This window comes from Lepisosteus oculatus, unplaced genomic scaffold (assembly GCF_040954835.1).
Source record: "Lepisosteus oculatus isolate fLepOcu1 unplaced genomic scaffold, fLepOcu1.hap2 HAP2_SCAFFOLD_79, whole genome shotgun sequence".
NCBI classification, from domain to species: domain Eukaryota; kingdom Metazoa; phylum Chordata; class Actinopteri; order Semionotiformes; family Lepisosteidae; genus Lepisosteus; species Lepisosteus oculatus.
Window position 1 is genome coordinate 405,259 of NW_027168352.1, and position 71,353 is coordinate 476,611.

Here is a 71,353-nt window from a genome sequence, read left to right on the forward strand (position 1 = left end):
TATATTCAGTTGTCTGAAAAAACGCGTTTATTTCGGGCTGAAAAACACGTTTTGAAAAGTATGATGTTACTGCCCCATAACTTACATGGGGTTGACCAAACTTACAGAAACATGTTTATTTCTGCTGAAAAACACGTTTTGACCCTTTCTGCACACTGGGGTTAAGGGCTGAGTGTGTTGGCTCTTCTGAGCCTTGCTGTTACAAGTAGATTCAGCTGTCTGAAAAAACGTGTTTATTTCGGGTTGAAAAACACGTTTTGAAAAGTGTGATGTTACTGCCCCATAACTTACATGGGGTTGACCAAACTTGCAGAAACATGTTTATTTCTGCTGAAAAACACGTTTTGACAATTTCTGCACACTGGGGTTAAGGGCTGAGTGTGTGGGCTCTTTTGAGCCTTGCTGTTACAAGGAGATTCAGTTGCCTGAAAAAACGCGTTTATTTCGGGCTGAAAAACACGTTTTGAAAAGTGTGATGTTACTGCCCCATAACTTACATGGGGTTGACCAAACTTGCAGAAACATGTTTATTTCTGCTGAAAAACACGTTTTGACACTTTCTGTACACTGGGGTTAAGGGTTGAGTGTGTGGGCACTTCTGAGCCTTGCTGTTACAAGTAGATTCAGTTGCCTGAAAAAACGCGTTTATTTCTGGCTGAAAAACACGTTTTGAAAAGTGTGATGTTACTGCCCCATAACTTACATGGGGTTGACCAAACTTGCAGAAACATGTTTATTTCTGCTGAAAAACACGTTTTGACCCTTTCTGCACACTGGGGTTAAGGGCTGAGTGTGTGGGCACTTCTGAGCCTTGCTGTTACAAGTATATTCAGTTGTCTGAAAAAACGCGTTTATTTCGGGCTGAAAAACACGTTCTGAAAAGTATGATGTTACTGCCCCATAACTTACATGGGGTTGACCAAACTTACAGAAACATGTTTATTTCTGCTGAAAAACACGTTTTGACCCTTTCTGCACACTGGGGTTAAGGGCTGAGTGTGTTGGCTCTTCTGAGCCTTGCTGTTACAAGTAGATTCAGCTGTCTGAAAAAACGTGTTTAATTCAGAATGAAAAAACACGTTTTGAAAACTGTGATGTTACTGCCCCATAACTTACATGGGGTTGACCAAACTTGCAGAAACATGTTTATTTCTGCTGAAAAACACGTTTTGACCCTTTCTGCACACTGGGGTTAAGGGTTGAGTGTGTGGGCACTTCTGAGCCTTGCTGTTACAAGTAGATTCAGTTGTCTGAAAAAACGCGTTTATTTCGGGCTGAAAAACACGTTTTGAAAAGTGTGATGTTACTGCCCCATAACTTACATGGGGTTGACCAAACTTGCAGAAACATGTTTATTTCTGCTGAAAAACACGTTTTGACCCTTTCTGCACACTGGGGTTAAGGGCTGAGTGTGTGGGCACTTCTGAGCCTTGCTGTTACAAGTATATTCAGTTGTCTGAAAAAACGCGTTTATTTCGGGCTGAAAAACACGTTTTGAAAAGTATGATGTTACTGCCCCATAACTTACATGGGGTTGACCAAACTTACAGAAACATGTTTATTTCTGCTGAAAAACACGTTTTGACCCTTTCTGCACACTGGGGTTAAGGGCTGAGTGTGTTGGCTCTTCTGAGCCTTGCTGTTACAAGTAGATTCAGCTGTCTGAAAAAACGTGTTTAATTCAGAATGAAAAAACACGTTTTGAAAACTGTGATGTTACTGCCCCATAACTTACATGGGGTTGACCAAACTTGCAGAAACATGTTTATTTCTGCTGAAAAACACGTTTTGACACTTTCTGTACACTGGGGTTAAGGGTTGAGTGTGTGGGCACTTCTGAGCCTTGCTGTTACAAGTAGATTCAGTTGCCTGAAAAAACGCGTTTATTTCTGGCTGAAAAACACGTTTTGAAAAGTGTGATGTTACTGCCCCATAACTTACATGGGGTTGACCAAACTTGCAGAAACATGTTTATTTCTGCTGAAAAACACGTTTTGACCCTTTCTGCACACTGGGGTTAAGGGCTGAGTGTGTTGGCACTTCTGAGCCTTGCTGTTACAAGTAGATTCAGCTGTCTGAAAAAACGTGTTTATTTCGGGCTGAAAAACACGTTTTGAAAAGTGTGATGTTACTGCCCCATAACTTACATGGGGTTGACCAAACTTGCAGAAACATGTTTATTTCTGCTGAAAAACACGTTTTGACACTTTCTGTACACTGGGGTTAAGGGCTGAGTGTGTGGGCTCTTCTGAGCCTTGCTGTTACAAGGAGATTCAGTTGCCTGAAAAAACGCGTTTATTTCGGGCTGAAATACACGTTTTGAAAAGTGTGATGTCACTGCCCGATAACTTACATGGGGTTGACCAAACTTGCAGAAACATGTTTATTTCTGCTGAAAAACACGTTTTGACCCTTTCTGCACACTGGGGTTAAGGGTTGAGTGTGTGGGCACTTCTGAGCATTGCTGTTACAAGTAGATTCAGTTGTCTGAAAAAACGCGTTTATTTCGGGCTGAAAAACACGTTTTGAAAACTGTGATGTTACTGCCCCATAACTTACATGGGGTTGACCAAACTTGCAGAAACATGTTTATTTCTGCTGAAAAACACGTTTTGACCCTTTCTGCACACTGGGGTTAAGGGTTGAGTGTGTGGGCACTTCTGAGCCTTGCTGTTACAAGTAGATTCAGTTGTCTGAAAAAACGCGTTTATTTCGGGCTGAAAAACACGTTTTGAAAACTGTGATGTTACTGCCCCATAACTTACATGGGGTTGACCAAACTTGCAGAAACATGTTTATTTCTGCTGAAAAACACGTTTTGACCCTTTCTGCACACTGGGGTTAAGGGCTGAGTGTGTTGGCACTTCTGAGCCTTTCTGTTACAAGTAGATTCAGCTGTCTGAAAAAACGTGTTTATTTCGGGCTGAAAAACACGTTTTGAAAAGTGTGATGTTACTGCCCCATAACTTACATGGGGTTGACCAAACTTGCAGAAACATGTTTATTTCTGCTGAAAAACACGTTTTGACACTTTCTGTACACTGGGGTTAAGGGCTGAGTGTGTGGGCTCTTCTGAGCCTTGCTGTTACAAGGAGATTCAGTTGCCTGAAAAAACGCGTTTATTTCGGGCTGAAATACACGTTTTGAAAAGTGTGATGTCACTGCCCGATAACTTACATGGGGTTGACCAAACTTGCAGAAACATGTTTATTTCTGCTGAAAAACACGTTTTGACCCTTTCTGCACACTGGGGTTAAGGGTTGAGTGTGTGGGCACTTCTGAGCATTGCTGTTACAAGTAGATTCAGTTGTCTGAAAAAACGCGTTTATTTCGGGCTGAAAAACACGTTTTGAAAAGTGTGATGTTACTGCCCCATAACTTACATGGGGTTGACCAAACTTGCAGAAACATGTTTATTTCTGCTGAAAAACACGTTTTGACCCTTTCTGCACACTGGGGTTAAGGGTTGAGTGTGTGGGCACTTCTGAGCCTTGCTGTTACAAGTAGATTCAGTTGTCTGAAAAAACGCGTTTATTTCGGGCTGAAAAACACGTTTTGAAAAGTGTGATGTTACTGCCCCATAACTTACATGGGGTTGACCAAACTTGCAGAAACATGTTTATTTCTGCTGAAAAACACGTTTTGACCCTTTCTGCACACTGGGGTTAAGGGCTGAGTGTGTTGGCACTTCTGAGCCTTGCTGTTACAAGTAGATTCAGCTGTCTGAAAAAACGTGTTTATTTCGGGTTGAAAAACACGTTTTGAAAAGTGTGATGTTACTGCCCCATAACTTACATGGGGTTGACCAAACTTGCAGAAACATGTTTATTTCTGCTGAAAAACACGTTTTGACAATTTCTGCACACTGGGGTTAAGGGCTGAGTGTGTGGGCTCTTTTGAGCCTTGCTGTTACAAGGAGATTCAGTTGCCTGAAAAAACGCGTTTATTTCGGGCTGAAAAACACGTTTTGAAAAGTGTGATGTTACTGCCCCATAACTTACATGGGGTTGACCAAACTTGCAGAAACATGTTTATTTCTGCTGAAAAACACGTTTTGACCCTTTCTGCACACTGGGGTTAAGGGCTGAGTGTGTTGGCTCTTCTGAGCCTTGCTGTTACAAGTAGATTCAGCTGTCTGAAAAAACGTGTTTATTTCGGGTTGAAAAACACGTTTTGAAAAGTGTGATGTTACTGCCCCATAACTTACATGGGGTTGACCAAACTTGCAGAAACATGTTTATTTCTGCTGAAAAACACGTTTTGACAATTTCTGCACACTGGGGTTAAGGGCTGAGTGTGTGGGCTCTTTTGAGCCTTGCTGTTACAAGGAGATTCAGTTGCCTGAAAAAACGCGTTTATTTCGGGCTGAAAAACACGTTTTGAAAAGTGTGATGTTACTGCCCCATAACTTACATGGGGTTGACCAAACTTGCAGAAACATGTTTATTTCTGCTGAAAAACACGTTTTGACACTTTCTGTACACTGGGGTTAAGGGTTGAGTGTGTGGGCACTTCTGAGCCTTGCTGTTACAAGTAGATTCAGTTGCCTGAAAAAACGCGTTTATTTCTGGCTGAAAAACACGTTTTGAAAAGTGTGATGTTACTGCCCCATAACTTACATGGGGTTGACCAAACTTGCAGAAACATGTTTATTTCTGCTGAAAAACACGTTTTGACCCTTTCTGCACACTGGGGTTAAGGGCTGAGTGTGTGGGCACTTCTGAGCCTTGCTGTTACAAGTATATTCAGTTGTCTGAAAAAACGCGTTTATTTCGGGCTGAAAAACACGTTTTGAAAACTGTGATGTTACTGCCCCATAACTTACATGGGGTTGACCAAACTTGCAGAAACATGTTTATTTCTGCTGAAAAACACGTTCTGACCCTTTCTGCACACTGGGGTTAAGGGTTGAGTGTGTGGGCACTTCTGAGCCTTGCTGTTACAAGTAGATTCAGTTGTCTGAAAAAACGCGTTTATTTCGGGCTGAAAAACACGTTTTGAAAAGTGTGATGTTACTGCCCCATAACTTACATGGGGTTGACCAAACTTGCAGAAACATGTTTATTTCTGCTGAAAAACACGTTTTGACCCTTTCTGCACACTGGGGTTAAGGGCTGAGTGTGTTGGCACTTCTGAGCCTTGCTGTTACAAGTAGATTCAGCTGTCTGAAAAAACGTGTTTATTTCGGGCTGAAAAACACGTTTTGAAAAGTGTGATGTTACTGCCCCATAACTTACATGGGGTTGACCAAACTTACAGAAACATGTTTATTTCTGCTGAAAAACACGTTTTGACCCTTTCTGCACACTGGGGTTAAGGGCTGAGTGTGTTGGCTCTTCTGAGCCTTGCTGTTACAAGTAGATTCAGCTGTCTGAAAAAACGTGTTTAATTCAGAATGAAAAAACACGTATTGAAAAGTGTGATGTTACTGCCCCATAACTTACATGGGGTTGACCAAACTTGCAGAAACATGTTTATTTCTGCTAAAAAACACGTTTTGACACTTTCTGTACACTGGGGTTAAGGGTTGAGTGTGTGGGCACTTCTGAGCCTTGCTGTTACAAGTAGATTCAGTTGCCTGAAAAAACGCGTTTATTTCTGGCTGAAAAACACGTTTTGAAAAGTGTGATGTTACTGCCCCATAACTTACATGGGGTTGACCAAACTTGCAGAAACATGTTTATTTCTGCTGAAAAACACGTTTTGACCCTTTCTGCACACTGGGGTTAAAGGCTGAGTGTGTTGGCACTTCTGAGCCTTGCTGTTACAAGTATATTCAGCTGTCTGAAAAAACGTGTTTATTTCGGGCTGAAAAACACGTTTTGAAAAGTGTGATGTTACTGCCCCATAACTTACATGGGGTTGACCAAACTTGCAGAAACATGTTTATTTCTGCTGAAAAACACGTTTTGACACTTTCTGTACACTGGGGTTAAGGGCTGAGTGTGTGGGCTCTTCTGAGCCTTGCTGTTACAAGGAGATTCAGTTGCCTGAAAAAACGCGTTTATTTCGGGCTGAAATACACGTTTTGAAAAGTGTGATGTCACTGCCCGATAACTTACATGGGGTTGACCAAACTTGCAGAAACATGTTTATTTCTGCTGAAAAACACGTTTTGACCCTTTCTGCACACTGGGGTTAAGGGCTGAGTGTGTTGGCACTTCTGAGCCTTGCTGTTACAAGTATATTCAGCTGTCTGAAAAAACGTGTTTATTTCGGGCTGAAAAACACGTTTTGAAAAGTGTGATGTTACTGCCCCATAACTTACATGGGGTTGACCAAACTTGCAGAAACATGTTTATTTCTGCTGAAAAACACGTTTTGACCCTTTCTGCACACTGGGGTTAAGGGTTGAGTGTGTGGGCACTTCTGAGCCTTGCTGTTACAAGTAGATTCAGTTATTTGAAAAAACGCGTTTATTTCGGGCTGAAAAACACGTTTTGAAAAGTGTGATGTTACTGCCCCATAACTTACATGGGGTTGACCAAACTTGCAGAAACATGTTTATTTCTGCTGAAAAACACGTTTTGACAATTTCTGCACACTGGGGTTAAGGGCTGAGTGTGTGGGCTCTTTTGAGCCTTGCTGTTACAAGGAGATTCAGTTGCCTGAAAAAACGCGTTTATTTCGGGCTGAAAAACACGTTTTGAAAAGTGTGATGTTACTGCCCCATAACTTACATGGGGTTGACCAAACTTGCAGAAACATGTTTATTTCTGCTGAAAAACACGTTTTGACACTTTCTGTACACTGGGGTTAAGGGTTGAGTGTGTGGGCACTTCTGAGCCTTGCTGTTACAAGTAGATTCAGTTGCCTGAAAAAACGCGTTTATTTCTGGCTGAAAAACACGTTTTGAAAAGTGTGATGTTACTGCCCCATAACTTACATGGGGTTGACCAAACTTGCAGAAACATGTTTATTTCTGCTGAAAAACACGTTTTGACCCTTTCTGCACACTGGGGTTAAGGGTTGAGTGTGTGGGCACTTCTGAGCCTTGCTGTTACAAGTATATTCAGTTGTCTGAAAAAACGCGTTTATTTCGGGCTGAAAAACACGTTTTGAAAAGTGTGATGTTACTGCCCCATAACTTACATGGGGTTGACCAAACTTACAGAAACATGTTTATTTCTGCTGAAAAACACGTTTTGACAATTTCTGCACACTGGGGTTAAGGGCTGAGTGTGTTGGCACTTCTGAGCCTTGCTGTTACAAGTATATTCAGCTGTCTGAAAAAACGTGTTTATTTCGGGCTGAAAAACACGTTTTGAAAAGTGTGATGTTACTGCCCCATAACTTACATGGGGTTGACCAAACTTGCAGAAACATGTTTATTTCTGCTGAAAAACACGTTTTGACACTTTCTGTACACTGGGGTTAAGGGCTGAGTGTGTGGGCTCTTCTGAGCCTTGCTGTTACAAGGAGATTCAGTTGCCTGAAAAAACGCGTTTATTTCGGGCTGAAATACACGTTTTGAAAAGTGTGATGTCACTGCCCGATAACTTACATGGGGTTGACCAAACTTGCAGAAACATGTTTATTTCTGCTGAAAAACACGTTTTGACCCTTTCTGCACACTGGGGTTAAGGGTTGAGTGTGTGGGCACTTCTGAGCATTGCTGTTACAAGTAGATTCAGTTGTCTGAAAAAACGCGTTTATTTCTGGCTGAAAAACACGTTTTGAAAAGTGTGATGTTACTGCCCCATAACTTACATGGGGTTGACCAAACTTGCAGAAACATGTTTATTTCTGCTGAAAAACACGTTTTGACCCTTTCTGCACACTGGGGTTAAGGGCTGAGTGTGTTGGCACTTCTGAGCCTTGCTGTTACAAGTAGATTCAGCTGTCTGAAAAAACGTGTTTATTTCGGGGTAAAAAACACGTTTTGAAAAGTGTGATGTTACTGCCCCATAACTTACATGGGGTTGACCAAACTTGCAGAAACATGTTTATTTCTGCTGAAAAACACGTTTTGACACTTTCTGTACACTGGGGTTAAGGGTTGAGTGTGTGGGCACTTCTGAGCCTTGCTGTTACAAGTAGATTCAGTTGCCTGAAAAAACGCGTTTATTTCGGGCTGAAAAACACGTTTTGAAAAGTGTGATGTTACTGCCCCATAACTTACATGGGGTTGACCAAACTTGCAGAAACATGTTTATTTCTGCTGAAAAACACGTTTTTACACTTTCTGTACACTGGGGTTAAGGGTTGAGTGTGCGGGCACTTCTGAGCCTTGCTGTTACAAGTAGATTCAGTTGTCTGAAAAAACGCGTTTATTTCGGGCTGAAAAACACGTTTTGAAAAGTGTGATGTTACTGCCCCATAACTTACATGGGGTTGACCAAACTTGCAGAAACATGTTTATTTCTGCTGAAAAACACGTTTTGACCCTTTCTGCACACTGGGGTTAAGGGTTGAGTGTGTGGGCACTTCTGAGCCTTGCTGTTACAAGTATATTCAGTTGTCTGAAAAAACGCGTTTATTTCGGGCTGAAAAACACGTTTTGAAAAGTGTGATGTTACTGCCCCATAACTTACATGGGGTTGACCAAACTTGCAGAAACATGTTTATTTCTGCTGAAAAACACGTTTTGACCCTTTCTGCACACTGGGGTTAAGGGTTGAGTGTGTGGGCACTTCTGAGCCTTGCTGTTACAAGTAGATTCAGTTGTCTGAAAAAACGCGTTTATTTCGGGCTGTAAAACACGTTTTGAAAAGTGTGATGTTACTGCCCCATAACTTACATGGGGTTGACCAAACTTGCAGAAACATGTTTATTTCTGCTGAAAAACACGTTTTGACCCTTTCTGCACACTGGGGTTAAGGGTTGAGTGTGTGGGCACTTCTGAGCCTTGCTGTTACAAGTATATTCAGTTGTCTGAAAAAACGCGTTTATTTCGGGCTGAAAAACACGTTTTGAAAAGTGTGATATTACTGCCCCATAACTTACATGGGGTTGACCAAACTTGCAGAAACATGTTTATTTCTGCTGAAAAACACGTTTTGACAATTTCTGCACACTGGGGTTAAGGGCTGAGTGTGTGGGCTCTTTTGAGCCTTGCTGTTACAAGGAGATTCAGTTGCCTGAAAAAACGCGTTTATTTCGGACTGAAAAACACGTTTTGAAAAGTGTGATGTTACTGCCCCATAACTTACATGGGGTTGACCAAACTTGCAGAAACATGTTTATTTCTGCTGAAAAACACGTTTTGACACTTTCTGTACACTGGGGTTAAGGGTTGAGTGTGTGGGCACTTCTGAGCCTTGCTGTTACAAGTAGATTCAGTTGCCTGAAAAAACGCGTTTATTTCTGGCTGAAAAACACGTTTTGAAAAGTGTGATGTTACTGCCCCATAACTTACATGGGGTTGACCAAACTTGCAGAAACATGTTTATTTCTGCTGAAAAACACGTTTTGACAATTTCTGCACACTCTGGTTAAGGGCTGAGTGTGTGGGCTCTTTTGAGCCTTGCTGTTACAAGGAGATTCAGTTGCCTGAAAAAACGCGTTTATTTCTGGCTGAAAAACACGTTTTGAAAAGTGTGATGTTACTGCCCCATAACTTACATGGGGTTGACCAAACTTGCAGAAACATGTTTATTTCTGCTGAAAAACACGTTTTGACCCTTTCTGCACACTGGGGTTAAGGGCTGAGTGTGTTGGCACTTCTGAGCCGTGCTGTTACAAGTATATTCAGCTGTCTGAAAAAACGTGTTTATTTCGGGCTGAAAAACACGTTTTGAAAAGTGTGATGTTACTGCCCCATAACTTACATGGGGTTGACCAAACTTGCAGAAACATGTTTATTTCTGCTGAAAAACACGTTTTGACACTTTCTGTACACTGGGGTTAAGGGCTGAGTGTGTGGGCTCTTCTGAGCCTTGCTGTTACAAGGAGATTCAGTTGCCTGAAAAAACGCGTTTATTTCGGGCTGAAATACACGTTTTGAAAAGTGTGATGTCACTGCCCGATAACTTACATGGGGTTGACCAAACTTGCAGAAACATGTTTATTTCTGCTGAAAAACACGTTTTGACCCTTTCTGCACACTGGGGTTAAGGGTTGAGTGTGTGGGCACTTCTGAGCATTGCTGTTACAAGTAGATTCAGTTGTCTGAAAAAACGCGTTTATTTCGGGCTGAAAAACACGTTTTGAAAACTGTGATGTTACTGCCCCATAACTTACATGGGGTTGACCAAACTTGCAGAAACATGTTTATTTCTGCTGAAAAACACGTTTTGACCCTTTCTGCACACTGGGGTTAAGGGCTGAGTGTGTTGGCACTTCTGAGCCTTGCTGTTACAAGTAGATTCAGCTGTCTGAAAAAACGTGTTTATTTCGGGCTGAAAAACACGTTTTGAAAAGTGTGATGTTACTGCCCCATAACTTACATGGGGTTGACCAAACTTGCAGAAACATGTTTATTTCTGCTGAAAAACACGTTTTGACAATTTCTGCACACTCTGGTTAAGGGCTGAGTGTGTGGGCTCTTTTGAGCCTTGCTGTTACAAGGAGATTCAGTTGCCTGAAAAAACGCGTTTATTTCGGGCTGAAAAACACGTTTTGAAAAGTATGATATTACTGCCCCATAACTTACATGGGGTTGACCAAACTTACAGAAACATGTTTATTTCTGCTGAAAAACACGTTTTGACCCTTTCTGCACACTGGGGTTAAGGGCTGAGTGTGTTGGCTCTTCTGAGCCTTGCTGTTACAAGTAGATTCAGCTGTCTGAAAAAACGTGTTTAATTCAGAATGAAAAAACACGTTTTGAAAACTGTGATGTTACTGCCCCATAACTTACATGGGGTTGACCAAACTTGCAGAAACATGTTTATTTCTGCTGAAAAACACGTTTTGACCCTTTCTGCACACTGGGGTTAAGGGTTGAGTGTGTGGGCACTTCTGAGCCTTGCTGTTACAAGTAGATTCAGTTGTCTGAAAAAACGCGTTTATTTCGGGCTGAAAAACACGTTTTGAAAAGTGTGATGTTACTGCCCCATAACTTACATGGGGTTGACCAAACTTGCAGAAACATGTTTATTTCTGCTGAAAAACACGTTTTGACCCTTTCTGCACACTGGGGTTAAGGGCTGAGTGTGTTGGCACTTCTGAGCCTTGCTGTTACAAGTAGATTCAGCTGTCTGAAAAAACGTGTTTATTTCGGGTTGAAAAACACGTTTTGAAAAGTGTGATGTTACTGCCCCATAACTTACATGGGGTTGACCAAACTTGCAGAAACATGTTTATTTCTGCTGAAAAACACGTTTTGACAATTTCTGCACACTGGGGTTAAGGGCTGAGTGTGTGGGCTCTTTTGAGCCTTGCTGTTACAAGGAGATTCAGTTGCCTGAAAAAACGCGTTTATTTCGGGCTGAAAAACACGTTTTGAAAAGTGTGATGTTACTGCCCCATAACTTACATGGGGTTGACCAAACTTGCAGAAACATGTTTATTTCTGCTGAAAAACACGTTTTGACCCTTTCTGCACACTGGGGTTAAGGGCTGAGTGTGTGGGCACTTCTGAGCCTTGCTGTTACAAGTATATTCAGTTGTCTGAAAAAACGCGTTTATTTCGGGCTGAAAAACACGTTTTGAAAAGTATGATGTTACTGCCCCATAACTTACATGGGGTTGACCAAACTTACAGAAACATGTTTATTTCTGCTGAAAAACACGTTTTGACCCTTTCTGCACACTGGGGTTAAGGGCTGAGTGTGTTGGCTCTTCTGAGCCTTGCTGTTACAAGTAGATTCAGCTGTCTGAAAAAACGTGTTTATTTCGGGTTGAAAAACACGTTTTGAAAAGTGTGATGTTACTGCCCCATAACTTACATGGGGTTGACCAAACTTGCAGAAACATGTTTATTTCTGCTGAAAAACACGTTTTGACAATTTCTGCACACTGGGGTTAAGGGCTGAGTGTGTGGGCTCTTTTGAGCCTTGCTGTTACAAGGAGATTCAGTTGCCTGAAAAAACGCGTTTATTTCGGGCTGAAAAACACGTTTTGAAAAGTGTGATGTTACTGCCCCATAACTTACATGGGGTTGACCAAACTTGCAGAAACATGTTTATTTCTGCTGAAAAACACGTTTTGACACTTTCTGTACACTGGGGTTAAGGGTTGAGTGTGTGGGCACTTCTGAGCCTTGCTGTTACAAGTAGATTCAGTTGCCTGAAAAAACGCGTTTATTTCTGGCTGAAAAACACGTTTTGAAAAGTGTGATGTTACTGCCCCATAACTTACATGGGGTTGACCAAACTTGCAGAAACATGTTTATTTCTGCTGAAAAACACGTTTTGACCCTTTCTGCACACTGGGGTTAAGGGCTGAGTGTGTGGGCACTTCTGAGCCTTGCTGTTACAAGTATATTCAGTTGTCTGAAAAAACGCGTTTATTTCGGGCTGAAAAACACGTTTTGAAAAGTATGATGTTACTGCCCCATAACTTACATGGGGTTGACCAAACTTACAGAAACATGTTTATTTCTAATGAAAAACACGTTTTGACCCTTTCTGCACACTGGGGTTAAGGGCTGAGTGTGTTGGCTCTTCTGAGCCTTGCTGTTACAAGTAGATTCAGCTGTCTGAAAAAACGTGTTTAATTCAGAATGAAAAAACACGTTTTGAAAACTGTGATGTTACTGCCCCATAACTTACATGGGGTTGACCAAACTTGCAGAAACATGTTTATTTCTGCTGAAAAACACGTTTTGACCCTTTCTGCACACTGGGGTTAAGGGTTGAGTGTGTGGGCACTTCTGAGCCTTGCTGTTACAAGTAGATTCAGTTGTCTGAAAAAACGCGTTTATTTCGGGCTGAAAAACACGTTTTGAAAAGTGTGATGTTACTGCCCCATAACTTACATGGGGTTGACCAAACTTGCAGAAACATGTTTATTTCTGCTGAAAAACACGTTTTGACCCTTTCTGCACACTGGGGTTAAGGGCTGAGTGTGTGGGCACTTCTGAGCCTTGCTGTTACAAGTATATTCAGTTGTCTGAAAAAACGCGTTTATTTCGGGCTGAAAAACACGTTTTGAAAAGTATGATGTTACTGCCCCATAACTTACATGGGGTTGACCAAACTTACAGAAACATGTTTATTTCTGCTGAAAAACACGTTTTGACCCTTTCTGCACACTGGGGTTAAGGGCTGAGTGTGTTGGCTCTTCTGAGCCTTGCTGTTACAAGTAGATTCAGCTGTCTGAAAAAACGTGTTTAATTCAGAATGAAAAAACACGTTTTGAAAACTGTGATGTTACTGCCCCATAACTTACATGGGGTTGACCAAACTTGCAGAAACATATTTATTTCTGCTGAAAAACACGTTTTGACACTTTCTGTACACTGGGGTTAAGGGTTGAGTGTGTGGGCACTTCTGAGCCTTGCTGTTACAAGTAGATTCAGTTGCCTGAAAAAACGCGTTTATTTCTGGCTGAAAAACACGTTTTGAAAAGTGTGATGTTACTGCCCCATAACTTACATGGGGTTGACCAAACTTGCAGAAACATGTTTATTTCTGCTGAAAAACACGTTTTGACCCTTTCTGCACACTGGGGTTAAGGGCTGAGTGTGTTGGCACTTCTGAGCCTTGCTGTTACAAGTAGATTCAGCTGTCTGAAAAAACGTGTTTATTTCGGGCTGAAAAACACGTTTTGAAAAGTGTGATGTTACTGCCCCATAACTTACATGGGGTTGACCAAACTTGCAGAAACATGTTTATTTCTGCTGAAAAACACGTTTTGACACTTTCTGTACACTGGGGTTAAGGGCTGAGTGTGTGGGCTCTTCTGAGCCTTGCTGTTACAAGGAGATTCAGTTGCCTGAAAAAACGCGTTTATTTCGGGCTGAAATACACGTTTTGAAAACTGTGATGTCACTGCCCGATAACTTACATGGGGTTGACCAAACTTGCAGAAACATGTTTATTTCTGCTGAAAAACACGTTTTGACACTTTCTGTACACTGGGGTTAAGGGTTGAGTGTGTGGGCACTTCTGAGCCTTGCTGTTACAAGTAGATTCAGTTGCCTGAAAAAACGCGTTTATTTCTGGCTGAAAAACACGTTTTGAAAAGTGTGATGTTACTGCCCCATAACTTACATGGGGTTGACCAAACTTGCAGAAACATGTTTATTTCTGCTGAAAAACACGTTTTGACCCTTTCTGCACACTGGGGTTAAGGGCTGAGTGTGTTGGCACTTCTGAGCCTTGCTGTTACAAGTAGATTCAGCTGTCTGAAAAAACGTGTTTATTTCGGGCTGAAAAACACGTTTTGAAAAGTGTGATGTTACTGCCCCATAACTTACATGGGGTTGACCAAACTTGCAGAAACATGTTTATTTCTGCTGAAAAACACGTTTTGACACTTTCTGTACACTGGGGTTAAGAGCTGAGTGTGTGGGCTCTTCTGAGCCTTGCTGTTACAAGGAGATTCAGTTGCCTGAAAAAACGCGTTTATTTCGGGCTGAAATACACGTTTTGAAAAGTGTGATGTCACTGCCCGATAACTTACATGGGGTTGACCAAACTTGCAGAAACATGTTTATTTCTGCTGAAAAACACGTTTTGACCCTTTCTGCACACTGGGGTTAAGGGTTGAGTGTGTGGGCACTTCTGAGCATTGCTGTTACAAGTAGATTCAGTTGTCTGAAAAAACGCGTTTATTTCGGGCTGAAAAACACGTTTTGAAAACTGTGATGTTACTGCCCCATAACTTACATGGGGTTGACCAAACTTGCAGAAACATGTTTATTTCTGCTGAAAAACACGTTTTGACCCTTTCTGCACACTGGGGTTAAGGGTTGAGTGTGTGGGCACTTCTGAGCCTTGCTGTTACAAGTAGATTCAGTTGTCTGAAAAAACGCGTTTATTTCGGGCTGAAAAACACGTTTTGAAAAGTGTGATGTTACTGCCCCATAACTTACATGGGGTTGACCAAACTTGCAGAAACATGTTTATTTCTGCTGAAAAACACGTTTTGACCCTTTCTGCACACTGGGGTTAAGGGCTGAGTGTGTTGGCACTTCTGAGCCTTGCTGTTACAAGTAGATTCAGCTGTCTGAAAAAACGTGTTTATTTCGGGTTGAAAAACACGTTTTGAAAAGTGTGATGTTACTGCCCCATAACTTACATGGGGTTGACCAAACTTGCAGAAACATGTTTATTTCTGCTGAAAAACACGTTTTGACAATTTCTGCACACTGGGGTTAAGGGCTGAGTGTGTGGGCTCTTTTGAGCCTTGCTGTTACAAGGAGATTCAGTTGCCTGAAAAAACGCGTTTATTTCGGGCTGAAAAACACGTTTTGAAAAGTGTGATGTTACTGCCCCATAACTTACATGGGGTTGACCAAACTTGCAGAAACATGTTTATTTCTGCTGAAAAACACGTTTTGACACTTTCTGTACACTGGGGTTAAGGGTTGAGTGTGTGGGCACTTCTGAGCCTTGCTGTTACAAGTAGATTCAGTTGCCTGAAAAAACGCGTTTATTTCTGGCTGAAAAACACGTTTTGAAAAGTGTGATGTTACTGCCCCATAACTTACATGGGGTTGACCAAACTTGCAGAAACATGTTTATTTCTGCTGAAAAACACGTTTTGACCCTTTCTGCACACTGGGGTTAAGGGCTGAGTGTGTGGGCACTTCTGAGCCTTGCTGTTACAAGTATATTCAGTTGTCTGAAAAAACGCGTTTATTTCGGGCTGAAAAACACGTTTTGAAAAGTATGATGTTACTGCCCCATAACTTACATGGGGTTGACCAAACTTACAGAAACATGTTTATTTCTGCTGAAAAACACGTTTTGACCCTTTCTGCACACTGGGGTTAAGGGCTGAGTGTGTTGGCTCTTCTGAGCCTTGCTGTTACAAGTAGATTCAGCTGTCTGAAAAAACGTGTTTAATTCAGAATGAAAAAACACGTTTTGAAAACTGTGATGTTACTGCCCCATAACTTACATGGGGTTGACCAAACTTGCAGAAACATGTTTATTTCTGCTGAAAAACACGTTTTGACCCTTTCTGCACACTGGGGTTAAGGGTTGAGTGTGTGGGCACTTCTGAGCCTTGCTGTTACAAGTAGATTCAGTTGTCTGAAAAAACGCGTTTATTTCGGGCTGAAAAACACGTTTTGAAAAGTGTGATGTTACTGCCCCATAACTTACATGGGGTTGACCAAACTTGCAGAAACATGTTTATTTCTGCTGAAAAACACGTTTTGACCCTTTCTGCACACTGGGGTTAAGGGCTGAGTGTGTGGGCACTTCTGAGCCTTGCTGTTACAAGTATATTCAGTTGTCTGAAAAAACGCGTTTATTTCGGGCTGAAAAACACGTTTTGAAAAGTATGATGTTACTGCCCCATAACTTACATGGGGTTGACCAAACTTACAGAAACATGTTTATTTCTGCTGAAAAACACGTTTTGACCCTTTCTGCACACTGGGGTTAAGGGCTGAGTGTGTTGGCTCTTCTGAGCCTTGCTGTTACAAGTAGATTCAGCTGTCTGAAAAAACGTGTTTAATTCAGAATGAAAAAACACGTTTTGAAAACTGTGATGTTACTGCCCCATAACTTACATGGGGTTGACCAAACTTGCAGAAACATATTTATTTCTGCTGAAAAACACGTTTTGACACTTTCTGTACACTGGGGTTAAGGGCTGAGTGTGTGGGCTCTTCTGAGCCTTGCTGTTACAAGGAGATTCAGTTGCCTGAAAAAACGCGTTTATTTCGGGCTGAAATACACGTTTTGAAAACTGTGATGTCACTGCCCGATAACTTACATGGGGTTGACCAAACTTGCAGAAACATGTTTATTTCTGCTGAAAAACACGTTTTGACACTTTCTGTACACTGGGGTTAAGGGTTGAGTGTGTGGGCACTTCTGAGCCTTGCTGTTACAAGTAGATTCAGTTGCCTGAAAAAACGCGTTTATTTCTGGCTGAAAAACACGTTTTGAAAAGTGTGATGTTACTGCCCCATAACTTACATGGGGTTGACCAAACTTGCAGAAACATGTTTATTTCTGCTGAAAAACACGTTTTGACCCTTTCTGCACACTGGGGTTAAGGGCTGAGTGTGTTGGCACTTCTGAGCCTTGCTGTTACAAGTAGATTCAGCTGTCTGAAAAAACGTGTTTATTTCGGGCTGAAAAACACGTTTTGAAAAGTGTGATGTTACTGCCCCATAACTTACATGGGGTTGACCAAACTTGCAGAAACATGTTTATTTCTGCTGAAAAACACGTTTTGACACTTTCTGTACACTGGGGTTAAGAGCTGAGTGTGTGGGCTCTTCTGAGCCTTGCTGTTACAAGGAGATTCAGTTGCCTGAAAAAACGCGTTTATTTCGGGCTGAAATACACGTTTTGAAAAGTGTGATGTCACTGCCCGATAACTTACATGGGGTTGACCAAACTTGCAGAAACATGTTTATTTCTGCTGAAAAACACGTTTTGACCCTTTCTGCACACTGGGGTTAAGGGTTGAGTGTGTGGGCACTTCTGAGCATTGCTGTTACAAGTAGATTCAGTTGTCTGAAAAAACGCGTTTATTTCGGGCTGAAAAACACGTTTTGAAAACTGTGATGTTACTGCCCCATAACTTACATGGGGTTGACCAAACTTGCAGAAACATGTTTATTTCTGCTGAAAAACACGTTTTGACCCTTTCTGCACACTGGGGTTAAGGGTTGAGTGTGTGGGCACTTCTGAGCCTTGCTGTTACAAGTAGATTCAGTTGTCTGAAAAAACGCGTTTATTTCGGGCTGAAAAACACGTTTTGAAAAGTGTGATGTTACTGCCCCATAACTTACATGGGGTTGACCAAACTTGCAGAAACATGTTTATTTCTGCTGAAAAACACGTTTTGACCCTTTCTGCACACTGGGGTTAAGGGCTGAGTGTGTTGGCACTTCTGAGCCTTGCTGTTACAAGTAGATTCAGCTGTCTGAAAAAACGTGTTTATTTCGGGTTGAAAAACACGTTTTGAAAAGTGTGATGTTACTGCCCCATAACTTACATGGGGTTGACCAAACTTGCAGAAACATGTTTATTTCTGCTGAAAAACACGTTTTGACAATTTCTGCACACTGGGGTTAAGGGCTGAGTGTGTGGGCTCTTTTGAGCCTTGCTGTTACAAGGAGATTCAGTTGCCTGAAAAAACGCGTTTATTTCGGGCTGAAAAACACGTTTTGAAAAGTGTGATGTTACTGCCCCATAACTTACATGGGGTTGACCAAACTTGCAGAAACATGTTTATTTCTGCTGAAAAACACGTTTTGACACTTTCTGTACACTGGGGTTAAGGGTTGAGTGTGTGGGCACTTCTGAGCCTTGCTGTTACAAGTAGATTCAGTTGCCTGAAAAAACGCGTTTATTTCTGGCTGAAAAACACGTTTTGAAAAGTGTGATGTTACTGCCCCATAACTTACATGGGGTTGACCAAACTTGCAGAAACATGTTTATTTCTGCTGAAAAACACGTTTTGACCCTTTCTGCACACTGGGGTTAAGGGCTGAGTGTGTGGGCACTTCTGAGCCTTGCTGTTACAAGTATATTCAGTTGTCTGAAAAAACGCGTTTATTTCGGGCTGAAAAACACGTTTTGAAAAGTATGATGTTACTGCCCCATAACTTACATGGGGTTGACCAAACTTACAGAAACATGTTTATTTCTGCTGAAAAACACGTTTTGACCCTTTCTGCACACTGGGGTTAAGGGCTGAGTGTGTTGGCTCTTCTGAGCCTTGCTGTTACAAGTAGATTCAGCTGTCTGAAAAAACGTGTTTAATTCAGAATGAAAAAACACGTTTTGAAAACTGTGATGTTACTGCCCCATAACTTACATGGGGTTGACCAAACTTGCAGAAACATGTTTATTTCTGCTGAAAAACACGTTTTGACCCTTTCTGCACACTGGGGTTAAGGGTTGAGTGTGTGGGCACTTCTGAGCCTTGCTGTTACAAGTAGATTCAGTTGTCTGAAAAAACGCGTTTATTTCGGGCTGAAAAACACGTTTTGAAAAGTGTGATGTTACTGCCCCATAACTTACATGGGGTTGACCAAACTTGCAGAAACATGTTTATTTCTGCTGAAAAACACGTTTTGACCCTTTCTGCACACTGGGGTTAAGGGCTGAGTGTGTGGGCACTTCTGAGCCTTGCTGTTACAAGTATATTCAGTTGTCTGAAAAAACGCGTTTATTTCGGGCTGAAAAACACGTTTTGAAAAGTATGATGTTACTGCCCCATAACTTACATGGGGTTGACCAAACTTACAGAAACATGTTTATTTCTGCTGAAAAACACGTTTTGACCCTTTCTGCACACTGGGGTTAAGGGCTGAGTGTGTTGGCTCTTCTGAGCCTTGCTGTTACAAGTAGATTCAGCTGTCTGAAAAAACGTGTTTAATTCAGAATGAAAAAACACGTTTTGAAAACTGTGATGTTACTGCCCCATAACTTACATGGGGTTGACCAAACTTGCAGAAACATATTTATTTCTGCTGAAAAACACGTTTTGACACTTTCTGTACACTGGGGTTAAGGGTTGAGTGTGTGGGCACTTCTGAGCCTTGCTGTTACAAGTAGATTCAGTTGCCTGAAAAAACGCGTTTATTTCTGGCTGAAAAACACGTTTTGAAAAGTGTGATGTTACTGCCCCATAACTTACATGGGGTTGACCAAACTTGCAGAAACATGTTTATTTCTGCTGAAAAACACGTTTTGACCCTTTCTGCACACTGGGGTTAAGGGCTGAGTGTGTTGGCACTTCTGAGCCTTGCTGTTACAAGTAGATTCAGCTGTCTGAAAAAACGTGTTTATTTCGGGCTGAAAAACACGTTTTGAAAAGTGTGATGTTACTGCCCCATAACTTACATGGGGTTGACCAAACTTGCAGAAACATGTTTATTTCTGCTGAAAAACACGTTTTGACACTTTCTGTACACTGGGGTTAAGGGCTGAGTGTGTGGGCTCTTCTGAGCCTTGCTGTTACAAGGAGATTCAGTTGCCTGAAAAAACGCGTTTATTTCGGGCTGAAATACACGTTTTGAAAACTGTGATGTCACTGCCCGATAACTTACATGGGGTTGACCAAACTTGCAGAAACATGTTTATTTCTGCTGAAAAACACGTTTTGACACTTTCTGTACACTGGGGTTAAGGGTTGAGTGTGTGGGCACTTCTGAGCCTTGCTGTTACAAGTAGATTCAGTTGCCTGAAAAAACGCGTTTATTTCTGGCTGAAAAACACGTTTTGAAAAGTGTGATGTTACTGCCCCATAACTTACATGGGGTTGACCAAACTTGCAGAAACATGTTTATTTCTGCTGAAAAACACGTTTTGACCCTTTCTGCACACTGGGGTTAAGGGCTGAGTGTGTTGGCACTTCTGAGCCTTGCTGTTACAAGTAGATTCAGCTGTCTGAAAAAACGTGTTTATTTCGGGCTGAAAAACACGTTTTGAAAAGTGTGATGTTACTGCCCCATAACTTACATGGGGTTGACCAAACTTGCAGAAACATGTTTATTTCTGCTGAAAAACACGTTTTGACACTTTCTGTACACTGGGGTTAAGGGCTGAGTGTGTGGGCTCTTCTGAGCCTTGCTGTTACAAGGAGATTCAGTTGCCTGAAAAAACGCGTTTATTTCGGGCTGAAATACACGTTTTGAAAAGTGTGATGTCACTGCCCGATAACTTACATGGGGTTGACCAAACTTGCAGAAACATGTTTATTTCTGCTGAAAAACACGTTTTGACCCTTTCTGCACACTGGGGTTAAGGGTTGAGTGTGTGGGCACTTCTGAGCATTGCTGTTACAAGTAGATTCAGTTGTCTGAAAAAACGCGTTTATTTCGGGCTGAAAAACACGTTTTGAAAACTGTGATGTTACTGCCCCATAACTTACATGGGGTTGACCAAACTTGCAGAAACATGTTTATTTCTGCTGAAAAACACGTTTTGACCCTTTCTGCACACTGGGGTTAAGGGTTGAGTGTGTGGGCACTTCTGAGCCTTGCTGTTACAAGTAGATTCAGTTGTCTGAAAAAACGCGTTTATTTCGGGCTGAAAAACACGTTTTGAAAAGTGTGATGTTACTGCCCCATAACTTACATGGGGTTGACCAAACTTGCAGAAACATGTTTATTTCTGCTGAAAAACACGTTTTGACCCTTTCTGCACACTGGGGTTAAGGGCTGAGTGTGTTGGCACTTCTGAGCCTTGCTGTTACAAGTAGATTCAGCTGTCTGAAAAAACGTGTTTATTTCGGGTTGAAAAACACGTTTTGAAAAGTGTGATGTTACTGCCCCATAACTTACATGGGGTTGACCAAACTTGCAGAAACATGTTTATTTCTGCTGAAAAACACGTTTTGACAATTTCTGCACACTGGGGTTAAGGGCTGAGTGTGTGGGCTCTTTTGAGCCTTGCTGTTACAAGGAGATTCAGTTGCCTGAAAAAACGCGTTTATTTCGGGCTGAAAAACACGTTTTGAAAAGTGTGATGTTACTGCCCCATAACTTACATGGGGTTGACCAAACTTGCAGAAACATGTTTATTTCTGCTGAAAAACACGTTTTGACACTTTCTGTACACTGGGGTTAAGGGTTGAGTGTGTGGGCACTTCTGAGCCTTGCTGTTACAAGTAGATTCAGTTGCCTGAAAAAACGCGTTTATTTCTGGCTGAAAAACACGTTTTGAAAAGTGTGATGTTACTGCCCCATAACTTACATGGGGTTGACCAAACTTGCAGAAACATGTTTATTTCTGCTGAAAAACACGTTTTGACCCTTTCTGCACACTGGGGTTAAGGGCTGAGTGTGTGGGCACTTCTGAGCCTTGCTGTTACAAGTATATTCAGTTGTCTGAAAAAACGCGTTTATTTCGGGCTGAAAAACACGTTTTGAAAAGTATGATGTTACTGCCCCATAACTTACATGGGGTTGACCAAACTTACAGAAACATGTTTATTTCTGCTGAAAAACACGTTTTGACCCTTTCTGCACACTGGGGTTAAGGGCTGAGTGTGTTGGCTCTTCTGAGCCTTGCTGTTACAAGTAGATTCAGCTGTCTGAAAAAACGTGTTTATTTCGGGTTGAAAAACACGTTTTGAAAAGTGTGATGTTACTGCCCCATAACTTACATGGGGTTGACCAAACTTGCAGAAACATGTTTATTTCTGCTGAAAAACACGTTTTGACAATTTCTGCACACTGGGGTTAAGGGCTGAGTGTGTGGGCTCTTTTGAGCCTTGCTGTTACAAGGAGATTCAGTTGCCTGAAAAAACGCGTTTATTTCGGGCTGAAAAACACGTTTTGAAAAGTGTGATGTTACTGCCCCATAACTTACATGGGGTTGACCAAACTTGCAGAAACATGTTTATTTCTGCTGAAAAACACGTTTTGACACTTTCTGTACACTGGGGTTAAGGGTTGAGTGTGTGGGCACTTCTGAGCCTTGCTGTTACAAGTAGATTCAGTTGCCTGAAAAAACGCGTTTATTTCTGGCTGAAAAACACGTTTTGAAAAGTGTGATGTTACTGCCCCATAACTTACATGGGGTTGACCAAACTTGCAGAAACATGTTTATTTCTGCTGAAAAACACGTTTTGACCTTTTCTGCACACTGGGGTTAAGGGCTGAGTGTGTGGGCACTTCTGAGCCTTGCTGTTACAAGTATATTCAGTTGTCTGAAAAAACGCGTTTATTTCGGGCTGAAAAACACGTTTTGAAAAGTATGATGTTACTGCCCCATAACTTACATGGGGTTGACCAAACTTACAGAAACATGTTTATTTCTGCTGAAAAACACGTTTTGACCCTTTCTGCACACTGGGGTTAAGGGCTGAGTGTGTTGGCTCTTCTGAGCCTTGCTGTTACAAGTAGATTCAGCTGTCTGAAAAAACGTGTTTAATTCAGAATGAAAAAACACGTTTTGAAAACTGTGATGTTACTGCCCCATAACTTACATGGGGTTGACCAAACTTGCAGAAACATGTTTATTTCTGCTGAAAAACACGTTTTGACCCTTTCTGCACACTGGGGTTAAGGGTTGAGTGTGTGGGCACTTCTGAGCCTTGCTGTTACAAGTAGATTCAGTTGTCTGAAAAAACGCGTTTATTTCGGGCTGAAAAACACGTTTTGAAAAGTGTGATGTTACTGCCCCATAACTTACATGGGGTTGACCAAACTTGCAGAAACATGTTTATTTCTGCTGAAAAACACGTTTTGACCCTTTCTGCACACTGGGGTTAAGGGCTGAGTGTGTTGGCACTTCTGAGCCTTGCTGTTACAAGTAGATTCAGCTGTCTGAAAAAACGTGTTTATTTCGGGTTGAAAAACACGTTTTGAAAAGTGTGATGTTACTGCCCCATAACTTACATGGGGTTGACCAAACTTGCAGAAACATGTTTATTTCTGCTGAAAAACACGTTTTGACAATTTCTGCACACTGGGGTTAAGGGCTGAGTGTGTTGGCACTTCTGAGCCTTGCTGTTACAAGTAGATTCAGCTGTCTGAAAAAACGTGTTTATTTCGGGCTGAAAAACACGTTTTGAAAAGTGTGATGTTACTGCCCCATAACTTACATGGGGTTGACCAAACTTGCAGAAACATGTTTATTTCTGCTGAAAAACACGTTTTGACACTTTCTGTACACTGGGGTTAAGGGCTGAGTGTGTGGGCTCTTCTGAGCCTTGCTGTTACAAGGAGATTCAGTTGCCTGAAAAAACGCGTTTATTTCGGGCTGAAATACACGTTTTGAAAAGTGTGATGTCACTGCCCGATAACTTACATGGGGTTGACCAAACTTGCAGAAACATGTTTATTTCTGCTGAAAAACACGTTTTGACCCTTTCTGCACACTGGGGTTAAGGGTTGAGTGTGTGGGCACTTCTGAGCATTGCTGTTACAAGTAGATTCAGTTGTCTGAAAAAACGCGTTTATTTCGGGCTGAAAAACACGTTTTGAAAACTGTGATGTTACTGCCCCATAACTTACATGGGGTTGACCAAACTTGCAGAAACATGTTTATTTCTGCTGAAAAACACGTTTTGACCCTTTCTGCACACTGGGGTTAAGGGCTGAGTGTGTTGGCTCTTCTGAGCCTTGCTGTTACAAGTATATTCAGCTGTCTGAAAAAACGTGTTTATTTCGGGCTGAAAAACACGTTTTGAAAAGTGTGATGTTACTGCCCCATAACTTACATGGGACCCTTCAATGCGCCTTACGACTCTAGGGAGTGATTGAGACGATTCGTAGCGTGTGCTCATTTCCCTCTATTCCCCGTGTTGCAGTGGTAGGATGACATAAATTCCTGATTCGACTCGTAACGGCATTATAATCAAGTGCAGGAGCTGAGGGCTTTAGTTTTGTTTCGTTTTCCATGGCGTTTGTAAGCGCGCAAATCAAAGGCAATTCCTGCGTCTAACAGGAATGTAAATGCTTTGGAAAGTGCATTGTGGTGCAGCTTGTAAAATCCTTGTCCACATTTGTGGTTTGTTTATGTTTTTTCTGTCTGCCAAAGTTGCATTTTGACATCCAGACGGGGATACTTTATCATTTGAACGTGAAGCCAGCCTTAAACCCTCTGAGGCGTGTCTGTGTGCCGGCACGTATTTTGTCAAAGGTATTTATTTTTTTTTAATGGAGAGTGACTTTGAAAACGTTTCCGCAGCCACCTCACACTCCGTGTTAGATTATAGGAGGAATGCGGCGGGGGTGAGCTCGCTGTAGTCGTGGCCGAGTGGTTGAGGCGATGGACTTGAAATCCGTTGAGAGCTCCTTGCGCAGGTTCGAATCCTGCCGATTCCGGCGTCTGCCACACATGTCCTTGTGCCTGCGTGGCAAAAGCAAAGTGCCGCTTCTCCTTTCCTGGTACTATAAATACGCTAAATTGCTTGGCCCTGCTGCCTTGGAAACAAATTCTTCAGCGTCTGCAAATGGCATTTTGCAGCTGGAAGCAGATGTCGACGCGTTTTGCACAGAGCACCAAAAAAGCGTCTTTTTTGACGGTACAGGCACTGAGCATTGGTGGTTCAGTGGTAGAATTCTCGCCTGCCACGCGGGAGGCTTGGGTTCGATTCCCAGCCAATGCAGTGGCTTTTGCAGCGAGCGGCTCCATCACTTGCATCCCCTTGCAACTCGCAACTGAAAACCCACTGAAGCTAAGCAGGTGTGAGCCAGGTCAGTACCCGGATGAGGGTGAGCTACAGGGAAAAACAAAGTTTCCAGCTGGAAGCGGTGTTAATGGTGCCGGCGGTGGGGTGCTCACCCTGAGGTCTTTGCGGGTCCCAATGCCCCAGTATAGTGACGGAGATGCTGTGTTGTAAGAGGGCGCTGTCTTTTGGATGAGATGTAAAACCGAGGTCACAGCGCTCTGTGGTCATTAAAAATGACCACCAAAACCTTTGACAAAAGCTCTTGGTAATTGATGGTCTTCAAAAATGCTTCTCCTTTAGGTAAATTTTAAATCAGCTGAAAAATGCTGTGAAATGGGGGGGCACTTCAGGCCAGTGTAGGATTTGGGTTACAAGAACCATGAAACTGCACGAGAAAGCCCATACACTGAATTACACGGCTTTCTATTCAAAGGAGGACAAAAGAAATTCCCTGAGTTCGATTTTTTGCAGCACAGAGAGGATTGCTGGTGTAAGGCCGGTTAGCTCAGTTGGTTAGAGCGTGGTGCTAATAACGCCAAAGTTGCGGGTTCGATCCCTGTACGGGCCAGGTCATTTTCTCCTCTCGTACCAAAGCTGTTAGGTTCCTTTCCGTGGTGAGAGGGGTTGTCATGCAACGCTGCCACATAGTGCCGACAGACAAGAGTGTTGCGGGAGAAGAGAAAAGTGTTTGAAGATTTAAGAGTGTCTTAGGTGGAGCCAAAATCAAGTGTCACAAATGCAAGTGGTTGGATTTCCAATGTTTAATATGGTAAAAATAAGCGGAAGTTATCTGCCGGTCCGGCACAGTCTGCCATCCTTTTGTCAGATACTGTAAAGTGGTGTCGAACTGGGTGTCGAACTGGAGCCTCACCATTTGCATATGTGTGTGCGTTGTTAGTTGTTCTGACGATTGATTTTCTAAAAGCCCCAACGAAAAACCTCGTGTTTATTGCTACAATTAATAATTGTCTCAGTAAACCCATAAACCTCTACATTTAATGGCGTCCCTGGGCGGGCGAGTTTAGAATGAAATGAGAATCAATCGCACAGAATAACTGATGTTATACAGTTATACATCGAGTGTCACATTAAATGACGAAAATGAAGAGAGTTAAAGTAGCTGGAGAGGTTTTCTTACAACTTTTGAGCTGACACAGTTTTGGAAAATGTTTCCTTCACGCTGCACTGTACAACATAGGCAGCCAAGAGTCTCCAAAACAAAACAGAATTGACAGATAGGAGAAAATACCCACTCGTCCTGAAATTCCCATAATCCAGCACTGAGCGTAAACAAAGTGTCTAAGTAGCGTGGGAATGCTAACCCTAACCCTAGCTGGAGTTTGAGCAATCCAGCACTGAGCGTAAAAAGATGAGTCAAAGTAACGTCTAATCGGGTTAGTTTGCTTAGAGCTGGTTCAGAGTTTGCTCAAGAGTTTACCTTTCACAGATGGGCAAAGAAGAAAGTTGGGGGTGCACGCTTCAAGGCGCCTTACAGCTGTAGGGAGTGATTCGAGACGATTCGTGGCGTGTGCTCGTTTCCATATACCGTACGCCCTGGGGTGCGGTGCTAGGATGAGGTACAATACCGCTTGGGCACGTAACGACGTTATATGCGAGTGCGGGACATGAGGGTTTTCGTTTGTTCGTTTTGTTTTGCTCTGCTCTGCTTTGCTTTGTTTTGCTTTCCATCGCGTTGGTAAGAGCGTAAATAAAAAGGCGATTCCTGCGTCTACCATGTAACAGCTATTTCAAGTGCGACGTGGTGTGGCTTTTCAAATGCTTGTGGGCATTTCTCTGTTGGTGATTCTTTTTTTGTGTGTAACAAAGTGGCATTTTCATGTCCGGACGGGGAGACTTTATCATTCTGACATGAAGCCACCCTTAAGTCCTCTGAGGCGTGTCTGTCTGCAAGGCTTGTATTTTGGAAATGTTTTTTTGAAACAGAGAACGACTTTGAAATAGGCTTCCGGATTGGGCACGCCCGCACGGATTGGGCACGCCCGCAAGCCGAGAGCCACAGGCGATGAGCCCGGAGCTGAACGGGCCCCACTGGCTCGTTTGTAAGGCCAGGTGCATTGCCAACCACGACCGTCAGGGCAGAGGCTTTGAAGGCGGCCTGGGCTCCTGCAGCTGTGCAGCCACGCACTTTGGTTTCTCTTCATTTCGTACAAATCTTTCGCTTTTTACTAAAGATTTCCGTGGAGAGGAGCATGAATGAGCTCCATGCAATTTTTGTGCTTCCCTGCCTTCGGGTGGGGCGCAGCTGGGCTGGTCAAAGAGAGAAAACAACAACGCTTACAATCGCTCTTGTTATGGCGACTGTGGCCGTCTGCTCTGCGAGTCCTCGGTCTCCGCCCGTCTGATTGGCGCTCTCTTCTTTGGGGGGCGGGAAGTGTCCGGCCGCAGGGGATCTTCGGACCTCGCTTTGCATAGCGGCTTCCCAGAGTGCGTCGTTTCCGGCACAGTGTGGCCGGGTGTTTTCCGAGTTATCGCACGGATTGGGCACGCCCGCAAGCCAAGAGCCACAGGCGATGAGCCCGGAGCTGAACGGGCCCCACGGTGGAAAGAACGCATGGGTTCTAATCCCATCCTCGTTGCTCTCCATGTCTGACACGTGTGCCCGTTCGACGTTGGCCTTCCTGCCGTTTGCTCCGGTACTAGAGCCGTACATTTTCTAGCGGTGGCTGAACATGGTATAGTAGGTTAACGTCGGTATCGAGCAGTAACAGTAACAGTATTTACGTGCCGCTGCTGCCAAGTGGCTCTGGGTTGAGACTGCGTTTTCACTTACTTGCAACGCAAAAGGAGAAAGCGATTTTTGACAGTCTCTCGAGAGACTGCGCTAGGTGTTTAGGGATAGACTTTGTCAGTTCCCCCTGGGATGATGGCCTCTCAAATAGTTTGTGATTCCTATAGACGTTTATACAGTAGAAGCCTGCTTCGTGGCTTAAATCCAAGCTAAGGAAACGAGTTAGAGGTCTGATGCAGAACTGCAAATTCAATGAACGGGAACACTACAGTACATTGCACTGTATGTGTGAGGAAAGCTGCCCCCTTCTGTCCCTTGTCGACCGAACAGAGGACTGTAAAAGATACCGCCAAGAAACTTTAGGATGCCGGTTGGAATCCAGCTCCAAAGAAGCCCCTTTGGGTGTTATGTCATCAAAAAGTAAGAACAGCGAATCTCCCTTTGATCAAAAGCGCAACAGAACTGTTTTCCGTGGAGCAGGTTTCAGACCTGTAGACCTGTTTTATTTGTAGGGCAGGGCGCATTCCCAAATGCGAATCTCCTGTTTTAGAAATGCTTTGGGCGGCGTGAAGTGAAAATAAGAAATGGGCTCCAGATGCACATGGAAGCAATCAAGTGTTTGATCCGAGCTGTTTCAAAGACTGCTCAAGAGCTTTCCTTTCACAGAGGCGCAACGATTAATGATGGGGGTGCACCCTTCAATGCGCCTTACGACGCTAGGGAGTGATTGAGAGGATTCGTAGCGTGTGCTCATTTCCCTCTATTCCCCGTGTTGCGGTGGTAGAATGACGTAAATTACTGCTTCGACACGTAATGGCATTATAATCAATTGCAGGAGCTGAGGGCTTTTGTTTTGTTTCGTTTTCCATGGCGTTCGTAAGCGCGCAAATCAAAGGCAATTCCTGCGTCTAACAGGAATTCATGTCTGCACGAATGCTTTTGAAAGTGCAGTGTGGTGCAGCTTGTAAAATCCTTGTCCACATTTGTGGTTTGTTGATGTTTTTTCTGTCTGCCAAAGTTGCATTTTGACATCCGGACTGGGGGACTTTATCATTTGAACGTGAAGCCAGCCTTAAACCCTCTGAGGCGTGTCTGTCTGCCGGCACGAATCTTGTGAAAGGTATTTTTTTTTTAACGGAGAGTGACTTTAAAAAGGTTTCCGCAGCCACCTCGCACTCCGTGTTAGATTATAGGAGGAATGCGGCGGCAATGAGCTCGCTTTTGTCGTGGCCGAGTGGTTAAGGCGATGGACTCGAAATGGGTTGGGGACTCTCTGCGCCGGTTCGGAATTTGCCGACTCCAGCGTCTGCCGCACGTCGCCTTGTGCCTGAGCGGCAAAGTCAAAGTGCCGCTTCTCCTTTCCCGGTACAATAAAAACGCTAAATCGCTTGGCCCCGCTGCCATGGAAAGCAATTCTTCAGATAACCACACTTTTTGCGTTCGCACCTCTGGTGCTCTACTTATGCCTTTGAAAACCTACGAATAAAGCTGTAAGAACCGACACGATGTGTAGGTGCTCTTAAAGCACGCAGTAAAGAACTGTTAACAGCAAGGGTTTCAGTGGGTTAACTGAGGAGAAGGCGTGATCGCTAATTGTTGACTTTTTATTTGGTGTTAGAAACACTCTTACTGTGCATGACGTGCAACAAATGTAGCCACAGAAATTGCATCACGCTTTCATGTATGCTATAGCAGACACCAACGTTGCCTAGATAGAAAACCGAAATAGCCGTGGGTTTGCTTGCTGGTCTGAAGGATCTTTCTTCGAATCTTTATCATTTGTCAATGAAAGTAAAAGGTGCTGCAATCTCATACGTTCAGAATCAAACCCGCAGCTGTTGTTCGACTTTATTTCTTGACTAATTACAACTGAGTGTCGCATGAGCAGTTACGTAAACTTGTCTGGTATATTTGAACACAAATGCCGTTCTTCAATTAAAACTAACAGTACATTGTCAGGGACATTCAGTTCTATACAAACAAGAGACAGACAAGAGAATATTTCTACCTTTCATGTGGACTACGTGTTGACTTACTGATCGGAATAATTGAAAAGTTCGGGTTCATAGCCGATGCAGTGCGTGCTAATTAGAACAACAGCAACGCTGAGCTCTCAGCACCGTACTGAGCCCAGGTGATTTTCTAAAGCTGTCAGGTGCAGTTCATTTACATGAAGGAAATCTCTTACTGAGTACGATTACAATGCAGTAAGTAGCACAGACTACTAAGGGGAGTAGCCCGATGCGTTTAAAAACCAGCCAAGCCAGACAGGAGTCGAACCTGCAATCTCCTGATCCGTAGTCAGACGCTTTATCCATTGCGCCACTGGCCCTCGTGTGACACTGCAGGACTGTAACCCAGTGAGATCAGCACTGCAACTAGTAAAATACCCCCGGTCCATTCTTTTCCAAAAGTGAGAAACACCTGTTTTCTACATTTTGTCTGTTTTAAAACCATATCTCTTTAAACCAAACCAAGAGTTTGTCTTTTGCACTGATATTCTGATTCATTTCGATTTCAAAGAAAAAAAAAACATTATCTTCCAAAGCATCATAAAATTGTCCCTTCTTCCAGACTCCAGGTGTGCAGATCACAGAATCCGTAATGAGCTTCCTCCATCAAGCAAAGTACCTGAACATGACTCTGTCTTCATAAAAGCGCCCCTGTAATAAAGAAATTAAATCCAAAATCAAGAGGGCAGCTGCCTACTGAAGTTCAAGAAGTCATCAATTTTAACCTAGCAACACATTAAAGGCTGCATCTATACAAGTACGATTCTAGAAATCCTCACCAGATTACGTTTTAAGAAGGAACTGCGCCTCAGGTTCCGCCGAGATCTTAACTCGGATGGTAGGATTCAGAGCCCGGAGTGTGGACTGATGGCGCACGGAGGGTCCACATACTGTGGATCCCGCAGTGATCTTCCGCGTGTTCAAACCGCCAGCGTGTGACTCCCCTGTCCCCGTGACCTCATTGCTCTGCTCTTGCCTCTGTGCAGCCGAGCCCGACTCATGGTAAAGTGGAAAAAAATATGCCCTCAACGTGAGATTTACTCTGGAGCGAGGATAGATGTTACCTTTTTATCGTTGAACAGGATGTATGTGATGTGGCAACTAGGTTCAATTTTGATTCCTGCGGCGATTCCTGTGTCTACCACTAATGTAAGAGCTATTTCAAGTGTGGCGTTGTGCGGCTTTTCAAATGCTCAACAGGATGACTTCGCATGCACGTGTGCTTTCATGCAGTCGTGTGTGCAACCATGTCTGCTTATGTGCAAACGGGCGTGGTTTCATGTATGCAAAAAACTTTCCTGGGCTCTTCTGAAGCACATAAAATTATTTGGAGGTATACATTTGTCTTGTTTTCCTCTTAGGCTCTAGAGTTGATAACTTTTTTTTAGGATTCTAGCTTTCTCCCCTTGCAGGCATCGGGCACAGAGGACCTCATGGTTTTCCTAAAAATCTTTTTTTTTGTGTTCCTTGTTGTTCCAAACTTAATTTTAATCACTTTTAATTAGATATTTTATTAAAAATAGTGCAAAAAATGACTAATTTCACTAAAAATAATGTAATATAAAACTGATGTTTTTAACTTTATTGTAGTGTTTTAGAAACTACTATGTCTTCAAAAATGGTTATTTTTCATTCCTAGGAATGAAAGCTGTTGTTATATGATGTTTATTTTCAAATTTTGAAAAAATCAAAGGATTCTAGCTTTCTCCCCTTGCAGGCATCGGACACAGAGAACCTCATGGTTTTCCTAAAAATCATTTGTTATGTTCCCTGGTGTTCCAAACTTAGTTTTAATCAATTTTAATTTGTTATTATGTTAAAAACAGGGTAATAAGTTTCTAAATGGACTATAAATAATGTCATATTGTCTGCTATAAAACTGATGTTTTCAACTCCATTGTAGAGATTCTAGAATCAACTAATAGAGAATTAAAATAAAAAAGGGCATAAGAAGACATTACCAACAACGACCACAAGACGGAGATGTTGTCTAGACATTACCAACAACGACCACAAAATGGAGATATTGTCCAAAGAGCCAAGAAGGGCAAAGCCGCGATAAGGAGATTGCGGTCAGAATGCACATCCGGATCCCAAACAGAATCTCTAGTAAAATATGATCATTTGTGAAACAGGCAAATGAGTGTCTGCTACAATATGATTGCTACACATCTGCATTTGTTGGTATTTAAGGAGTAAGAGTGCAGGCGGTTTAAACCTGCGATCCAGTGTGTTGAAGTATTTCACAACACTACCCCTAGCACATCTGGAAATAATTCCTCATAATGATTATTGCCCTGGGCATGTACCAAAAAATCAGTGAGCATATACATATATTGCTGTGTTGAAGCTAGAGACACAGAATAAGTGCAAACACATCCTAAATACAGTGTTCCTGCACCTTGACCTCATCCAGAATGTATCGTTTTTTGAAAGGGATTGCTGTCAGAATGCACAACTGAATCCCAAACAGAATCTCTAGTCAAATATGATCATTTGTGAAACAGGCAAATGAGTCTCTCAGGTGCCCATTGCTCATTTTCAGACACATTTATGCAATACTTTCACCATGCGTTGAGCAATAGGGATTAAAGATACCAGAGGTAAGGTTTAAAAGTGATTCTGAGGTGCAACACATCAGCGAAACAGCTAGGCATCTGAAATGCGGGGTTTGAGAGCCCTTCAGGGAACACCGTACCCTAAAGGTACCAGAAGTCCACTAGTATAAGCATTAAGTCACTGTCAGCCCTGTTGCAATGTGATTGCTACATATCTTCATTTCTTTGGTTTTTAAGGAGTAAGAGTGCAGGGGGTCTAAATCTGCGATCCAGTTTGTTGAAGTATTTCACAACACTACCTGTAGGCCGTCTGGAAATAAATCCTCATTCTGATTATTGACCTGGGCATGTACCAATAAATCACTGAGCATATATATATATCACTGTGTTGAAGCTAGAGACCTGTATGTAATATGATGCTAAAATGTCATTTTCACATATATTAATGTATTAAATGATTGCTTATGCTTTATAAACAAATCTAATTAAAATAAAATCTTAAGTTTTGTATTTATCTTGTACCATAGAACATGATTTTCTTTGTATTTCAAGCCCACAAAGTGTCCAAATGACGCACTACATGATAAAAGGAAGATTATCACATGCATATCTGTATAATCTTCCTCATGAATATGCATTCCTTTCATTACCTTTTAATTTTTAAAATGAACTCAAGTTGTGTAAAATGTAATAATTTAAGTAGAATAGATTCAAATAATGATCCAGTGTGTTGCACTACTTCACTGCTTCACTGTTCTATGCCGTCTGGAAATAAATCCTCAGACTGCTTACTGCCCTGGGCTTGTACCAATAAATTACAGGAGCACATCTATATATCACTGCGTTGAAGCAGGAGACACACAATAACTGCAAACACATCCTAAATACAGTGTTCCAGCACCCTTGACCTCATCCAGAACGTATCATTTCTTGAAAGGGATTGCTGTCCGAATGCACATCTGAATCCCAAACATAATCTCTAGTAAAATACGATCATTTGTGAAACAGGCAAATGACTGTCTCAGGGGCCCATTCCTCATTCTCAAGACACATGAATGCAGTACATACACCATGCATTGAGCAATAGGGATTAAAGACACCACAGGTAGGGTTAGAAGTCATTCTGACTATATACAAAAATATTGGACTCATATTCTTATGATGGCAGACATGATGCTGCATTTAAAACCAGGGTTAATGGACATTATATGACTGTCAATTCTGTTTTGTTTTGGGGACTCTTGGCTGCCTATGTGGTACAGTGCAGCGTGAAGGAAACATTTTCCAAAACTGTGTCAGCTCAAAAGTTGTAAGAAAACCTCTCCAGCTGCTTTAACTCTCTTCATTTTTGTCATTTAATGTGACAATCGATGTATAACTGGATCCTCACATATGCAAATGGTGAGGCTCCAGTTCGACACCCAGTTCGACACCACTTTACAGTATATGACAAAAGCATGGCAGACTGTGCCGGACCGGCAGATAACTTCCGCTTATTTTTACCATATTAAACATTGGAAATCCTCCCACTTGCATTTGTGACACTTGATTTTGGCTCCACCTAAGACACTCTTAAATCTTCAAAAACTTTTCTCTTCTCCCGCAACACTCTTGTCTGTCGGCACTGTGTGGCAGAGTTGCATGACAACCCATCTCACCACGGAAAGGAACCTAACAGCTTTGGTAAGAGAGGAGAAAAGGACCCAGCCCGTAAGGGGATCAAACCCGCAACCTTGGCGCTATTAGCACCACGCTCTAACCAACTGAGCTAACCGGCCTCACGACAGTGCTCCTCTCTGTGCTGCAAAAAATCAAACTCAGGGAATTTCTTTTGTCCTCCTTTGAATAGAAAGCCGTGTAATTCAGTGTACGGGCTTTCCCGTGCAGTTTCATGGTTCTTGTAACCCATATCCTACACTGGCCTGAAGTGCCCCCCCATTTCACAGCATTTTTCAGCTGATTTAAAATGTACCTAAAGGAGAAGCATTATTGAAGACCATCAATTACCAAGAGCTTTTGTCAAAGGTTTTGGTGGTTATTTTTAATGACCACAGACCACTATGACCTCGGTTTTACATCTCATCCAAAAGACAGCGCCCTTTTACAACACAGCTTCTCCGTCACTATATTGGGAGATTGGGACCCGCACAGACCTCAGAGTGAGCGCCTCCCCGCTGGCCCCATTAACACCGCTTCCAGCTGGAAGCTTTGTTTTTCCCTGTAGCTCACCCTTATCCAGGTACTGACCTGGCTCACACCTGCTTAGCTTCAGTGGGTTTTCAGTTGCGAGTTGCAAAAGTTGGGATGCAAGTGATGGAGCCGTTCGCTGCAAAAGCCACTGCATTGGCCAGGAATCGAAACCAAGCCTCCTGCATGGCAGGCGAGAGTTCTAACAATGAACCACCAATGCTCAGTGCCTGTACCTTCAAAAAAGACGCTTTTTTGGTGCTCTGTGCAAAAAGCGTCGACATCTGCTTCCAGCTGCAAAATGCCATTCGCGGACGCTGAATAATTTATTTCCAAGGCAGCGGGTACAAGCGATTGGGCGTTTTAAAACCACCAGGAACAGCAAAGAGGCGCGCTTCTTTGCTTGCGCCGGAACACACCGACTGAAGGCAGACAACGTAGTCGGCAGGATTCGAACCTGCGCGGGGAGACCCCAATGGATTTATAGTCCATCGCCTTAGCCACTCGGCCACGACTACAGCAAACCCCGCCCCCGCTGCGTTCTTGCTACAATCTTACCTGGATCGCGAGGCGCCGGCGGAAGCCTTTCAAAGTCGTTCTCCGTTTCAAAAAAACATTTCCAAAATACAAGCCTTGCAGACAGACACACCTCAGAGGACTTAAGGGTGGCTTCATGTCGGAATGATAAAGTCTCCCCGTCCGGACATGAAAATGCCACTTTGTTACACACAAAAAAAGAATCAACAACAGAGAAATGCCCACAACAGCTATACACAGAAAACATGCAGGACACTGCTCATGATGTTTCCCGAGCCGAAACACAGTGCGTTTTTCCAAGCCATTTGACAAAGCCCGCCCACTGAAAACTGCAGCAGATCGTGTAAAGACGTTCAACTTTGTAACTACTGCACGCACAGAAAGCAGAATAAATTCATCTTTTCAAACTGTCAAAGGTTTGCTTTGCGAATGCTGCAGGACATCGCACAATCTCTTTTGAACGGGGACAAACCATTTCTTATGGGGCGCATTAAGTACAGACGTTTAAAAAGCTCCACTCATGCCGACGATGCAGCATGAAGAAGCGCAACCTAAAGTTTGACAGACAAAAGCCGGGCGCCGCTACGAGCAATATGAAATCAAACTGACAGCACACGGCGTTTCGCGCTGACTCAAAAGTGATCTCGACAGACGCTGTTCTCTGCATAACGCTGAAAGAGCTAAAGAGCGGTTCTGTTGAGACGTAACAAGCTCGTTTCTTTCTACCATGATGTTACCATGACAAAATCTGTCTTTAAACACCTTCCTCATTCTCTGACGAGACTGTCAAAAATTGCTTTCGCCGATTGCATTGCAAACAGGCGGAAGCGGGGTTTTGGGAAAAGTTTTCAACTAGCAATAATCGCGCCTCGACTAAACCTCACAGGCTACGATACTGCCACTGCGCAAAGCTAACGGTTGCCAGGCAACCACGGGGATCCTAGGGAAATCGTTATCAATCGTCTCATGGCATGTCATTGCTGAAATGCTTCATATTTGTGTTTTCTCTCTTTGACTAGCCCAGCTACGCCCCACTAGAAGTCAGATAAGCATAAAAATTGCATGGAACTCATTCATGCTCCTCTCCACGGAAATTTTTAGTAAAAGGCGAAAGATTTGTATGAGATGAAGAGAAACCAGAGTACATAGCTGAACAGCTGTAGGAGCCCAGGCCGCCTTCAAGGCCTCTGCCCTGCCGGTCGTGGTTGGCAATGCACCTGGCCTTACAAATGAGCCAGTGGGGCCCGTTCAGCTCCGGGCTCATCGCCTGCGGCTCTCGGTTTGCGAGCGTGCCCAATCCGTGCGATAACTCGGAAAACACCTGGCCATACTGTGCCGGAAACGACGCACTCTGGGAAGCCGCTATGCAAAGCGAGGTCCCAAGATCCCCTGCAGCCGGACACTTCCTGCCCCCCAAAGAAAAGAGCGCCAATCAGACAGGCGGAGACCGAGACCCAACCCTGCTTAGCTTCCGAGATCAGACGTGTTCAGGGTGGTGTGGCCATAAGCGAAAGCCTTGGTGCTTGACTCGCTACTTGAAGCTGTGTGTGGCGGGGGCTCCGTGCCCCCCGAGCGGGACTGAAGGATCGTTCGTGTGCAACTCTTTGGAAAGGAGCTGCTTTCCAAATCGCATTGCGTGCCTGGATGTTGGCGAATGCGCTCCCTTGTGTTGGCTCGTCCCGCACTGGAGGAGGACCAGGCAAGTCTTCACAAGACAAAAACCTCCAGTGCACAGCACTCTGGAAACATTTCGGGGCTTTCGCGTGTTTATTTCAGCACGTAAAGCGCACCGGTCCAACACGTCGGCCGGGCGCGCAGCGCCTCCGCCCTCTTGTGGCCTTGCGGCGTCAGAGCAAGAGGCTCCTTCTCGCTGCCCTTCCGCTGTGTTGCAGGGCCCCGAGAGGGAATCCGGACCGCGCACTTTGTGGGGGGCGGGGGACCGCGTTTGCGCTCTGCCCCCGGTCTCTTGCGCGAGTACTAAATCTCACGGACAGGGGGGCCTTGTCATTGATTGTTACAGGTGAGACGGGGATTAGGAGGAGACCCCGACTGATGGGTAAAGGGGAGCACTTACACCAGAGGGACACCCCCGGCGTCTCTTTTTGAGAGACGCCCTGGGGTTTCCTAATGGCCAAGGAGGGTCAGAACCTCGGTTTGACGCCTCCCCCGAAGGACGGCGCCTGTTTGTGCAGCAGAGTGTCGCCATCAGGAGGCTGGGGCGTAAGAGAGCCACACAGCCCGCAGGGTGAGCGCTCCCTACTGGTCCCAGTCACACCTCTTGCAGGAGCAGCAGCAACCGGAGCTTTTCCGGGGGGGAATCTCCCATCCGGGTGCCGGCCAGGCTCACACCTGCTGGGCTGCCCCGGGGGTGAGCCCAGTCGAGAGTCGCAGGGCCAGATCTAGCCACCGGGGAGAAACGATACAAGTGAAGGATTGCTCGGCTCTCGGCACTTGAAAAGACCGACAAATGTCTCGTTCCCGCCGGGGCTGAATGTACCCGCATGTGTGGTGTCGTCTTCTTCCCCCGCCCCGCTGTGTTTGCTGTATTGTCTCTGAAGCCGGCCCCCCCCGAGACGAGACGGGCTGTTCCTGTGCCCCAATTAACACTTTACAGGTGCCATTCCCCGGCATTGTGGCCATTGTCGGTGCTCACACGCGATAAGATAAGGCGGAGGAGAGCGGGGCATGCCCAGCGGCAGACATTCAAGGAGGGGGCAGTGCGAGGTGAGGTGAGGTGCGACACGCCGGAGCCCCGACGCAGCTAATGCGGAGCACTTGTTGGACTGGCATCGAAAGGACGTGTGCGCACGGAGCGAGCCTTCCCTGCGGCGGAGCGCGGGAACTTTCTCCCCCCCTCCCGCTGCAGGAGTTGTGTGCACTGCAGCGGTGCCGAGAGAAAAGCACAGAAGGTAGCAGGCTCTGGAGAGCAGGTAAGAGACGGAGCCTTGTGGGCAGGCGAGCAGGCCTGTTTTTTGGAAATTGCTGAAAAGGTTTGTTCGGTGTGTGGCAGGCGCACGTCGCGAGCTTGCGTGGCGATCTGCTGGTCTGGAGTTATGCAAATGAGGCCGAATTGCATCCCGGGACATGCTGCGAATGCGCAACGGCGACTGCAGATGTGTAGGAAACGGCGCGCTCGTTTCTCGTTTTGCCCACACTTTTGAGTGTTAGTGTGGCGTGTGAGTGTGTGAAAGAGTGGGCCCAGCAGGAGGCGGTGGCGTGCGGGGCGAGGAGGTGGCCTAGGCTGCGCGATTTGTGCTGTGGGTGCGGGCCGCTTGCAGGGGCCTGTACAACTCATACTTACCTGGCAGGGGAGATACCTTGATCAAGAAGGAGGTTCACCCAGGGCGAGGCTCGGCCATTGCACTCCGGCTGTGCTGACCCCTGCGAAATCCCCAAATGTGGGAATCTCGACTGCATCATTTCTGGTAGTGGGGGACTGCGTTCGCGCTCTCCCCTGATGTGCTTGGTCCAAAATCAGATACGGGAGGGTTAGGACACCACGAGCTGCGTGGCTGCAGAAGGATCCCGTTTCGAAAGGAGTGGACGCCGCTGCTGGTTCTCGCTGGCTTTTAGTTAGGGGTCCGGAGAAGCATCTCAAGCTAGTTCCACTACTCCTTCCGGACGTTCATTCCCTTTTCAAAGTCAGTCGTTTTGCTGTAGTCTGCGTTCTTTAGGCTGATTATCGAGGTTAGCCTTTATTTGGTCATGGGGGGCCTCGGTACTGTATGCTGAGTCTAAAGACAGTTTCACCCGTTTTCTGATTGCTCGGTTCTGTACCAGTGCAGACATGTCAAACAGTGAATGGCTGTACCTCTATTGTATCCGTGCTCAATGAATGAAATCGGTAACAAATGAATATATGTCTAGTTATACGAAAAACGAGTGGTTTATCGACTCATCTTCATTTGCAGATTTAGAGGCAGCTTCGATATTTGTTTTACAGACGGGTTTTTTTCTTTTGAATATGGGTCACACACATGCCACAGCAACAAAACATCTCTAGAGATGAGGCTAAAGATCACCTTTCCATCCTGCAGGTTTTCCTCCCAAAGCCTACGGCACCAACGGCGACCCCTGCTGGCCGGGAGAGCAAAAGCTTACAGCACCTGGTATTCCCAGGCGGTCTCCCATCCAAGTACTAACCAGGCCCAACCCTGCTTAGCTTCTGAGATCAGACGAGATCGGGCGTGTTCAGGGTGGTGTGGCCATAAGCAAAAGCCTTGGTGCTTGACTCGCTACTTGAAGCTGTGTGTGGCGGGGGCTCCGTGCCCCCCGAGCGGGACTGAAGGATCGTTCGTGTGCAACTCTTTGGAAAGGAGCTGCTTTCCAAATCGCATTGCGTGCCTGGATGTTGGCGAATGCGCTCCCTTGTGTTGGCTCGTCCCGCACTGGAGGAGGACAAACAATCTGCACGGAGGAGCACCAGGCAAGTCTTCACAAGACAAAAACCTCCAGTGCACAGCACTCTGGAAACATTTCGGGGCTTTCGCGTGTTTATTTCAGCACGTTACAGGTGCCATTCCCCGGCATTGTGGCCATTGTCGGTGCTCACACGCGATAAGATAAGGCGGAGGAGAGCGGGGCATGCCCAGCGGCAGACATTCAAGGAGGGGGCAGTGCGAGGTGAGGTGAGGTGCGACACGCCGGAGCCCCGACGCAGCTAATGCGGAGCACTTGTTGGACTGGCATCGAAAGGACGTGTGCACACGGAGCGAGCCTTCCCTGCGGCGGAGCGCGGGAACTTTCTCCCCCCCTCCCGCTGCAGGAGTTGTGTGCACTGCAGCGGTGCCGAGAGAAAAGCACAGAAGGTAGCAGGCTCTGGAGAGCAGGTAAGAGACGGAGCCTTGTGGGCAGGCGAGCAGGCCCGTTTTTTGGAAATTGCTGAAAAGGTTTGTTCGGTGTGTGGCAGGCGCACGTCGCGAGCTTGCGTGGTGATCTGCTGGTCTGGAGTTATGCAAATGAGGCCGAATTGCATCCCGGGACATGCTGCGAATGCGCAACGGCGACTGCAGATGTTTAGGAAACGGCGCGCTCGTTTTCTCGTTTTGCCCACACTTTTGAGTGTTAGTGTGGCGTGTGAGTGTGTGAAAGAGTGGGCCCAGCAGGAGGCGGTGGCGTGCGGGGCGAGGAGGTGTCCTAGGCTGCGCGATTTGTGCTGTGGCCGGGAGAACAAACGCTTACAGCACCTGGTATTCCCAGGGGGTCTCCCATCCAAGTACTAACCAGGCCCAACCCTGCTTAGCTTCCGAGATCAGACGTGTTCAGGGTGGTGGGGCCATAACCGAAAGCCTTGGTGCTTGACTCGCTACTTGAAGCTGTGTGTGGCGGGGGCTCCGTGCCCCCCGAGCGGGACTGAAGGATCGTTCGTGTGCAACTCTTTGGAAAGGAGCTGCTTTCCAAATCGCATTGCGTGCCTGGATGTTGGCGAATGCGCTCCCTTGTGTTGGCTCGTCCCGCACTGGAGGAGGACAAACAATCTGCACGGAGGAGCACCAGGCAAGTCTTCAGTGCACAGCACTCTGGAAACATTTCGGGGCTGTCGCATGTTTATTTCAGCACGTAAAGCGCACCGGTCCAACACGTCGGCCGGGCGCGCGGCACCAATATACGATTGAGGTATCTTAGAGTTCTCCTTCGAAGACCCAGCACTCTCTTTTCTTTTCCCAGTGTTACTCATATCGGACTTTTTAAACCTAAAAAATAATCGTTTTTTTTTCTTTCAATTATAACTGAAGTTTAAACAACTAGTGTTAAGTCCTTATTTTTCTGTAGTCAAAAAAAGCAAAAATTAACATTCAGGTCATGAAAAACTCAAAAAAACTCCCCAACCACTAAACTTTACCTCCCACCTGAGCGCCATCTTGAACGCCCCTACCACCAGAGAATGCTCACGATTTCGGAAGCTGTCTCCGGGACGTGCTGATTCCACACATCCTGAATAAATCATGATATTGTTAGTTGCTGTAGCTAGACGTTCAAATGAGTTTCATGGCCAGATGGACTGTTTCCTCCAGCGGTATAGTATTGCAGTGAGACAGCACGATGCCTGCAAGACTATGTCACGCTAAACGCCACAGATTGTGTTTGTCCGTTCTTGTCAGTCGTCCCGAAGCCACGGGAAGTGGGACACAAACATGCTGCAATGCTTTCAAGACGTTAGGATTTGTTTGTGCAACATCCAAGAAGAGTACTTGTGGCTTGAATGTGAACTGTACGTGCTCGCCCCCTTTCCTCTGTAGTGCATGAGTTCCTCCCGGCATGCCCTTCGTCATTGTTCTGTCATCTTGTATTTAAAGGGTTGTATTTCTGCTGCTGAAAATAAGCAACGGTTTTCTCACAACGCCCTTTGTTCCCAACGGAGCCCTTGTCTGTCATGAAATTCTTCAAAACCTCAAGCTAGAAGAAGAAGAAGACGACAAATATGAAGCGTTATAGCAACGACATGCCATGAGACGATCGATAACGATTTCCATAGGATCCCCGCGGTTGCCTAGCAACCGTCAACTTTGCGCAGTGGCAGTATCGTAGCCTGTGAGGTTTAGCCGAGGCGCGATTATTGCTAGTTGAAAACTTTGCCCAATACCCCGCTTCCGCCGGTTTGCAATACAATCGGCGAAAGCAATTTTTGACAGTCTCGTCAGAGACTGAGCAAGGTGTTTAAAGACAGATTTGGTCACGGTGATATCATGGTAGAAAGAAACGAGCTTTAGCTCTTTCAGCTTTATGCAGAGAACAGCGTCTGTCGAGATTACTTTTGTGTCAGCGCGAAACGCCGTGTGCTGTCAGTATGATTTCATATTGCTCGTAGCGGGGCCTGGCTTTTGTCTGTCAAACGTTAGGTTGCGCTTCTTCATGCTGCATCGTCGGCATGAGTGGAGCATTTTAAACGTCTGTACTTACTGCGCCCCATAAGAAAAACACGTTTCACACCCTGCTGAAAAACACGTTTTGACCCTTTCTGCACACTGGGGTTAAGGGCTGAGTGTGTTGGCACTTCTGAGCCTTGCTGTTACAAGTATATTCAGCTGTCTGAAAAAACGTGTTTATTTCGGGCTGAAAAACACGTTTTGAAAAGTGTGATGTTACTGCCCCATAACTTACATGGGGTTGACCAAACTTACAGAAACATGTTTATTTCTGCTGAAAAACACGTTTTGACCCTTTCTGCACACTGGGGTTAAGGGCTGAGTGTGTTGGCTCTTCTGAGCCTTGCTGTTACAAGTATATTCACCTGTCTGAAAAAACGTGTTTATTTCGGGCTGAAAAACACGTTTTGAAAAGTGTGATGTTACTGCCCCATAACTTACATGGGGTTGACCAAACTTGCAGAAACATGTTTATTTCTGCTGAAAAACACGTTTTGACCCTTTCTGCACACTGGGGTTAAGGGCTGAGTGTGTTGGCACTTCTGAGCCTTGCTGTTACAAGTATATTCAGCTGTCTGAAAAAACGTGTTTATTTCGGGCTGAAAAACACGTTTTGAAAAGTGTGATGTTACTGCCCCATAACTTACATGGGGTTGACCAAACTTACAGAAACATGTTTATTTCTGCTGAAAAACACGTTTTGACCCTTTCTGCACACTGGGGTTAAGGGCTGAGTGTGTTGGCTCTTCTGAGCCTTGCTGTTACAAGTATATTCACCTGTCTGAAAAAACGTGTTTATTTCGGGCTGAAAAACACGTTTTGAAAAGTGTGATGTTACTGCCCCATAACTTACATGGGGTTGACCAAACTTGCAGAAACATGTTTATTTCTGCTGAAAAACACGTTTTGACCCTTTCTGCACACTGGGGTTAAGGGCTGAGTGTGTTGGCTCTTCTGAGCCTTGCTGTTACAAGTAGATTCACCTGTCTGAAAAAACGTGTTTATTTCGGGCTGAAAAACACGTTTTGAAAAGTGTGATGTTACTGCCCCATAACTTACATGGGGTTGACCAAACTTGCAGAAACATGTTTATTTCTGCTGAAAAACACGTTTTGACCCTTTCTGCACACTGGGGTTAAGGGCTGAGTGTGTTGGCTCTTCTGAGCCTTGCTGTTACAAGTAGATTCAGCTGTCTGAAAAAACGTGTTTATTTCGGGCTGAAAAACACGTTTTGAAAAGTGTGATGTTACTGCCCCATAACTTACATGGGGTTGACCAAACTTGCAGAAACATGTTTATTTCTGCTGAAAAACACGTTTTGACACTTTCTGTACACTGGGGTTAAGGGCTGAGTGTGTGGGCTCTTCTGAGCCTTGCTGTTACAAGGAGATTCAGTTGTCTGAAAAAACGCGTTTATTTCGGGCTGAAAAACACGTTTTGAAAAGTGTGATGTTACTGCCCCATAACTTACATGGGGTTGACCAAACTTGCAGAAACATGTTTATTTCTGCTGAAAAACACGTTTTGACACTTTCTGTACACTGGGGTTAAGGGTTGAGTGTGTGGGCACTTCTGAGCCTTGCTGTTACAAGTAGATTCAGTTGCCTGAAAAAACGCGTTTATTTCTGGCTGAAAAACACGTTTTGAAAAGTGTGATGTTACTGCCCCATAACTTACATGGGGTTGACCAAACTTGCAGAAACATGTTTATTTCTGCTGAAAAACACGTTTTGACCCTTTCTGCACACTGGGGTTAAGGGCTGAGTGTGTTGGCACTTCTGAGCCTTGCTGTTACAAGTATATTCAGCTGTCTGAAAAAACGTGTTTATTTCGGGCTGAAAAACACGTTTTGAAAAGTGTGATGTTACTGCCCCATAACTTACATGGGGTTGACCAAACTTACAGAAACATGTTTATTTCTGCTGAAAAACACGTTTTGACCCTTTCTGCACACTGGGGTTAAGGGCTGAGTGTGTTGGCTCTTCTGAGCCTTGCTGTTACAAGTAGATTCAGCTGTCTGAAAAAACGTGTTTAATTCAGAATGAAAAAACACGTATTGAAAAGTGTGATGTTACTGCCCCATAACTTACATGGGGTTGACCAAACTTGCAGAAACATGTTTATTTCTGCTGAAAAACACGTTTTGACACTTTCTGTACACTGGGGTTAAGGGTTGAGTGTGTGGGCACTTCTGAGCCTTGCTGTTACAAGTAGATTCAGTTGCCTGAAAAAACGCGTTTATTTCTGGCTGAAAAACACGTTTTGAAAAGTGTGATGTTACTGCCCCATAACTTACATGGGGTTGACCAAACTTGCAGAAACATGTTTATTTCTGCTGAAAAACACGTTTTGACCCTTTCTGCACACTGGGGTTAAGGGCTGAGTGTGTTGGCACTTCTGAGCCTTGCTGTTACAAGTATATTCAGCTGTCTGAAAAAACGTGTTTATTTCGGGCTGAAAAACACGTTTTGAGAAGTGTGATGTTACTGCCCCATAACTTACATGGGGTTGACCAAACTTGCAGAAACATGTTTATTTCTGCTGAAAAACACGTTTTGACACTTTCTGTACACTGGGGTTAAGGGCTGAGTGTGTGGGCTCTTCTGAGCCTTGCTGTTACAAGGAGATTCAGTTGCCTGAAAAAACGCGTTTATTTCGGGCTGAAATACACGTTTTGAAAAGTGTGATGTCACTGCCCGATAACTTACATGGGGTTGACCAAACTTGCAGAAACATGTTTATTTCTGCTGAAAAACACGTTTTGACCCTTTCTGCACACTGGGGTTAAGGGCTGAGTGTGTTGGCACTTCTGAGCCTTGCTGTTACAAGTATATTCAGCTGTCTGAAAAAACGTGTTTATTTCGGGCTGAAAAACACGTTTTGAAAAGTGTGATGTTACTGCCCCATAACTTACATGGGGTTGACCAAACTTGCAGAAACATGTTTATTTCTGCTGAAAAACACGTTTTGACCCTTTCTGCACACTGGGGTTAAGGGTTGAGTGTGTGGGCACTTCTGAGCCTTGCTGTTACAAGTAGATTCAGTTATTTGAAAAAACGCGTTTATTTCGGGCTGAAAAACACGTTTTGAAAAGTGTGATGTTACTGCCCCATAACTTACATGGGGTTGACCAAACTTGCAGAAACATGTTTATTTCTGCTGAAAAACACGTTTTGACAATTTCTGCACACTGGGGTTAAGGGCTGAGTGTGTGGGCTCTTTTGAGCCTTGCTGTTACAAGGAGATTCAGTTGCCTGAAAAAACGCGTTTATTTCGGGCTGAAAAACACGTTTTGAAAAGTGTGATGTTACTGCCCCATAACTTACATGGGGTTGACCAAACTTGCAGAAACATGTTTATTTCTGCTGAAAAACACGTTTTGACACTTTCTGTACACTGGGGTTAAGGGTTGAGTGTGTGGGCACTTCTGAGCCTTTCTGTTACAAGTAGATTCAGTTGCCTGAAAAAACGCGTTTATTTCTGGCTGAAAAACACGTTTTGAAAAGTGTGATGTTACTGCCCCATAACTTACATGGGGTTGACCAAACTTGCAGAAACATGTTTATTTCTGCTGAAAAACACGTTTTGACCCTTTCTGCACACTGGGGTTAAGGGCTGAGTGTGTTGGCACTTCTGAGCCTTGCTGTTACAAGTATATTCAGCTGTCTGAAAAAACGTGTTTATTTCGGGCTGAAAAACACGTTTTGAAAAGTGTGATGTTACTGCCCCATAACTTACATGGGGTTGACCAAACTTGCAGAAACATGTTTATTTCTGCTGAAAAACACGTTTTGACACTTTCTGTACACTGGGGTTAAGGGCTGAGTGTGTGGGCTCTTCTGAGCCTTGCTGTTACAAGGAGATTCAGTTGCCTGAAAAAACGCGTTTATTTCGGGCTGAAATACACGTTTTGAAAAGTGTGATGTCACTGCCCGATAACTTACATGGGGTTGACCAAACTTGCAGAAACATGTTTATTTCTGCTGAAAAACACGTTTTGACCCTTTCTGCACACTGGGGTTAAGGGTTGAGTGTGTGGGCACTTCTGAGCATTGCTGTTACAAGTAGATTCAGTTGTCTGAAAAAACGCGTTTATTTCGGGCTGAAAAACACGTTTTGAAAAGTGTGATGTTACTGCCCCATAACTTACATGGGGTTGACCAAACTTGCAGAAACATGTTTATTTCTGCTGAAAAACACGTTTTGACCCTTTCTGCACACTGGGGTTAAGGGCTGAGTGTGTTGGCACTTCAGAGCCTTGCTGTTACAAGTAGATTCAGCTGTCTGAAAAAACGTGTTTATTTCGGGCTGAAAAACACGTTTTGAAAAGTGTGATGTTACTGCCCCATAACTTACATGGGGTTGACCAAACTTGCAGAAACATGTTTATTTCTGCTGAAAAACACTTTTTGACACTTTCTGTACACTGGGGTTAAGGGTTGAGTGTGTGGGCACTTCTGAGCCTTGCTGTTACAAGTAGATTCAGTTGTCTGAAAAAACGCGTTTATTTCGGGCTGTAAAACACGTTTTGAAAAGTGTGATGTTACTGCCCCATAACTTACATGGGGTTGACCAAACTTGCAGAAACATGTTTATTTCTGCTGAAAAACACGTTTTGACCCTTTCTGCACACTGGGGTTAAGGGTTGAGTGTGTGGGCACTTCTGAGCCTTGCTGTTACAAGTATATTCAGTTGTCTGAAAAAACGCGTTTATTTCGGGCTGAAAAACACGTTTTGAAAAGTGTGATGTTACTGCCCCATAACTTACATGGGGTTGACCAAACTTACAGAAACATGTTTATTTCTGCTGAAAAACACGTTTTGACAATTTCTGCACACTGGGGTTAAGGGCTGAGTGTGTTGGCACTTCTGAGCCTTGCTGTTACAAGTATATTCAGCTGTCTGAAAAAACGTGTTTATTTCGGGCTGAAAAACACGTTTTGAAAAGTGTGATGTTACTGCCCCATAACTTACATGGGGTTGACCAAACTTGCAGAAACATGTTTATTTCTGCTGAAAAACACGTTTTGACACTTTCTGTACACTGGGGTTAAGGGCTGAGTGTGTGGGCTCTTCTGAGCCTTGCTGTTACAAGGAGATTCAGTTGCCTGAAAAAACGCGTTTATTTCGGGCTGAAATACACGTTTTGAAAAGTGTGATGTCACTGCCCGATAACTTACATGGGGTTGACCAAACTTGCAGAAACATGTTTATTTCTGCTGAAAAACACGTTTTGACCCTTTCTGCACACTGGGGTTAAGGGTTGAGTGTGTGGGCACTTCTGAGCATTGCTGTTACAAGTAGATTCAGTTGTCTGAAAAAACGCGTTTATTTCGGCCTGAAAAACACGTTTTGAAAACTGTGATGTTACTGCCCCATAACTTACATGGGGTTGACCAAACTTGCAGAAACATGTTTATTTCTGCTGAAAAACACGTTTTGACCCTTTCTGCACACTGGGGTTAAGGGCTGAGTGTGTTGGCACTTCTGAGCCTTGCTGTTACAAGTAGATTCAGCTGTCTGAAAAAACGTGTTTATTTCGGGCTGAAAAACACGTTTTGAAAAGTGTGATGTTACTGCCCCATAACTTACATGGGGTTGACCAAACTTGCAGAAACATGTTTATTTCTGCTGAAAAACACGTTTTGACACTTTCTGTACACTGGGGTTAAGGGCTGAGTGTGTGGGCTCTTCTGAGCCTTGCTGTTACAAGGAGATTCAGTTGCCTGAAAAAACGCGTTTATTTCGGGCTGAAATACACGTTTTGAAAAGTGTGATGTCACTGCCCGATAACTTACATGGGGTTGACCAAACTTGCAGAAACATGTTTATTTCTGCTGAAAAACACGTTTTGACCCTTTCTGCACACTGGGGTTAAGGGCTGAGTGTGTTGGCACTTCTGAGCCTTGCTGTTACAAGTATATTCAGCTGTCTGAAAAAACGTGTTTATTTCGGGCTGAAAAACACGTTTTGAAAAGTGTGATGTTACTGCCCCATAACTTACATGGGGTTGACCAAACTTGCAGAAACATGTTTATTTCTGCTGAAAAACACGTTTTGACCCTTTCTGCACACTGGGGTTAAGGGTTGAGTGTGTGGGCACTTCTGAGCCTTGCTGTTACAAGTAGATTCAGTTATTTGAAAAAACGCGTTTATTTCGGGCTGAAAAACACGTTTTGAAAAGTGTGATGTTACTGCCCCATAACTTACATGGGGTTGACCAAACTTGCAGAAACATGTTTATTTCTGCTGAAAAACACGTTTTGACAATTTCTGCACACTGGGGTTAAGGGCTGAGTGTGTGGGCTCTTTTGAGCCTTGCTGTTACAAGGAGATTCAGTTGCCTGAAAAAACGCGTTTATTTCGGGCTGAAAAACACGTTTTGAAAAGTGTGATGTTACTGCCCCATAACTTACATGGGGTTGACCAAACTTGCAGAAACATGTTTATTTCTGCTGAAAAACACGTTTTGACACTTTCTGTACACTGGGGTTAAGGGTTGAGTGTGTGGGCACTTCTGAGCCTTGCTGTTACAAGTAGATTCAGTTATTTGAAAAAACGCGTTTATTTCTGGCTGAAAAACACGTTTTGAAAAGTGTGATGTTACTGCCCCATAACTTACATGGGGTTGACCAAACTTGCAGAAACATGTTTATTTCTGCTGAAAAACACGTTTTGACCCTTTCTGCACACTGGGGTTAAGGGCTGAGTGTGTTGGCTCTTCTGAGCCTTGCTGTTACAAGTAGATTCAGCTGTCTGAAAAAACGTGTTTATTTCGGGCTGAAAAACACGTTTTGAAAAGTGTGATGTTACTGCCCCATAACTTACATGGGGTTGACCAAACTTGCAGAAACATGTTTATTTCTGCTGAAAAACACGTTTTGACACTTTCTGTACACTGGGGTTAAGGGCTGAGTGTGTGGGCTCTTCTGAGCCTTGCTGTTACAAGGAGATTCAGTTGTCTGAAAAAACGCGTTTATTTCGGGCTGAAAAACACGTTTTGAAAAGTGTGATGTTACTGCCCCATAACTTACATGGGGTTGACCAAACTTGCAGAAACATGTTTATTTCTGCTGAAAAACACGTTTTGACACTTTCTGTACACTGGGGTTAAGGGTTGAGTGTGTGGGCACTTCTGAGCCTTGCTGTTACAAGTAGATTCAGTTGCCTGAAAAAACGCGTTTATTTCTGGCTGAAAAACACGTTTTGAAAAGTGTGATGTTACTGCCCCATAACTTACATGGGGTTGACCAAACTTGCAGAAACATGTTTATTTCTGCTGAAAAACACGTTTTGACCCTTTCTGCACACTGGGGTTAAGGGCTGAGTGTGTTGGCACTTCTGAGCCTTGCTGTTACAAGTATATTCAGCTGTCTGAAAAAACGTGTTTATTTCGGGCTGAAAAACACGTTTTGAAAAGTGTGATGTTACTGCCCCATAACTTACATGGGGTTGACCAAACTTACAGAAACATGTTTATTTCTGCTGAAAAACACGTTTTGACCCTTTCTGCACACTGGGGTTAAGGGCTGAGTGTGTTGGCTCTTCTGAGCCTTGCTGTTACAAGTAGATTCAGCTGTCTGAAAAAACGTGTTTAATTCAGAATGAAAAAACACGTATTGAAAAGTGTGATGTTACTGCCCCATAACTTACATGGGGTTGACCAAACTTGCAGAAACATGTTTATTTCTGCTGAAAAACACGTTTTGACACTTTCTGTACACTGGGGTTAAGGGTTGAGTGTGTGGGCACTTCTGAGCCTTGCTGTTACAAGTAGATTCAGTTGCCTGAAAAAACGCGTTTATTTCTGGCTGAAAAACACGTTTTGAAAAGTGTGATGTTACTGCCCCATAACTTACATGGGGTTGACCAAACTTGCAGAAACATGTTTATTTCTGCTGAAAAACACGTTTTGACCCTTTCTGCACACTGGGGTTAAGGGCTGAGTGTGTTGGCACTTCTGAGCCTTGCTGTTACAAGTATATTCAGCTGTCTGAAAAAACGTGTTTATTTCGGGCTGAAAAACACGTTTTGAAAAGTGTGATGTTACTGCCCCATAACTTACATGGGGTTGACCAAACTTGCAGAAACATGTTTATTTCTGCTGAAAAACACGTTTTGACACTTTCTGTACACTGGGGTTAAGGGCTGAGTGTGTGGGCTCTTCTGAGCCTTGCTGTTACAAGGAGATTCAGTTGCCTGAAAAAACGCGTTTATTTCGGGCTGAAATACACGTTTTGAAAAGTGTGATGTCACTGCCCGATAACTTACATGGGGTTGACCAAACTTGCAGAAACATGTTTATTTCTGCTGAAAAACACGTTTTGACCCTTTCTGCACACTGGGGTTAAGGGCTGAGTGTGTTGGCACTTCTGAGCCTTGCTGTTACAAGTATATTCAGCTGTCTGAAAAAACGTGTTTATTTCGGGCTGAAAAACACGTTTTGAAAAGTGTGATGTTACTGCCCCATAACTTACATGGGGTTGACCAAACTTGCAGAAACATGTTTATTTCTGCTGAAAAACACGTTTTGACCCTTTCTGCACACTGGGGTTAAGGGTTGAGTGTGTGGGCACTTCTGAGCCTTGCTGTTACAAGTAGATTCAGTTATTTGAAAAAACGCGTTTATTTCGGGCTGAAAAACACGTTTTGAAAAGTGTGATGTTACTGCCCCATAACTTACATGGGGTTGACCAAACTTGCAGAAACATGTTTATTTCTGCTGAAAAACACGTTTTGACAATTTCTGCACACTGGGGTTAAGGGCTGAGTGTGTGGGCTCTTTTGAGCCTTGCTGTTACAAGGAGATTCAGTTGCCTGAAAAAACGCGTTTATTTCGGGCTGAAAAACACGTTTTGAAAAGTGTGATGTTACTGCCCCATAACTTACATGGGGTTGACCAAACTTGCAGAAACATGTTTATTTCTGCTGAAAAACACGTTTTGACACTTTCTGTACACTGGGGTTAAGGGTTGAGTGTGTGGGCACTTCTGAGCCTTTCTGTTACAAGTAGATTCAGTTGCCTGAAAAAACGCGTTTATTTCTGGCTGAAAAACACGTTTTGAAAAGTGTGATGTTACTGCCCCATAACTTACATGGGGTTGACCAAACTTGCAGAAACATGTTTATTTCTGCTGAAAAACACGTTTTGACCCTTTCTGCACACTGGGGTTAAGGGCTGAGTGTGTTGGCACTTCTGAGCCTTGCTGTTACAAGTATATTCAGCTGTCTGAAAAAACGTGTTTATTTCGGGCTGAAAAACACGTTTTGAAAAGTGTGATGTTACTGCCCCATAACTTACATGGGGTTGACCAAACTTGCAGAAACATGTTTATTTCTGCTGAAAAACACGTTTTGACACTTTCTGTACACTGGGGTTAAGGGCTGAGTGTGTGGGCTCTTCTGAGCCTTGCTGTTACAAGGAGATTCAGTTGCCTGAAAAAACGCGTTTATTTCGGGCTGAAATACACGTTTTGAAAAGTGTGATGTCACTGCCCGATAACTTACATGGGGTTGACCAAACTTGCAGAAACATGTTTATTTCTGCTGAAAAACACGTTTTGACCCTTTCTGCACACTGGGGTTAAGGGTTGAGTGTGTGGGCACTTCTGAGCATTGCTGTTACAAGTAGATTCAGTTGTCTGAAAAAACGCGTTTATTTCGGGCTGAAAAACACGTTTTGAAAAGTGTGATGTTACTGCCCCATAACTTACATGGGGTTGACCAAACTTGCAGAAACATGTTTATTTCTGCTGAAAAACACGTTTTGACCCTTTCTGCACACTGGGGTTAAGGGCTGAGTGTGTTGGCACTTCTGAGCCTTGCTGTTACAAGTAGATTCAGCTGTCTGAAAAAACGTGTTTATTTCGGGCTGAAAAACACGTTTTGAAAAGTGTGATGTTACTGCCCCATAACTTACATGGGGTTGACCAAACTTGCAGAAACATGTTTATTTCTGCTGAAAAACACTTTTTGACACTTTCTGTACACTGGGGTTAAGGGTTGAGTGTGTGGGCACTTCTGAGCCTTGCTGTTACAAGTAGATTCAGTTGTCTGAAAAAACGCGTTTATTTCGGGCTGTAAAACACGTTTTGAAAAGTGTGATGTTACTGCCCCATAACTTACATGGGGTTGACCAAACTTGCAGAAACATGTTTATTTCTGCTGAAAAACACGTTTTGACCCTTTCTGCACACTGGGGTTAAGGGTTGAGTGTGTGGGCACTTCTGAGCCTTGCTGTTACAAGTATATTCAGTTGTCTGAAAAAACGCGTTTATTTCGGGCTGAAAAACACGTTTTGAAAAGTGTGATGTTACTGCCCCATAACTTACATGGGGTTGACCAAACTTACAGAAACATGTTTATTTCTGCTGAAAAACACGTTTTGACAATTTCTGCACACTGGGGTTAAGGGCTGAGTGTGTTGGCACTTCTGAGCCTTGCTGTTACAAGTATATTCAGCTGTCTGAAAAAACGTGTTTATTTCGGGCTGAAAAACACGTTTTGAAAAGTGTGATGTTACTGCCCCATAACTTACATGGGGTTGACCAAACTTGCAGAAACATGTTTATTTCTGCTGAAAAACACGTTTTGACACTTTCTGTACACTGGGGTTAAGGGCTGAGTGTGTGGGCTCTTCTGAGCCTTGCTGTTACAAGGAGATTCAGTTGCCTGAAAAAACGCGTTTATTTCGGGCTGAAATACACGTTTTGAAAAGTGTGATGTCACTGCCCGATAACTTACATGGGGTTGACCAAACTTGCAGAAACATGTTTATTTCTGCTGAAAAACACGTTTTGACCCTTTCTGCACACTGGGGTTAAGGGTTGAGTGTGTGGGCACTTCTGAGCATTGCTGTTACAAGTAGATTCAGTTGTCTGAAAAAACGCGTTTATTTCGGCCTGAAAAACACGTTTTGAAAACTGTGATGTTACTGCCCCATAACTTACATGGGGTTGACCAAACTTGCAGAAACATGTTTATTTCTGCTGAAAAACACGTTTTGACCCTTTCTGCACACTGGGGTTAAGGGCTGAGTGTGTTGGCACTTCTGAGCCTTGCTGTTACAAGTAGATTCAGCTGTCTGAAAAAACGTGTTTATTTCGGGCTGAAAAACACGTTTTGAAAAGTGTGATGTTACTGCCCCATAACTTACATGGGGTTGACCAAACTTGCAGAAACATGTTTATTTCTGCTGAAAAACACGTTTTGACACTTTCTGTACACTGGGGTTAAGGGTTGAGTGTGTTGGCTCTTCTGAGCCTTGCTGTTACAAGTAGATTCAGTTATTTGAAAAAACGCGTTTATTTCGGGCTGAAAAACACGTTTTGAAAAGTGTGATGTTACTGCCCCATAACTTACATGGGGTTGACCAAACTTGCAGAAACATGTTTATTTCTGCTGAAAAACACGTTTTGACAATTTCTGCACACTGGGGTTAAGGGCTGAGTGTGTGGGCTCTTTTGAGCCTTGCTGTTACAAGGAGATTCAGTTGCCTGAAAAAACGCGTTTATTTCGGGCTGAAAAACACGTTTTGAAAAGTGTGATGTTACTGCCCCATAACTTACATGGGGTTGACCAAACTTGCAGAAACATGTTTATTTCTGCTGAAAAACACGTTTTGACACTTTCTGTACACTGGGGTTAAGGGTTGAGTGTGTGGGCACTTCTGAGCCTTTCTGTTACAAGTAGATTCAGTTGCCTGAAAAAACGCGTTTATTTCTGGCTGAAAAACACGTTTTGAAAAGTGTGATGTTACTGCCCCATAACTTACATGGGGTTGACCAAACTTGCAGAAACATGTTTATTTCTGCTGAAAAACACGTTTTGACCCTTTCTGCACACTGGGGTTAAGGGCTGAGTGTGTTGGCACTTCTGAGCCTTGCTGTTACAAGTATATTCAGCTGTCTGAAAAAACGTGTTTATTTCGGGCTGAAAAACACGTTTTGAAAAGTGTGATGTTACTGCCCCATAACTTACATGGGGTTGACCAAACTTGCAGAAACATGTTTATTTCTGCTGAAAAACACGTTTTGACACTTTCTGTACACTGGGGTTAAGGGCTGAGTGTGTGGGCTCTTCTGAGCCTTGCTGTTACAAGGAGATTCAGTTGCCTGAAAAAACGCGTTTATTTCGGGCTGAAATACACGTTTTGAAAAGTGTGATGTCACTGCCCGATAACTTACATGGGGTTGACCAAACTTGCAGAAACATGTTTATTTCTGCTGAAAAACACGTTTTGACCCTTTCTGCACACTGGGGTTAAGGGTTGAGTGTGTGGGCACTTCTGAGCATTGCTGTTACAAGTAGATTCAGTTGTCTGAAAAAACGCGTTTATTTCGGGCTGAAAAACACGTTTTGAAAAGTGTGATGTTACTGCCCCATAACTTACATGGGGTTGACCAAACTTGCAGAAACATGTTTATTTCTGCTGAAAAACACGTTTTGACCCTTTCTGCACACTGGGGTTAAGGGCTGAGTGTGTTGGCACTTCTGAGCCTTGCTGTTACAAGTAGATTCAGCTGTCTGAAAAAACGTGTTTATTTCGGGCTGAAAAACACGTTTTGAAAAGTGTGATGTTACTGCCCCATAACTTACATGGGGTTGACCAAACTTGCAGAAACATGTTTATTTCTGCTGAAAAACACTTTTTGACACTTTCTGTACACTGGGGTTAAGGGTTGAGTGTGTGGGCACTTCTGAGCCTTGCTGTTACAAGTAGATTCAGTTGTCTGAAAAAACGCGTTTATTTCGGGCTGTAAAACACGTTTTGAAAAGTGTGATGTTACTGCCCCATAACTTACATGGGGTTGACCAAACTTGCAGAAACATGTTTATTTCTGCTGAAAAACACGTTTTGACCCTTTCTGCACACTGGGGTTAAGGGTTGAGTGTGTGGGCACTTCTGAGCCTTGCTGTTACAAGTATATTCAGTTGTCTGAAAAAACGCGTTTATTTCGGGCTGAAAAACACGTTTTGAAAAGTGTGATGTTACTGCCCCATAACTTACATGGGGTTGACCAAACTTACAGAAACATGTTTATTTCTGCTGAAAAACACGTTTTGACAATTTCTGCACACTGGGGTTAAGGGCTGAGTGTGTTGGCACTTCTGAGCCTTGCTGTTACAAGTATATTCAGCTGTCTGAAAAAACGTGTTTATTTCGGGCTGAAAAACACGTTTTGAAAAGTGTGATGTTACTGCCCCATAACTTACATGGGGTTGACCAAACTTGCAGAAACATGTTTATTTCTGCTGAAAAACACGTTTTGACACTTTCTGTACACTGGGGTTAAGGGCTGAGTGTGTGGGCTCTTCTGAGCCTTGCTGTTACAAGGAGATTCAGTTGCCTGAAAAAACGCGTTTATTTCGGGCTGAAAAACACGTTTTGAAAAGTGTGATGTTACTGCCCCATAACTTACATGGGGTTGACCAAACTTGCAGAAACATGTTTATTTCTGCTGAAAAACACGTTTTGACACTTTCTGTACACTGGGGTTAAGGGTTGAGTGTGTGGGCACTTCTGAGCCTTGCTGTTACAAGTAGATTCAGTTGTCTGAAAAAACGCGTTTATTTCGGGCTGAAAAACACGTTTTGAAAAGTGTGATGTTACTGCCCCATAACTTACATGGGGTTGACCAAACTTGCAGAAACATGTTTATTTCTGCTGAAAAACACGTTTTGACCCTTTCTGCACACTGGGGTTAAGGGTTGAGTGTGTGGGCACTTCTGAGCCTTGCTGTTACAAGTATATTCAGTTGTCTGAAAAAACGCGTTTATTTCGGGCTGAAAAACACGTTTTGAAAAGTGTGATGTTACTGCCCCATAACTTACATGGGGTTGACCAAACTTGCAGAAACATGTTTATTTCTGCTGAAAAACACGTTTTGACCCTTTCTGCACACTGGGGTTAAGGGTTGAGTGTGTGGGCACTTCTGAGCCTTGCTGTTACAAGTAGATTCAGTTGTCTGAAAAAACGCGTTTATTTCGGGCTGTAAAACACGTTTTGAAAAGTGTGATGTTACTGCCCCATAACTTACATGGGGTTGACCAAACTTGCAGAAACATGTTTATTTCTGCTGAAAAACACGTTTTGACCCTTTCTGCACACTGGGGTTAAGGGTTGAGTGTGTGGGCACTTCTGAGCCTTGCTGTTACAAGTATATTCAGTTGTCTGAAAAAACGCGTTTATTTCGGGCTGAAAAACACGTTTTGAAAAGTGTGATATTACTGCCCCATAACTTACATGGGGTTGACCAAACTTGCAGAAACATGTTTATTTCTGCTGAAAAACACGTTTTGACAATTTCTGCACACTGGGGTTAAGGGCTGAGTGTGTGGGCTCTTTTGAGCCTTGCTGTTACAAGGAGATTCAGTTGCCTGAAAAAACGCGTTTATTTCGGGCTGAAAAACACGTTTTGAAAAGTGTGATGTTACTGCCCCATAACTTACATGGGGTTGACCAAACTTGCAGAAACATGTTTATTTCTGCTGAAAAACACGTTTTGACACTTTCTGTACACTGGGGTTAAGGGTTGAGTGTGTGGGCACTTCTGAGCCTTGCTGTTACAAGTAGATTCAGTTGCCTGAAAAAACGCGTTTATTTCTGGCTGAAAAACACGTTTTGAAAAGTGTGATGTTACTGCCCCATAACTTACATGGGGTTGACCAAACTTGCAGAAACATGTTTATTTCTGCTGAAAAACACGTTTTGACAATTTCTGCACACTCTGGTTAAGGGCTGAGTGTGTGGGCTCTTTTGAGCCTTGCTGTTACAAGGAGATTCAGTTGCCTGAAAAAACGCGTTTATTTCTGGCTGAAAAACACGTTTTGAAAAGTGTGATGTTACTGCCCCATAACTTACATGGGGTTGACCAAACTTGCAGAAACATGTTTATTTCTGCTGAAAAACACGTTTTGACCCTTTCTGCACACTGGGGTTAAGGGCTGAGTGTGTTGGCACTTCTGAGCCTTGCTGTTACAAGTATATTCAGCTGTCTGAAAAAACGTGTTTATTTCGGGCTGAAAAACACGTTTTGAAAAGTGTGATGTTACTGCCCCATAACTTACATGGGGTTGACCAAACTTGCAGAAACATGTTTATTTCTGCTGAAAAACACGTTTTGACACTTTCTGTACACTGGGGTTAAGGGCTGAGTGTGTGGGCTCTTCTGAGCCTTGCTGTTACAAGGAGATTCAGTTGCCTGAAAAAACGCGTTTATTTCGGGCTGAAATACACGTTTTGAAAAGTGTGATGTCACTGCCCGATAACTTACATGGGGTTGACCAAACTTGCAGAAACATGTTTATTTCTGCTGAAAAACACGTTTTGACCCTTTCTGCACACTGGGGTTAAGGGTTGAGTGTGTGGGCACTTCTGAGCATTGCTGTTACAAGTAGATTCAGTTGTCTGAAAAAACGCGTTTATTTCGTGCTGAAAAACACGTTTTGAAAACTGTGATGTTACTGCCCCATAACTTACATGGGGTTGACCAAACTTGCAGAAACATGTTTATTTCTGCTGAAAAACACGTTTTGACCCTTTCTGCACACTGGGGTTAAGGGCTGAGTGTGTTGGCACTTCTGAGCCTTGCTGTTACAAGTAGATTCAGCTGTCTGAAAAAACGTGTTTATTTCGGGCTGAAAAACACGTTTTGAAAAGTGTGATGTTACTGCCCCATAACTTACATGGGGTTGACCAAACTTGCAGAAACATGTTTATTTCTGCTGAAAAACACGTTTTGACAATTTCTGCACACTCTGGTTAAGGGCTGAGTGTGTGGGCTCTTTTGAGCCTTGCTGTTACAAGTAGATTCAGTTGCCTGAAAAAACGCGTTTATTTCTGGCTGAAAAACACGTTTTGAAAAGTGTGATGTTACTGCCCCATAACTTACATGGGGTTGACCAAACTTGCAGAAACATGTTTATTTCTGCTGAAAAACACGTTTTGACCCTTTCTGCACACTGGGGTTAAGGGCTGAGTGTGTGGGCACTTCTGAGCCTTGCTGTTACAAGTATATTCAGTTGTCTGAAAAAACGCGTTTATTTCGGGCTGAAAAACACGTTTTGAAAAGTATGATGTTACTGCCCCATAACTTACATGGGGTTGACCAAACTTACAGAAACATGTTTATTTCTGCTGAAAAACACGTTTTGACCCTTTCTGCACACTGGGGTTAAGGGCTGAGTGTGTTGGCTCTTCTGAGCCTTGCTGTTACAAGTAGATTCAGCTGTCTGAAAAAACGTGTTTATTTCGGGTTGAAAAACACGTTTTGAAAAGTGTGATGTTACTGCCCCATAACTTACATGGGGTTGACCAAACTTGCAGAAACATGTTTATTTCTGCTGAAAAACACGTTTTGACAATTTCTGCACACTGGGGTTAAGGGCTGAGTGTGTGGGCTCTTTTGAGCCTTGCTGTTACAAGGAGATTCAGTTGCCTGAAAAAACGCGTTTATTTCGGGCTGAAAAACACGTTTTGAAAAGTGTGATGTTACTGCCCCATAACTTACATGGGGTTGACCAAACTTGCAGAAACATGTTTATTTCTGCTGAAAAACACGTTTTGACACTTTCTGTACACTGGGGTTAAGGGTTGAGTGTGTGGGCACTTCTGAGCCTTGCTGTTACAAGTAGATTCAGTTGCCTGAAAAAACGCGTTTATTTCTGGCTGAAAAACACGTTTTGAAAAGTGTGATGTTACTGCCCCATAACTTACATGGGGTTGACCAAACTTGCAGAAACATGTTTATTTCTGCTGAAAAACACGTTTTGACCCTTTCTGCACACTGGGGTTAAGGGCTGAGTGTGTTGGCACTTCTGAGCCTTGCTGTTACAAGTATATTCAGCTGTCTGAAAAAACGTGTTTATTTCGGGCTGAAAAACACGTTTTGAAAAGTGTGATGTTACTGCCCCATAACTTACATGGGGTTGACCAAACTTGCAGAAACATGTTTATTTCTGCTGAAAAACACGTTTTGACACTTTCTGTACACTGGGGTTAAGGGCTGAGTGTGTGGGCTCTTCTGAGCCTTGCTGTTACAAGGAGATTCAGTTGCCTGAAAAAACGCGTTTATTTCGGGCTGAAATACACGTTTTGAAAAGTGTGATGTCACTGCCCGATAACTTACATGGGGTTGACCAAACTTGCAGAAACATGTTTATTTCTGCTGAAAAACACGTTTTGACCCTTTCTGCACACTGGGGTTAAGGGTTGAGTGTGTGGGCACTTCTGAGCATTGCTGTTACAAGTAGATTCAGTTGTCTGAAAAAACGCGTTTATTTCGGGCTGAAAAACACGTTTTGAAAAGTGTGATGTTACTGCCCCATAACTTACATGGGGTTGACCAAACTTGCAGAAACATGTTTATTTCTGCTGAAAAACACGTTTTGACCCTTTCTGCACACTGGGGTTAAGGGCTGAGTGTGTTGGCACTTCTGAGCCTTGCTGTTACAAGTAGATTCAGCTGTCTGAAAAAACGTGTTTATTTCGGGCTGAAAAACACGTTTTGAAAAGTGTGATGTTACTGCCCCATAACTTACATGGGGTTGACCAAACTTGCAGAAACATGTTTATTTCTGCTGAAAAACACTTTTTGACACTTTCTGTACACTGGGGTTAAGGGTTGAGTGTGTGGGCACTTCTGAGCCTTGCTGTTACAAGTAGATTCAGTTGTCTGAAAAAACGCGTTTATTTCGGGCTGTAAAACACGTTTTGAAAAGTGTGATGTTACTGCCCCATAACTTACATGGGGTTGACCAAACTTGCAGAAACATGTTTATTTCTGCTGAAAAACACGTTTTGACCCTTTCTGCACACTGGGGTTAAGGGTTGAGTGTGTGGGCACTTCTGAGCCTTGCTGTTACAAGTATATTCAGTTGTCTGAAAAAACGCGTTTATTTCGGGCTGAAAAACACGTTTTGAAAAGTGTGATGTTACTGCCCCATAACTTACATGGGGTTGACCAAACTTACAGAAACATGTTTATTTCTGCTGAAAAACACGTTTTGACAATTTCTGCACACTGGGGTTAAGGGCTGAGTGTGTTGGCACTTCTGAGCCTTGCTGTTACAAGTATATTCAGCTGTCTGAAAAAACGTGTTTATTTCGGGCTGAAAAACACGTTTTGAAAAGTGTGATGTTACTGCCCCATAACTTACATGGGGTTGACCAAACTTGCAGAAACATGTTTATTTCTGCTGAAAAACACGTTTTGACACTTTCTGTACACTGGGGTTAAGGGCTGAGTGTGTGGGCTCTTCTGAGCCTTGCTGTTACAAGGAGATTCAGTTGCCTGAAAAAACGCGTTTATTTCGGGCTGAAAAACACGTTTTGAAAAGTGTGATGTTACTGCCCCATAACTTACATGGGGTTGACCAAACTTGCAGAAACATGTTTATTTCTGCTGAAAAACACGTTTTGACACTTTCTGTACACTGGGGTTAAGGGTTGAGTGTGTGGGCACTTCTGAGCCTTGCTGTTACAAGTAGATTCAGTTGTCTGAAAAAACGCGTTTATTTCGGGCTGAAAAACACGTTTTGAAAAGTGTGATGTTACTGCCCCATAACTTACATGGGGTTGACCAAACTTGCAGAAACATGTTTATTTCTGCTGAAAAACACGTTTTGACCCTTTCTGCACACTGGGGTTAAGGGTTGAGTGTGTGGGCACTTCTGAGCCTTGCTGTTACAAGTATATTCAGTTGTCTGAAAAAACGCGTTTATTTCGGGCTGAAAAACACGTTTTGAAAAGTGTGATGTTACTGCCCCATAACTTACATGGGGTTGACCAAACTTGCAGAAACATGTTTATTTCTGCTGAAAAACACGTTTTGACCCTTTCTGCACACTGGGGTTAAGGGTTGAGTGTGTGGGCACTTCTGAGCCTTGCTGTTACAAGTAGATTCAGTTGTCTGAAAAAACGCGTTTATTTCGGGCTGTAAAACACGTTTTGAAAAGTGTGATGTTACTGCCCCATAACTTACATGGGGTTGACCAAACTTGCAGAAACATGTTTATTTCTGCTGAAAAACACGTTTTGACCCTTTCTGCACACTGGGGTTAAGGGTTGAGTGTGTGGGCACTTCTGAGCCTTGCTGTTACAAGTATATTCAGTTGTCTGAAAAAACGCGTTTATTTCGGGCTGAAAAACACGTTTTGAAAAGTGTGATATTACTGCCCCATAACTTACATGGGGTTGACCAAACTTGCAGAAACATGTTTATTTCTGCTGAAAAACACGTTTTGACAATTTCTGCACACTGGGGTTAAGGGCTGAGTGTGTGGGCTCTTTTGAGCCTTGCTGTTACAAGGAGATTCAGTTGCCTGAAAAAACGCGTTTATTTCGGGCTGAAAAACACGTTTTGAAAAGTGTGATGTTACTGCCCCATAACTTACATGGGGTTGACCAAACTTGCAGAAACATGTTTATTTCTGCTGAAAAACACGTTTTGACACTTTCTGTACACTGGGGTTAAGGGTTGAGTGTGTGGGCACTTCTGAGCCTTGCTGTTACAAGTAGATTCAGTTGCCTGAAAAAACGCGTTTATTTCTGGCTGAAAAACACGTTTTGAAAAGTGTGATGTTACTGCCCCATAACTTACATGGGGTTGACCAAACTTGCAGAAACATGTTTATTTCTGCTGAAAAACACGTTTTGACAATTTCTGCACACTCTGGTTAAGGGCTGAGTGTGTGGGCTCTTTTGAGCCTTGCTGTTACAAGGAGATTCAGTTGCCTGAAAAAACGCGTTTATTTCTGGCTGAAAAACACGTTTTGAAAAGTGTGATGTTACTGCCCCATAACTTACATGGGGTTGACCAAACTTGCAGAAACATGTTTATTTCTGCTGAAAAACACGTTTTGACCCTTTCTGCACACTGGGGTTAAGGGCTGAGTGTGTTGGCACTTCTGAGCCTTGCTGTTACAAGTATATTCAGCTGTCTGAAAAAACGTGTTTATTTCGGGCTGAAAAACACGTTTTGAAAAGTGTGATGTTACTGCCCCATAACTTACATGGGGTTGACCAAACTTGCAGAAACATGTTTATTTCTGCTGAAAAACACGTTTTGACACTTTCTGTACACTGGGGTTAAGGGCTGAGTGTGTGGGCTCTTCTGAGCCTTGCTGTTACAAGGAGATTCAGTTGCCTGAAAAAACGCGTTTATTTCGGGCTGAAATACACGTTTTGAAAAGTGTGATGTCACTGCCCGATAACTTACATGGGGTTGACCAAACTTGCAGAAACATGTTTATTTCTGCTGAAAAACACGTTTTGACCCTTTCTGCACACTGGGGTTAAGGGTTGAGTGTGTGGGCACTTCTGAGCATTGCTGTTACAAGTAGATTCAGTTGTCTGAAAAAACGCGTTTATTTCGTGCTGAAAAACACGTTTTGAAAACTGTGATGTTACTGCCCCATAACTTACATGGGGTTGACCAAACTTGCAGAAACATGTTTATTTCTGCTGAAAAACACGTTTTGACCCTTTCTGCACACTGGGGTTAAGGGCTGAGTGTGTTGGCACTTCTGAGCCTTGCTGTTACAAGTAGATTCAGCTGTCTGAAAAAACGTGTTTATTTCGGGCTGAAAAACACGTTTTGAAAAGTGTGATGTTACTGCCCCATAACTTACATGGGGTTGACCAAACTTGCAGAAACATGTTTATTTCTGCTGAAAAACACGTTTTGACAATTTCTGCACACTCTGGTTAAGGGCTGAGTGTGTGGGCTCTTTTGAGCCTTGCTGTTACAAGTAGATTCAGTTGCCTGAAAAAACGCGTTTATTTCTGGCTGAAAAACACGTTTTGAAAAGTGTGATGTTACTGCCCCATAACTTACATGGGGTTGACCAAACTTGCAGAAACATGTTTATTTCTGCTGAAAAACACGTTTTGACCCTTTCTGCACACTGGGGTTAAGGGCTGAGTGTGTGGGCACTTCTGAGCCTTGCTGTTACAAGTATATTCAGTTGTCTGAAAAAACGCGTTTATTTCGGGCTGAAAAACACGTTTTGAAAAGTATGATGTTACTGCCCCATAACTTACATGGGGTTGACCAAACTTACAGAAACATGTTTATTTCTGCTGAAAAACACGTTTTGACCCTTTCTGCACACTGGGGTTAAGGGCTGAGTGTGTTGGCTCTTCTGAGCCTTGCTGTTACAAGTAGATTCAGCTGTCTGAAAAAACGTGTTTATTTCGGGTTGAAAAACACGTTTTGAAAAGTGTGATGTTACTGCCCCATAACTTACATGGGGTTGACCAAACTTGCAGAAACATGTTTATTTCTGCTGAAAAACACGTTTTGACAATTTCTGCACACTGGGGTTAAGGGCTGAGTGTGTGGGCTCTTTTGAGCCTTGCTGTTACAAGGAGATTCAGTTGCCTGAAAAAACGCGTTTATTTCGGGCTGAAAAACACGTTTTGAAAAGTGTGATGTTACTGCCCCATAACTTACATGGGGTTGACCAAACTTGCAGAAACATGTTTATTTCTGCTGAAAAACACGTTTTGACACTTTCTGTACACTGGGGTTAAGGGTTGAGTGTGTGGGCACTTCTGAGCCTTGCTGTTACAAGTAGATTCAGTTGCCTGAAAAAACGCGTTTATTTCTGGCTGAAAAACACGTTTTGAAAAGTGTGATGTTACTGCCCCATAACTTACATGGGGTTGACCAAACTTGCAGAAACATGTTTATTTCTGCTGAAAAACACGTTTTGACCCTTTCTGCACACTGGGGTTAAGGGCTGAGTGTGTGGGCACTTCTGAGCCTTGCTGTTACAAGTATATTCAGTTGTCTGAAAAAACGCGTTTATTTCGGGCTGAAAAACACGTTTTGAAAAGTATGATGTTACTGCCCCATAACTTACATGGGGTTGACCAAACTTACAGAAACATGTTTATTTCTGCTGAAAAACACGTTTTGACCCTTTCTGCACACTGGGGTTAAGGGCTGAGTGTGTTGGCTCTTCTGAGCCTTGCTGTTACAAGTAGATTCAGCTGTCTGAAAAAACGTGTTTAATTCAGAATGAAAAAACACGTTTTGAAAACTGTGATGTTACTGCCCCATAACTTACATGGGGTTGACCAAACTTGCAGAAACATGTTTATTTCTGCTGAAAAACACGTTTTGACCCTTTCTGCACACTGGGGTTAAGGGTTGAGTGTGTGGGCACTTCTGAGCCTTGCTGTTACAAGTAGATTCAGTTGTCTGAAAAAACGCGTTTATTTCGGGCTGAAAAACACGTTTTGAAAAGTGTGATGTTACTGCCCCATAACTTACATGGGGTTGACCAAACTTGCAGAAACATGTTTATTTCTGCTGAAAAACACGTTTTGACCCTTTCTGCACACTGGGGTTAAGGGCTGAGTGTGTGGGCACTTCTGAGCCTTGCTGTTACAAGTATATTCAGTTGTCTGAAAAAACGCGTTTATTTCGGGCTGAAAAACACGTTTTGAAAAGTATGATGTTACTGCCCCATAACTTACATGGGGTTGACCAAACTTACAGAAACATGTTTATTTCTGCTGAAAAACACGTTTTGACCCTTTCTGCACACTGGGGTTAAGGGCTGAGTGTGTTGGCTCTTCTGAGCCTTGCTGTTACAAGTAGATTCAGCTGTCTGAAAAAACGTGTTTAATTCAGAATGAAAAAACACGTTTTGAAAACTGTGATGTTACTGCCCCATAACTTACATGGGGTTGACCAAACTTGCAGAAACATGTTTATTTCTGCTGAAAAACACGTTTTGACACTTTCTGTACACTGGGGTTAAGGGTTGAGTGTGTGGGCACTTCTGAGCCTTGCTGTTACAAGTAGATTCAGTTGCCTGAAAAAACGCGTTTATTTCTGGCTGAAAAACACGTTTTGAAAAGTGTGATGTTACTGCCCCATAACTTACATGGGGTTGACCAAACTTGCAGAAACATGTTTATTTCTGCTGAAAAACACGTTTTGACCCTTTCTGCACACTGGGGTTAAGGGCTGAGTGTGTTGGCACTTCTGAGCCTTGCTGTTACAAGTAGATTCAGCTGTCTGAAAAAACGTGTTTATTTCGGGCTGAAAAACACGTTTTGAAAAGTGTGATGTTACTGCCCCATAACTTACATGGGGTTGACCAAACTTGCAGAAACATGTTTATTTCTGCTGAAAAACACGTTTTGACACTTTCTGTACACTGGGGTTAAGGGCTGAGTGTGTGGGCTCTTCTGAGCCTTGCTGTTACAAGGAGATTCAGTTGCCTGAAAAAACGCGTTTATTTCGGGCTGAAATACACGTTTTGAAAAGTGTGATGTCACTGCCCGATAACTTACATGGGGTTGACCAAACTTGCAGAAACATGTTTATTTCTGCTGAAAAACACGTTTTGACCCTTTCTGCACACTGGGGTTAAGGGTTGAGTGTGTGGGCACTTCTGAGCATTGCTGTTACAAGTAGATTCAGTTGTCTGAAAAAACGCGTTTATTTCGGGCTGAAAAACACGTTTTGAAAACTGTGATGTTACTGCCCCATAACTTACATGGGGTTGACCAAACTTGCAGAAACATGTTTATTTCTGCTGAAAAACACGTTTTGACCCTTTCTGCACACTGGGGTTAAGGGTTGAGTGTGTGGGCACTTCTGAGCCTTGCTGTTACAAGTAGATTCAGTTGTCTGAAAAAACGCGTTTATTTCGGGCTGAAAAACACGTTTTGAAAAGTGTGATGTTACTGCCCCATAACTTACATGGGGTTGACCAAACTTGCAGAAACATGTTTATTTCTGCTGAAAAACACGTTTTGACCCTTTCTACACACTGGGGTTAAGGGCTGAGTGTGTTGGCACTTCTGAGCCTTGCTGTTACAAGTAGATTCAGCTGTCTGAAAAAACGTGTTTATTTCGGGTTGAAAAACACGTTTTGAAAAGTGTGATGTTACTGCCCCATAACTTACATGGGGTTGACCAAACTTGCAGAAACATGTTTATTTCTGCTGAAAAACACGTTTTGACAATTTCTGCACACTGGGGTTAAGGGCTGAGTGTGTGGGCTCTTTTGAGCCTTGCTGTTACAAGGAGATTCAGTTGCCTGAAAAAACGCGTTTATTTCGGGCTGAAAAACACGTTTTGAAAAGTGTGATGTTACTGCCCCATAACTTACATGGGGTTGACCAAACTTGCAGAAACATGTTTATTTCTGCTGAAAAACACGTTTTGACACTTTCTGTACACTGGGGTTAAGGGTTGAGTGTGTGGGCACTTCTGAGCCTTGCTGTTACAAGTAGATTCAGTTGCCTGAAAAAACGCGTTTATTTCTGGCTGAAAAACACGTTTTGAAAAGTGTGATGTTACTGCCCCATAACTTACATGGGGTTGACCAAACTTGCAGAAACATGTTTATTTCTGCTGAAAAACACGTTTTGACCCTTTCTGCACACTGGGGTTAAGGGCTGAGTGTGTGGGCACTTCTGAGCCTTGCTGTTACAAGTATATTCAGTTGTCTGAAAAAACGCGTTTATTTCGGGCTGAAAAACACGTTTTGAAAAGTATGATGTTACTGCCCCATAACTTACATGGGGTTGACCAAACTTACAGAAACATGTTTATTTCTGCTGAAAAACACGTTTTGACCCTTTCTGCACACTGGGGTTAAGGGCTGAGTGTGTTGGCTCTTCTGAGCCTTGCTGTTACAAGTAGATTCAGCTGTCTGAAAAAACGTGTTTATTTCGGGTTGAAAAACACGTTTTGAAAAGTGTGATGTTACTGCCCCATAACTTACATGGGGTTGACCAAACTTGCAGAAACATGTTTATTTCTGCTGAAAAACACGTTTTGACACTTTCTGTACACTGGGGTTAAGGGCTGAGTGTGTTGGCTCTTCTGAGCCTTGCTGTTACAAGTAGATTCAGCTGTCTGAAAAAACGTGTTTAATTCAGAATGAAAAAACACGTTTTGAAAACTGTGATGTTACTGCCCCATAACTTACATGGGGTTGACCAAACTTGCAGAAACATGTTTATTTCTGCTGAAAAACACGTTTTGACCCTTTCTGGACACTGGGGTTAAGGGTTGAGTGTGTGGGCACTTCTGAGCCTTGCTGTTACAAGTAGATTCAGTTGTCTGAAAAAACGCGTTTATTTCGGGCTGAAAAACACGTTTTGAAAAGTGTGATGTTACTGCCCCATAACTTACATGGGGTTGACCAAACTTGCAGAAACATGTTTATTTCTGCTGAAAAACACGTTTTGACCCTTTCTGCACACTGGGGTTAAGGGCTGAGTGTGTTGGCACTTCTGAGCCTTGCTGTTACAAGTAGATTCAGCTGTCTGAAAAAACGTGTTTATTTCGGGCTGAAAAACACGTTTTGAAAAGTGTGATGTTACTGCCCCATAACTTACATGGGGTTGACCAAACTTACAGAAACATGTTTATTTCTGCTGAAAAACACGTTTTGACCCTTTCTGCACACTGGGGTTAAGGGCTGAGTGTGTTGGCTCTTCTGAGCCTTGCTGTTACAAGTAGATTCAGCTGTCTGAAAAAACGTGTTTAATTCAGAATGAAAAAACACGTATTGAAAAGTGTGATGTTACTGCCCCATAACTTACATGGGGTTGACCAAACTTGCAGAAACATGTTTATTTCTGCTAAAAAACACGTTTTGACACTTTCTGTACACTGGGGTTAAGGGTTGAGTGTGTGGGCACTTCTGAGCCTTGCTGTTACAAGTAGATTCAGTTGCCTGAAAAAACGCGTTTATTTCTGGCTGAAAAACACGTTTTGAAAAGTGTGATGTTACTGCCCCATAACTTACATGGGGTTGACCAAACTTGCAGAAACATGTTTATTTCTGCTGAAAAACACGTTTTGACCCTTTCTGCACACTGGGGTTAAGGGCTGAGTGTGTTGGCACTTCTGAGCCTTGCTGTTACAAGTATATTCAGTTGTCTGAAAAAACGCGTTTATTTCGGGCTGAAAAACACGTTTTGAAAAGTGTGATGTTACTGCCCCATAACTTACATGGGGTTGACCAAACTTACAGAAACATGTTTATTTCTGCTGAAAAACACGTTTTGACCCTTTCTGCACACTGGGGTTAAGGGCTGAGTGTGTTGGCTCTTCTGAGCCTTGCTGTTACAAGTAGATTCAGCTGTCTGAAAAAACGTGTTTAATTCAGAATGAAAAAACACGTTTTGAAAACTGTGATGTTACTGCCCCATAACTTACATGGGGTTGACCAAACTTGCAGAAACATGTTTATTTCTGCTGAAAAACACGTTTTGACCCTTTCTGCACACTGGGGTTAAGGGTTGAGTGTGTGGGCACTTCTGAGCCTTGCTGTTACAAGTAGATTCAGTTGTCTGAAAAAACGCGTTTATTTCGGGCTGAAAAACACGTTTTGAAAAGTGTGATGTTACTGCCCCATAACTTACATGGGGTTGACCAAACTTGCAGAAACATGTTTATTTCTGCTGAAAAACACGTTTTGACCCTTTCTGCACACTGGGGTTAAGGGCTGAGTGTGTGGGCACTTCTGAGCCTTGCTGTTACAAGTATATTCAGTTGTCTGAAAAAACGCGTTTATTTCGGGCTGAAAAACACGTTTTGAAAAGTATGATGTTACTGCCCCATAACTTACATGGGGTTGACCAAACTTACAGAAACATGTTTATTTCTGCTGAAAAACACGTTTTGACCCTTTCTGCACACTGGGGTTAAGGGCTGAGTGTGTTGGCTCTTCTGAGCCTTGCTGTTACAAGTAGATTCAGCTGTCTGAAAAAACGTGTTTAATTCAGAATGAAAAAACACGTTTTGAAAACTGTGATGTTACTGCCCCATAACTTACATGGGGTTGACCAAACTTGCAGAAACATGTTTATTTCTGCTGAAAAACACGTTTTGACACTTTCTGTACACTGGGGTTAAGGGTTGAGTGTGTGGGCACTTCTGAGCCTTGCTGTTACAAGTAGATTCAGTTGCCTGAAAAAACGCGTTTATTTCTGGCTGAAAAACACGTTTTGAAAAGTGTGATGTTACTGCCCCATAACTTACATGGGGTTGACCAAACTTGCAGAAACATGTTTATTTCTGCTGAAAAACACGTTTTGACCCTTTCTGCACACTGGGGTTAAGGGCTGAGTGTGTTGGCACTTCTGAGCCTTGCTGTTACAAGTAGATTCAGCTGTCTGAAAAAACGTGTTTATTTCGGGCTGAAAAACACGTTTTGAAAAGTGTGATGTTACTGCCCCATAACTTACATGGGGTTGACCAAACTTGCAGAAACATGTTTATTTCTGCTGAAAAACACGTTTTGACACTTTCTGTACACTGGGGTTAAGGGCTGAGTGTGTGGGCTCTTCTGAGCCTTGCTGTTACAAGGAGATTCAGTTGCCTGAAAAAACGCGTTTATTTCGGGCTGAAATACACGTTTTGAAAAGTGTGATGTCACTGCCCGATAACTTACATGGGGTTGACCAAACTTGCAGAAACATGTTTATTTCTGCTGAAAAACACGTTTTGACCCTTTCTGCACACTGGGGTTAAGGGTTGAGTGTGTGGGCACTTCTGAGCATTGCTGTTACAAGTAGATTCAGTTGTCTGAAAAAACGCGTTTATTTCGGGCTGAAAAACACGTTTTGAAAACTGTGATGTTACTGCCCCATAACTTACATGGGGTTGACCAAACTTGCAGAAACATGTTTATTTCTGCTGAAAAACACGTTTTGACCCTTTCTGCACACTGGGGTTAAGGGTTGAGTGTGTGGGCACTTCTGAGCCTTGCTGTTACAAGTAGATTCAGTTGTCTGAAAAAACGCGTTTATTTCGGGCTGAAAAACACGTTTTGAAAAGTGTGATGTTACTGCCCCATAACTTACATGGGGTTGACCAAACTTGCAGAAACATGTTTATTTCTGCTGAAAAACACGTTTTGACCCTTTCTACACACTGGGGTTAAGGGCTGAGTGTGTTGGCACTTCTGAGCCTTGCTGTTACAAGTAGATTCAGCTGTCTGAAAAAACGTGTTTATTTCGGGTTGAAAAACACGTTTTGAAAAGTGTGATGTTACTGCCCCATAACTTACATGGGGTTGACCAAACTTGCAGAAACATGTTTATTTCTGCTGAAAAACACGTTTTGACAATTTCTGCACACTGGGGTTAAGGGCTGAGTGTGTGGGCTCTTTTGAGCCTTGCTGTTACAAGGAGATTCAGTTGCCTGAAAAAACGCGTTTATTTCGGGCTGAAAAACACGTTTTGAAAAGTGTGATGTTACTGCCCCATAACTTACATGGGGTTGACCAAACTTGCAGAAACATGTTTATTTCTGCTGAAAAACACGTTTTGACACTTTCTGTACACTGGGGTTAAGGGTTGAGTGTGTGGGCACTTCTGAGCCTTGCTGTTACAAGTAGATTCAGTTGCCTGAAAAAACGCGTTTATTTCTGGCTGAAAAACACGTTTTGAAAAGTGTGATGTTACTGCCCCATAACTTACATGGGGTTGACCAAACTTGCAGAAACATGTTTATTTCTGCTGAAAAACACGTTTTGACCCTTTCTGCACACTGGGGTTAAGGGCTGAGTGTGTGGGCACTTCTGAGCCTTGCTGTTACAAGTATATTCAGTTGTCTGAAAAAACGCGTTTATTTCGGGCTGAAAAACACGTTTTGAAAAGTATGATGTTACTGCCCCATAACTTACATGGGGTTGACCAAACTTACAGAAACATGTTTATTTCTGCTGAAAAACACGTTTTGACCCTTTCTGCACACTGGGGTTAAGGGCTGAGTGTGTTGGCTCTTCTGAGCCTTGCTGTTACAAGTAGATTCAGCTGTCTGAAAAAACGTGTTTATTTCGGGTTGAAAAACACGTTTTGAAAAGTGTGATGTTACTGCCCCATAACTTACATGGGGTTGACCAAACTTGCAGAAACATGTTTATTTCTGCTGAAAAACACGTTTTGACACTTTCTGTACACTGGGGTTAAGGGCTGAGTGTGTTGGCTCTTCTGAGCCTTGCTGTTACAAGTAGATTCAGCTGTCTGAAAAAACGTGTTTAATTCAGAATGAAAAAACACGTTTTGAAAACTGTGATGTTACTGCCCCATAACTTACATGGGGTTGACCAAACTTGCAGAAACATGTTTATTTCTGCTGAAAAACACGTTTTGACCCTTTCTGGACACTGGGGTTAAGGGTTGAGTGTGTGGGCACTTCTGAGCCTTGCTGTTACAAGTAGATTCAGTTGTCTGAAAAAACGCGTTTATTTCGGGCTGAAAAACACGTTTTGAAAAGTGTGATGTTACTGCCCCATAACTTACAT

The 71,353-nt window shown here is 43.3% G+C and overlaps 8 non-coding genes and 1 pseudogene across 8 annotated transcripts; 4 read left to right on the forward strand and 5 right to left on the reverse strand.

Annotated features, from left to right (window-relative positions):
* The first annotated feature begins 25,018 nt into the window (after positions 1-25,018).
* trnag-gcc (transfer RNA glycine (anticodon GCC)) lies at positions 25,019-25,089 on the forward strand. The gene has a single exon. It is a non-coding gene; the product is annotated as a tRNA-Gly (tRNA).
* A 2,205-nt stretch (positions 25,090-27,294) lies between these two features.
* On the forward strand, positions 27,295-27,411 carry LOC138235418 (U5 spliceosomal RNA). The gene has a single exon (XR_011188140.1). It is a non-coding gene; the product is annotated as a U5 spliceosomal RNA (small nuclear RNA).
* A 7,683-nt stretch (positions 27,412-35,094) lies between these two features.
* trnay-aua (transfer RNA tyrosine (anticodon AUA)) lies at positions 35,095-35,176 on the reverse strand. The gene has a single exon. It is a non-coding gene; the product is annotated as a tRNA-Tyr (tRNA).
* A 790-nt stretch (positions 35,177-35,966) lies between these two features.
* LOC138235407 (U4 spliceosomal RNA) lies at positions 35,967-36,108 on the reverse strand. The gene has a single exon (XR_011188129.1). It is a non-coding gene; the product is annotated as a U4 spliceosomal RNA (small nuclear RNA).
* Positions 36,109-36,226: 118 nt separating this feature from the next.
* Positions 36,227-36,340, reverse strand: LOC138235423 (U5 spliceosomal RNA). The gene has a single exon (XR_011188145.1). It is a non-coding gene; the product is annotated as a U5 spliceosomal RNA (small nuclear RNA).
* A 2,148-nt stretch (positions 36,341-38,488) lies between these two features.
* LOC138235392 (U1 spliceosomal RNA) lies at positions 38,489-38,652 on the forward strand. Its single transcript, XR_011188115.1, has one exon. It is a non-coding gene; the product is annotated as a U1 spliceosomal RNA (small nuclear RNA).
* A 637-nt stretch (positions 38,653-39,289) lies between these two features.
* On the reverse strand, positions 39,290-39,408 carry LOC138235408 (5S ribosomal RNA). The gene has a single exon (XR_011188130.1). It is a non-coding gene; the product is annotated as a 5S ribosomal RNA (ribosomal RNA).
* A 961-nt stretch (positions 39,409-40,369) lies between these two features.
* LOC138235389 (5S ribosomal RNA) lies at positions 40,370-40,478 on the reverse strand (annotated as a pseudogene).
* Positions 40,479-41,697: 1,219 nt separating this feature from the next.
* Positions 41,698-41,839, forward strand: LOC138235403 (U4 spliceosomal RNA). The gene has a single exon (XR_011188125.1). It is a non-coding gene; the product is annotated as a U4 spliceosomal RNA (small nuclear RNA).
* The last annotated feature ends 29,514 nt before the right edge of the window (positions 41,840-71,353 follow it).